This window comes from Populus alba, chromosome 1 (genome assembly GCF_005239225.2).
Source record: "Populus alba chromosome 1, ASM523922v2, whole genome shotgun sequence".
In the NCBI taxonomy this organism is placed as follows: domain Eukaryota; kingdom Viridiplantae; phylum Streptophyta; class Magnoliopsida; order Malpighiales; family Salicaceae; genus Populus; species Populus alba.
Genome location: NC_133284.1, coordinates 23,795,767 through 23,867,855, shown reverse-complemented (window position 1 = coordinate 23,867,855; position 72,089 = coordinate 23,795,767). Strand labels below are relative to the sequence as shown.

The following is a 72,089-nucleotide window of genomic DNA, read 5'->3' as shown; positions in this document are numbered from 1 at the left end:
TCCGTGTTCTGATTGAAATTTTATTGTGGATTTTTCATTTTAAGTAAGTAAATCTATCATTTTTTTTTTAATTTGAACACAATTTTAAAGTGTTAATTATTTTAATTGTATATTTTTGTAGTATATGTATTTTGTTTCGTGTTTACTTGTTTTATTGGTTTTTTTCAAACAAACTTCTTGTATGAATTTATGATTTTGTATATGTTATGGTTTGTTTTTTATTTTGTAAAATTATATTTGTTTGTAAATTGTTGAGACTTATGTCGAATTACCGACTTAGATGTGTTGTGATGAAATAAATAAGGGCTTGTTTAACGGGTCCGTTTTATATTTTGTCAATTTTATTTCCATGTTGTAATTTTCATAAACGCATACAGATTTGTATGTACGTAGATAATTGATAATGAATTAAGAGAAATTTTAAAGTAGGTTGGATAATTTTAAGCTAAACCAATATTTTTGAAAATTTATTTAGTTAATGTACTTAATTAATACATGTTGTTATCATTATTTGATATTGGTTCGATAGAAGTCATAAATGATCGTTTATGGATGTATTGAGATTTACCCCAAGAATTGCAGAGGATGAATTATTGTAATGGAATTCAGGGTTTTATTAATTACACAATATCTAATAAGAGAAATGTTAGTGGAGGCAATATTAGATGTCCATGCAATAGGTGTAAAAATAAAATTTTTTTCAATCATGATGTTATAACGATGCATCTTCTACATAAAAAGTTCATGGAGAAATACCTATGGTGCTATGCACACGGGGAACCATTTGTTCTTCATAAGACTATAGTAGAAAGGGTGGTTGAGTCAACTTATAGTGCTAGCAACGTGCATGAAGTTGTAAATAACAACATTAATCCTTATAGAACTATGGTTATGAATGTGATGAGAATAAATCAAGGTCATGCTGGTTAATGCCATTCATAGATGAAGAACCTAATACAGACACGACCAGTTTTTTTGATATTTTGAAAGATTCTAACGAATCATTATAGGATGACTACACAAATCATATTAAATAATCGGTTGTTGCACATGTATTTACCATTAAGTCAAATTATGGGTTGAGTGAGGCTGGTTATGAAAAAATTATTGAATGAGCAAGAAAAATTTTACCTGAAGGGAGAACCTTTATGCTGCTAAGTCCATGATGAAACCTCTTAGTCTGGGATACCATAAAATTGACATGTGTCCAAACTTCTGAATACTGTATTACCTTGAAAATACTGAGCTGATCGAGTGCATGACATGTGGGCATTCTCGTTATAGACCTAGAACTGACAGGGGAAAGACTCTTATAGCATATGAAAAACTTAGATACTTCTCAATCACACCTAAACTACAGAAGTTATCCATATCACCAAAAACTATTGAGTACATGACATGGCACTAATCATATGATGCAATGGATGAAGTGATGGTGCATCCTTCTGACAGTGAAGCATGAAAACACTTTAATAATGTGCATTCTCACTTTTCAGCTGAATCAGGGAACATGAGTCTTGGGTTATGTACAGACCGATTAAATCCATTCAAGTCATTTGTTGCTCCTTATTTTTATTGGCTGATTATACTCACAGTTTACAACTTGCCACCAGGGATGTGTGTGAGGCCGAAATTCATGTTTTTATCTACGATCATACTTGGTCCTAATAGTCTGGGTTGGAATATAGATATTTGTTTTCAACCGTAAATTAATGATTTGTTGCAGTATTGATTCTTTAGGGCTTTGACTGATGATGTATCAATGAGATAAAATTTTCTTTTAAGGGCAACTTTGAAGGCACATGGATTTATTTTTTGGTGTGATAAGGTTGGAATCAATACTCTATAGTAGAGTTGGGAGGATGAGCTGTAAAATGTTTGACTTTGTGTGTAGATGCATTTGATTTGGTGTGTTGATGTAATTAATTTTATGTGTGAATTTTAATAATTTTTCTTTAAAAAAAAATAAACGGTAGGATTATTTTCATATAAAAAAGGGTTTTTTTTTTTTTTTTTTTTTTTATCAAGGAATCAACCTAGTGATAGTATGATTCTTAAATGGATCTTGTCACTATGATGTTGATGCCTTTTATTTTCATATAATAAATAAATAAATAAATAAATAAATAAATGTTTTCTATTTGTTTTTTTTTTTTTTTTTATGATTTATGTGTATTTTTTCTAATCAACCCAAGAATAATATGATCCTTAAATATATTCTATTTCTTGGAAGTTGGAAAATATTGAATGTAGTCAATACACTTATATATATTGTGAATCTGGATATGTAAGTTGAAAGGTACCCTTGGTAATACCCTTTTTTATTGACTTCTCTAACGTACAGTAAACCATCATCCTATTGGTGATGATCTTCAAGGTGATAACATTCAATTTTACATAATCAATATATACCAACAAATATTATTTAAACTTTTGTTTGTAAATATAGCTTTTAATTTTTTTTTAATGGATGCAAATGTTTGTTTATGAATTCTCACATGTCAGGATACATCATCTTTTTCATGGTGAATGAACCTTGGTTGGGTCAACATGACCCCATAAAGTCCAATTAAGTGTGACTAACGACCTCCAAGCTTCATTTAAACATAACCTGGAAAATTAGGCCAAAGCCCAATATATCATTCACCATGCTCTTAGGCCTAATGCATGTATTCCAAAACTAAGGATTGATTTTTTTTCCCAACCTTGGTTTTTAGTAGCCTTTCATCATCCATGATAAACATGCACAAACCACTTTAGGCAAATTATTAATATAAGCACAATAAGTACCCTTTTATCATTAAAAACAAATACATAACAATTTACCTTAGGTAGAATGTCTTAGGTGATTTATATATATTTTTCAGCATAACTAGTCCCTTACGTAGAATCTTTGAATACCAATTAGGGTTTTTAGTTACTATAAAACTAGATAGTAACTTCTTTTTTTCATATTTTTATCTTAGCAATCCTCATCATCTTAGTGAGATGTTCCATGCAACAATATTAGTGTATATTTATAACTAAAAGATATTTGATATAGTTTTCAAAGATTTTTGTAATGAAATCGTAAACTATAACAATCAAGATATTCTCATTTTGAGAAAAACTTAAATCATTCGAATTTAAAGAACTTTAAGTAAATGATACTTTAAGTAAAATCAATGCACAACAAAATATTTAATGATTTTTGAAATATCAAATAGTAATGATACAAAATATGTAATATTAATGCGTATTTTGTAATGAAATAAAACTACCTCAACATAATTATAAGAGATTCTCTATCAAAATCCTAATCTATAACATTTATGATCCTTAAATAGTATTTAGTTACAAAAAATGAAAGACTTAGAATATGAATAGAGGAATCATAATGACGTTTTAGTTCTAATAATGTGTTTAGAATAATAATAAGGAATATGAATGAAATTTAAAATTTTTAATGCCTAGTTTCTAAGATGAAAAGAAATGATGATTACAAGAATGCTTTTATTTATGTTAATAATAGTAAAAATGATAAGGATGATTGTGATGGTGGAAGGGAAGGGATGGAAGAAGTGAAAGATATGATAATTGTAGTAATAATATAGTAACAAAAACAATATATTTAAATAATAATAATGAAACTAGCATGAGAGGTGGCTAGAAAAGAAGGATTGAGGAATAATAATAATAATAATAAAACAACAACAACAACAAACAACAATTTTTTTTTTGAAAAAAAAATCATCGCTGTTATAATGAAAATTGAGAAGTGATGGTAATAGAAATACTTGATTTAATAAATTATATATTTTAGTTATCATCAACATTCTCACTTCATTATTTTTAACAAAACACATAAAATAAGAATATAGCTTTTATTTTCATTTTCCACCATTCCATTTTTTTTTTAACACCAATATCACATTCGATATCTTGGCAACCCACACTCTTTTCTTGAATACGAAGAAAACTGAGTCTTTTATGTTTTGAGAGGGGGAAAAGGTCTAATCTTTGTAAAGTAGTCGCTACCTAATATTATAATAACTAGGAACCATAGATATTAGTGGCAGAAATTATGGATCAGAATTACAAAAAATTATGGCTGTAATTATGAGATTTATTTTACCATAATTAGTGTATTAAGTTGTATACATGTTCTTACCTATATTAGAATATTAGCAGTTAGTGTATTAACTATGTATATTTTTTTAGAAAAAAATAGATTGTACAACAACTCTTATTTAATAGAAAGGATCCTCGTGAAGAGAACATTCAACCATTTACTCAAATTTGGTTTGGTATCAGAGTCAGGTTCTATAACCTTCTGATCTATCTTTTGTTTAGGGTTGATTTTTTTTTTTAATGAACAACTTCATTAATTTATTTTTTGTCAATTCACTTTTGGTTGACAATCTTGCTTTGAGATTTCTAGTTCTGATTTTTTTTAGAATGTCTATAGAAACTTTGAGTATCAAATTTACAGGCAAGAACTAAACGGTATGGGAATTTCAGTTCAGGATATTTTTGAAAGGGAAGGAGCTTTGAAGGCATATTGACGGGACTTCTCTGGCTCCTGCAAATGATGAAGCATTTAGTCAATGAGAGATAAAGGATGCTTGAATTATTTCTTGGATTTTAGCATCTATTGAAGGGCATATGGTGAAAAATTTATGTTTCTTTTGTACAGCTAGAGAGATGTGGGATTATCTAAAGCATGTATATCATCAAGATAATACTGTATGATGCTTTCAACTTGAATTCGAGATCAGTAATTTAAGTCAAGGTAATCTCTCGATTTAGCAATATTATTTTGGTTTTTTTAATCTATGGAGCAAATATTCTGGTATTATCTATTCTAAAGTGTCTAAAGAGGCCTTACCTAGTCTTCAAGCGGTTCATGAAGTTAGTAAGCGAGATTAGTTTTTAATGAAACTAAGACCAAAATTTGAGATTGCTCGGGTTGGATTGCTGAATAGAGATCAAGTTCCTTCTTTGGATGTTTGTCTAGGCGAATTATTGCGTGAAGAATAAAGAATGGCTACACATATGTGAATCTAAGAAGATATCTAAAGTTGTCTATGTTGCTTATATTACTCAAAGGAAGAATCGAGACAAAGGAACTATAAAGCGCTGCAGGTGCAAGGAGTATGGGCATATTGCCTATAATTATGGCAAGAAATTCTACAATTACTGTAAGTGGAATGGACACATTATCAAAGAATGACCTACACATCCAGAAAATAAAAAAGCACAAGCTTTTCAAGCTGCTGTTTCAAACCATCAAATTTCCGGTTCTACTTCCACAACCACTAGTATCAACCAGCCCACTGTTACTCCAGAAATGGTACAACAAATAATTTTAACTGCATTCTCTACGCTTGGACTTCAGGATCAAGGTAAAACTATCTTTTTTTCTTGGATTGTTGATTTTGGAGCATCTAATCATATGACTGGCTCATCTAATTTGTTATGTAATCTCCAGGAGTATAGTGACACACAAAATATTTAGATTGCTAATGGTAGTAATTGATTAGTACTTAAAAGTGCATTTTTTTTTTATCAAGGTTTTATATCATCATTTTGCACTTAAAGTATGAATAACTCCTTAACTAAAACATGTTTTATAATAACATATCTAATAATATAAGATACCTTTAATTTATGGTAAATGTTCATCTTAAATGCAAGCCTATCACATAAATGAAAGGATTTATTGATGAGTTTAAGTACTGAAATTGAAAGGACAAAGAGAGGGCCAAACTTAGAAAATGGATGGTGGTGCAGTCCAAACTGGAACACTATTCGGTAATTAGGTCATATCTGGAGTTGTAGATCTCGAATTTAGGTATGCTTTATATGGATGGAAAGGTAAGACATAGGCTTACAACTTTCATATGGAGTCCAAGATTTAAAAAGGTCATTTTTAAGTCCAAATTATAGCAACAACGGAGAAGTCCGAATCTATCCTGCAGCCCAGACATTGTTTAATGGTTAGCCCATATCTCGAGTTCTAGAAGTTCAAATGACCTTAATTTTTTTTCCTGGAAAAATAAGAAAATTTCCTAGAACTTTCATGCGTATAGGTGGTTCCAATTCTGATGTTAGTAATGACGTTTTGTTCAGACAAGAAGATAAGGATTTTCACTAAGTCAAGAGTTGGCCACCCACTCAACAATTAGTCATCAAATCAATAGTTTCAAATTTTGGCATATAAAAGGAGGCATTTTCCATGCATTTAAGATCTTGGTTGTTCAGATCAAGATCATGAAATAAAAATCATGCTCTTTATTTCTTTCTTTATATTTTTGTAATGTTTAAGTTTTATTTCATGTTATATTTTTCTTAATCTCTTATTTATGCTTTTCATTTCCTTTACTATAGTTATGTTTTTATGTTGTTAATTTATGTTTCTCTTCTTCATTATGTTTAGCTAAGTTTATTATGTCAAGGTGAAAAGGTTTCACTAATGGTGTTAGAATATGTATAAATAATATAAACTCAACATGGACTTCAATGTTTATATCCAAGAAAGTTTGTTATTAACATATCTTATCTTTTTATCTTACTAATTCTTAATATCTTGCTTGTTAAATGGTTAATCTAGATTTGTGTTATATAACACTTGGTACAACAAATGCTTGACACTTTCATAGCCAACCGTATAGTATAACCTACACATGTGCTATGAAAGGAACTTGATTTGTTGTTAACATAAGTTAGCATTATGAATTCCTGAAAATATTTAAAAGTTTGGTGTTACTTAAATAAGATAATTAATATGATCATGTTAAAAATTTATAATGAACTATTAAGGATAAATCATCCAATTGGAACCTCATTTATGCGTGGTTTCTAGTTGATTAATAAAAAGAGTTTATATTATACTTATTTCTAATACTATTAGTGGATCCTCTAACCTTGACAATTGTTTTATAATTATTTGATCCTTACATTAATATCTCATAAACTCTTTATTTTATTAAGTATATATATTATTTATAATATATAGTTCACCTTTTTGTGGTTGGACCCCGGTCTTGCTGGGTTATTTATTACTTCGACTCTCTTGCATTTGAGATAAGATATCAATCTTTTGGTTGTGTCAAATTTTTGGTGCCGTTGCCAGGGAGGTAAATTTCTATACAAATTATAAATTTTGTTATATTTTTCTCCTTTCACTTTTCTTTTATCTAACTTTTATTTCTCGTGTTTTGTCTCCTTTTCTTTTCTTCTTTTTATTCTTTTCCTACACGTGCATGAGAGTTTGGTCACGTACATTAAATGATAGACTTTGTAGGGTATCCTCATCTTCTTTAAAAAACATGGCTGAAGAGGATAATCAGTCGCTTTATAATGAGAATAATAAGAATAATCGGGTTAGAACACTTAGAGACTACATGAATCCAACAAGAACAATTGTGCGATCATGTATATTTTTTTTCTTCTGATGTGTCTCATTTTAATTTTAAGTCAGACATTATTCAACTTTTACCTTCTTTTCATGGCTTAGATCTAGAAAATCCATACTTGCATCTGAGAGAATTTGAAGAAGTTTGTAACACTTATAATAACTCAAATTGTAGCATGAACACCATCAGATTAAAGCTTTTTTCTTTTTCTTTAAAAGATAAAGCTAAAACATGGCTACAAAATTTGAGACTAGGATCCATTCATGCTTATGATGAAATGCAATAATAATTTTTAAAGAATTTTTTTTCCATTTCACAGAACAAACTCTTTCAAAAGACAAATCAACACTTTCACTAAAAAATCAGGATAAACATTTTACCAATATTGGAATAAGTATCGAGACTTGCTTAATACTTGCCTCATCATTGTTTTGAAACATGAGTATTGGTTTCACAGTTTTATGAAAGGTTAACACCTAAAGATAGATAAATTTTTGAATTAATGTGCAATGAAATTTTTGAAAATAAAGATCCTAATGAAGCAATGGAGTTCCTAGACTTGCTAGCTAAAAATGATTAAAATTGGGACACTACAAGCACTTATGAGGCACTGGGTAAAACTCAATATCATACATTTTGTAGAGGTTTGTACAACCTTAGGGAAGATCAAGACCTTCAAGCCAAATTTACATCTTTTGCTAGAAAAGTCGAAGCACTAGAATTGAAAAAAAATGGTCAATTAAAATCTATTCAAGAAATTGTATGTCAAATCTGTGAAACGAATGAGCATGTAACCAATAACTGTTTAACTTTGCATTCTTTCAAGGAATGTGTAATCACCAAAGAAAAAAAAAACAGTTTTAGATAAACCAAAACAAGAATAAGGATACATCTAAACCAAACCCCAAACAACCCATTTCTTTTGATGGGGAGTATAAATAACAAGAGAGGAGAGAGAATGATCCATCTTCTTCCCAAACCAGCAGCTGCATGTCATTCTTTCCTTCCCCTTTCACAACAGAAATGTGAATCAAACCAGTAAAGATGACTTTGTGAACTTGTGAGGGAGAGATGAGACCTTGAGAGAGGAGTGGGCAGCTGCATAGAGGAGAGGAAAAAAAGAGCTGGAAAACGTGAGAGGAGGAAGAAGGAGGAGAACCAGCAGCTGAAGAGAAAAGAATAATGTCAAACCTTCGTCAAACTTAGTTAAATTCAGAAGGTATGGGTCATGAAACTCTTTTCCTCTTCCCCTTAAGATCAAAAACGAAAATGAAGAAGAAAAACCCTAAGAAAAGAATTGATCTAAGACCTAAGCCAGCTGTGAAGGAAGCTGAAATTAAATAAAAGAACAAGCAAACAAAAGTGAAATAAAGCCAATTTCAGAACATCTAACAAATAAATGTGTTCTGCTGTGATGTTGTTGTGCTGAAATTAATGTGTTCTGCTGTGATGTTGTGTGCTGAAAGTAAGGTATTCTAAACCTGTTTTTATGAGTCTTTGCAAGTTGATTTAGAAATGATGACTGGATGTTAAATCATAGATTTTAGTTGTTAGACTTAAATTGAGGAAAAAGTATGAGTTACTAAATTAAAGAACTTCTTGTGTTGTATGTAAATGGAAAGGCTGACGAATCTGGACAGTTTCGTCTCTTGATTTTCAAGAGATTTCGGGTAGGAGGATGAAAGAATTAGGATCATATTCCGTATAGAAATTGTAGTTTTGAATGTTGGCTAATTAATGAAATTGGTCTTGCTCAATTTGGAGATTATAGAACTCCCGTTATGGGTCACCAAATGAGACAGTAACAGTTCAAAAATGAGATAGTGACAGTTCAAAAATGTCTAGATAGTAACAGTTTAAAAATGAGACAGTAACAGTTCAAAAATGAGATAATGATAGTTCAAAAATGTCTAGATAGTAACAATTCAAAAATGTCTAGATAGTAACAGTTCAAAAATGAGACAGTAACAGTTCAAGACAGTAACAGTTCAAAAATGAGACAGTAACAGTTCAAGACAGTAACAGTTCAAAAAATGAGACAGTAACAGTTCAAGGTAACAGTTAAAAATGAGACAGTAACAGCTCAAGACAGTAACAGTTCAAAAATGAGACAGTAACAGTTCAAAAATGAGACAGTAACAGTTGAAAAACGAGACAGTAACAGTTCGGATTTTACGTAGAAATAGTTCAAATATATGTATATAGAAATGATGACTGAAAGAAAGACTTATTGGTTGTTGATATGTTTATAATAAAACATATTCGTGAGTGAGAAAAACTTATGGGATAAACCTGTGAATTTCAGGAGGGACCACAGGCGTGGGGCAACAACAACAGCAGCAACAGGGGAGTACAAATAGAGCTTCTATTTCAGGTAGGTGACTTGCACCTTCCCTTTTCATACGTTGAATATTGAAATATTTAACTTGAGTATACCATATTGTTAGAACCGATATTAGATTGTCGAACGCTTAAATGTTGATTAAAGGATGATTAGCTTCGGCTAATGGCATCCGTATGGATGGCCAGGATGATGGACTGATTAGCTTCGGCTAATGGCATCCGAGTGGATGGCCGGGACAAATGAATGATTAGCTTCGGCTAATGGCATCCGAACGGATGAAAGAATGATTAGCTTCGGCTAATGGCGTCGAGTGGATGGCCGGGAGAAAAGAATGATTAGCTAATGGCATCCGAATGGATGGCCGGGATGATGGACTGATTAGCTTCGGCTAATTGGCATCCGGATGGATACAAAAGAATGATTAGCTTCGGCTAATGGCATTCGAATGGATGGCCGGGATGATGGACTGATTAGCTTCGGCTAATGGCATCCGGATGGATGGCCGGGACAAAAGAATGATTAGCTTCGGCTAGTGTCAATTCGAAAACTTGTGCATCTAATTGTATTACTAGTTGTTATATCAACTACATGAATAAATTATAAATGTTAATGTTTTATTTAACGGCCAAACCGTTAGTACCATTATTATTATTAAGTATTTCATCCTTTTAAATGTTTTATACTACTGCAGGGACGTCACACCAACGAGATGTTTAGGAAACCCGATACACGGGAACCTACTTTTGCAAGGAATCATGTAGATGCATTCTATATCACAATGTATTTTGTATGGATCAATGTACTGAATGTATAACTTTTACTAGATCCTTTTGTTTAAAAATGTGATGTCTATTAGTGGATAGGAATGCAAACTCATAACTATGTATATATTCTTTTAATATGATCTTCAAATCATGCAACTTTAATATTATGTGTTTGTGTAAGATTCACTTTTAAATGAAATGTTGATTGTATGGATTGTAGTTTGATGATGTAAAGCTTCAAGTTCCCTAATTACCGGCACCATGTGTTTTAAATATATATAAAAAAAATAATTTACTGTTGATTTGGGCTTGGAAAGTCGGGTTATTACAGAATGCCTCCATGAATAAGCCTACATGCTTTAAACAGTTTCCAAAGACCCAAGCATAACGTATACTCGCAAACATACAACCCTGGTTGAAAAATCACCCAAATTTAAGTTGGAAGAGTGATAATAATAACGCAAAAATTTCACAGCCATCATTTCAAGCACACTATAATTTTTAAAATTCTCATGGATATGCACCTTCTTATGCTCCATCTCCTAGAAGAAATCTTGAGGAAACATTACATGCATTCATTGAAAAGTAAGAGGCAATCAACACTCAACTTGCTCAAAGCATGACAGATTTTAAAGATACCCTTGCAAAGTTAACATTTGCTCTCATTTTCTAAGAGAAAGGTAAGTTTCCATCTCAACCACATCAAAATCCAAAGGGGCAATACGATGCAAATGCAAGTAGTTCTAGAAGTCAACACATGGATCAAGTCAAATCAGTCATCACTCTTCATAGTGGTAAGGTTATTGAAAAACCCACTCTTGAACTTTGTGAGAAAGATGATGAATCAATCTCTGAGGGTAAGAAGGGGGTTGAATTTGAACATTGTAAAGAAAAGACTGATTCCCCACCAGCACTTCCATTTCCTCATGCAATGACCAGACATGAAGCAATCGAGGATGAAAAAGGCACCAAAAATGTTGTCGCGAATCATTTGTCAAATTGAAAATAGATTCGACATCCGACATCACACCAATCGATGATTACTTTCCTGATGAATCTTTACTTTCTCTTAGTTCAATGCCTTGGTTTGCTAAAAATATCAATTTTCTTGCTTTAGGATTTTTTCCAGCTTATTTAGATAACCAAGACAAAACAAAGTTTTGGAGCGACGTGCAAAACTTTTATTGGGATGACCCTTACTTATTGAAATATTATCCTGATCAAATATTTCAAAGATACATTCTTGACAATGAGGTAAGTAGTGTTATTAAATTTTATCATTTTAAGGCATGGGGGGATCATTTCTCGTAAAAAAAAAAATTTACTGCAAAAATCTTACAAAGTGAATTTTACTAGCCCACCATGTTCAAGGAGTTACATGTATTCTGCAAAAGCTGTGAAAATTGTCAAAAGGTGGGATTTATTTCAAAACATAGAAAGTCTTTAGATAATCTTCTATTGACTCTTAACTCTCATCATAGTGGAGATGTGTATCGTGCAATTCATGATTTATGGCTCCATTTTCATAAAGAACATACTCATCATAGTCTTGGAAATCTAACTAAAAAAAAGACCATGTTTGCTAGTTTTTAAGAAAATTGGATGGGAAGCTTATCCCCGACCTATAGAGGGCATTTAAACCGTTCTTGGACGTCAAACCAAGGGAAGATATGAGCCACAATCACAACTACTTGTACATACACATGCTTTTTTAAAAAAAAAGGAGGAAGAAAGAGAGAGAGACTCCAGCTGGCTTTCATATAGGTGATATGATCGTATTTTTTTTTTCTTATCTATAAAACCTTATTCTTCTTCCCTTCAATTTTACTAAACCCATACATTTTATAAGCATAGATAGGTCTTGAAATGGCAGGATCCTCAGCTGTTAAAATATAAAATATTTGTTTTTCTTGTAGATCCAGTCCTGGGAAAGAAAAAGAGTTTATAGAATCCACAAATCATCTTTGTCAGATACTAGCTGAGATAAAGATCATTTAGTATATGGGAGAGACAGCCTTAGGTTAATGGGGGGAGTGTCAATAGCTGCATTTTTAGAAGGTAGTCAAGTTTTGGAGGTTGTTCCCAAGACTTTAACACAAGGGGACATCATTGGAAAAACAATTGGAGAGGAATTACAGGTCTCCATAATGTCTGATCGAATGAATACAATGTTGAAACACGTTGATGCCTTTATTGTCTTACTAGGTGGTCTGGGCACATTGGAAGAAATCTTTCATATTTTCTCCTAGGCGCAACTACACAATCACCATAAACCTATAGGTCTGTTAAATGTTAATGGTTTTTATAATAAGTTGTTGTCTTTTCATGATCATGCTATGGAACAGGAATTTCTAACATCTTCGGCACGACAAATCATAATCTCTGCTACTACTGTTGAACAATTGATTGACCAACTACAATATTTCATCCCTGTAATTGATCCCTCCATGAGTCGCATAAATTGGTCAACTAAGGAAAACCGTAAAAAACTTAGATTGGATTTGAGCTTTTGTTTGTAAAAAACTGTGTCTTTTGGTTTTATTACTGTGTTTTGTTGTTTCTTATAATTGTTTAAGTGTGTTTTAGGTTTGTCAGTGTTCATTATTTCAGGTGATCTCTTCTATACTCTATCTTTCTACCTTACGACATTGAGGACAATGTCTTATTTTGGTTGGGGGGAAAGGGTAGTATTTGATATATATATTTTGTTAAAAAAACTAACTGTGTTTTCTATTTCATAAACTATTTGCAAAACTATTGTTACTAGGATGGTGGAGTAAAATGAGTTCTTTTGTTAAAATGGCTCTTGAGATGGATCTTAGTAAACATTCTTAACAAGGTCTATCAGAATACTTCTAGAAATATTCAAGTTTACAAACTTTCGTATTGTTATCACTTGATAACGCTTATATGCTCATTTAACAAGTATTCTTAAATCTTTATTTTCACACACACACTTTAACATGTGATTGTGGGTTGCACATTGGATTATTACATTATTTATGTTCTTTTGTTAAAGGTAACAACTAAGAGAAAGGGATAATATATATATATATTTTTTAAAATAAAAAAATAAAAAATAATGATAATAAAAATATAGATAAGTTTGGTTTCGTAGCCTCCCTAACCTAAGCAATTAAGTCCGAAGGGGTGTTTTAACACTTTAATACCCTAAAGTCAACTGACTTGGGAGCTATTGACCCAACGCTTGTTACATGGGTTAAGGAGAAAAGCTTAAGAGAATCAAACATTGTACTATCTACTTATCAGTATCTGCAACCCGAGTTACTAAGCTTGTAGGGGTGTCTCAACACTTAATACCCTAAGACCAACTGGTTTGGGAGTCATTAACCGAAAACTCGTTATATGGGTTAAAGATGCATTGTGTTTTAAATTATATGTATATATATTTAAAAAAAAGAAAAAAAAGAAGAAAAAGATAATAATCCTAACCCAATGAAGTTAACCTTAAACACTAGAACAAAAATTTTGTTTTCTTCCAAGTAAAGCCTCATAACTATATGTTAATATTTTAAGCATAAAAGAAAGGTTTATTAATATCTTGTTTAAGAGGTATTGAGCAGATATATGAATTTTATGAGAGTTTCTTTATCTAGATAGATTAATGAAAGTTGAATGATGAATGCCTTGCTTTGTGGAATTTGCAAATTGTTTTTCTATTTTAACACTTTGATTACTAGGGACTAGTAATAAGCTGGTTGGGGGGGTGTGATTAGTACTTAAATGTGCATTTTTATCAAGGTTTTATATTATCATTTTGCACTTGAAGTATCAATAACTCTTTAACTAAAGCATGTTAGATAATAACATATCTAATAATATAAGATACCTTTAATTTATGGTAATTGTTCATCTTAAATACATGCCTATCACATAAATAAAAGGATTGATTGATGAGTTTAAGTACTGAAATTGAAAGGACAAAGAGAGAGCCAAACTTAAAAAAGAGATATTGGTGCAGTCCAAACTGGAATACTGTTCTGTAATTGGGTCATACTGGAGCTGTAGATCTCGGATTTAGGTATGCTTTATATGGATGGAAAGGTAAGACATATGCGTACAACTTTCATGTGGAGTCCAAGATTTAAAAAAAGGCCATTTTCAATTCCAAATTATAGCAACAATTGAGAAGTCTGAATTTATCCTGCAATCCAGACACTGTTTAGTGTTCAGCCCATATCTCGAGTTCTAGAAGTCCAAATGGCCTCAATTGTTTTTTCCTGGAAAGATAAGACAATTTCCTAGAACTTTCATGAGTACACGTGGTTCCAATTCTTATGTTAGCAATGACATTTTGTTTAGACAAGAAGATAAGGATTTTCACCAAGTTAAGAGTTGGCCATCCACTTAACAATTAATCATCAAATCAATAGTTCCAAATTTTGGCCTATAAAAGGAGGAATTTTCCATGCATTTAGGATCTTGGTTGTTCAGAACAAGATCATGCTTTTTATTTCTTTCTTTATATTTTTGTAATGTTTAAGTTTTATTTCATGTTATATTTTTCTTAATCTCTTATTTATACTTTTCATTTCTTTTGCTATACTTAAGTTCTTTTGTTGTTAATTTATGTTTCTCTTCTTCATTATATTTAGCTAAGTTTATTATGTCAAGGTAAAAAGGTTTCATTAATGGTGTTAGAATAGGTATAATATAAACTCAACATGAGCTTCAATGTTTATATCCAAGAAAGTTTGTTATTAACTTGTCTTATCTTTTTATCTTACTAATTCTTAATATCTTACTTGTTAAATGGTTAATCTAGATTTGTGTTGTATAACACTTGGTACAACAAATGCTTGACACTTTCATAGCCAACCGTATAGTAGAACCTACATATGTGCTTTGAAAGGAACTTGATCTGTTGTTAACATAAGTTAACATTATGAATTCTTCACAATATTTAAAAGTTTGGTGTTACTTAAATAAGATAATTAATATGATCATGTTAAAAATTTATAATGAACTATTAAGGATAAATCATCCAATTGGAACCTCATTTATGCATGGTTTCTAGTTGATTAATTAAAAGAGTTTATACTATACTTATTTCTAATACTATTAGTGGATTCTCTAACCTTAACAATTGTTTTATTATTATTATTTAATCTTTACATTAATATCTCATAAAATTCTCATAAACTCTTTATTTTATTAAATATATATATATATTATTTGTAATTTATATAGTTTACCTTCTTGTGGTTCGACCCTGGTCTTGTCGGGTTATTTATTACTTTGCACTCTTGCACTTGGGATAAAACATCAATATTTTAGTCGTGTCAGTAATCTCTCGATTACAGCCATTGGTGACATTGGACCTTTTTTTCCCCATGTATTTGTTTCTCTTGAGCTGTCTACTAATTTAATTTCTGTTGGAAAAATGGTGTATGATAATCGGGATGCGCATCTCTCGTAATGGTTGTCCTGTGTAGGATCAAATATTGGGGAAGGTGATTGCGAGGGGGTTTAAAGTGGGAAGATTATTTTTATTGCAATTTACTAGTCCTAAAGCTTTGTCATTAGCTTCTGTTATTATTGAAAATAAGGCAGATTGGCATAAATGACTGGGCCATCCAAATAATGGCATTTTGTCTAATTTAATGAAGCGTGGTTTTAAAGATAAGGGTTCTACTCATATTTTGTCTTTTGATTGGTCTACTTGCAAATCACGAAAAGTAAAACTTTACCTTTCCCTGCTTTTGGCAGTTGTGCTAATACATGTTTTGAGATTATACACTCTGATGTTTGGGGTATTGCACCTGTTATTTCACATGCACAGTATAAATATTTTGTGACCTTCATTGATGATTATAGTCATTTTACTTGGATCTCTTTTCTGCGCACCAAAGTTGAGGTTTTCGTTGTTTTCCAAACCTTTCTAGCTTATATTGAGACATAATTCTCAACCTGCATTAAGGTGTTCTAGTTTGATAATGGTGGTGAATATATATCACATGAATTTCAGGCTCTCTTACGTCATACATGTATCATCTCGAAACGATCATATCCTTATACTCAATAAAATGGGGTGGTTGAACGTAAAAATCATCACTTGCTGGATATGGTTCGTACGTTGCTTTTGGAGTCTTCAGTTCCACTTAAATGTTGAGTGAAAGCTTTATCCACTGTAGTTTATTTGATTAATCATCTATCTTCTCAACAATTGAATTTTGATTCTCCTTATTATCTTCTTTTCGGCATGCATCCTGACTACTATAATTTACATACATTTGGATGTTTTTGTTTTGTTCACTTGCCTTCTCATTAGCATCTCAAGCTTACAGTTCAGTTAAAAAGACGTGCTTTTATGGGTTATAGCACTGGTCAAAAAGGTTTTTTATGTTATGATGTTGTTACTAATCGTCTGCAGATGTCTAGAAATGTGATTTTCTTTGAACATGAGTACTATTTTAAGCAACACGTATCTTACTCCAATGGTGTTCTGCTTCCCACCTTTGATAATATCTCACCACCAGTTTTGTGGTATAAACCCATTGTTGTTTATCCACGAAGACAGCCCCTGACATCATAAATTCTCCTCGACATTGATCCAGTTTCTACTCTAGTTGCTCTTTGATGATCTTCTCATATTTGCCATCCTCCTAATTGGTATAGTTTCTCTGCTTTTAAATGATACTACAGTTCCTACCTTTTATTCTCAAGCAACTAAACATGTATGATGGAAAAAAGCTATGCAAGAAGAACTCCAGGCTCTTAAGGAGAATTATACTTGGGATATTGTTCCCTGTCCTATTGATATCAAGCCCATTGGTTGTAAATGGGTATTTTCCATTAAGTTGCGGTCTGATGGCTCACTTGACATATATAAAACGAGGTTGGTGGTACTCGATAACTATCAAAAGTATAGGGTAGACTATGAGGAAACCTTTGCACTTGTGGCAAAGATGATAACTAAGTGACTTATTATATCCATTGTTGCTTCTAAAGGTTGGTCATTGCGACAGATGGATGTTTAGAATGCTTTTTTGCATGAAGATTTTCAGGAAGAGATATATATGACTCAACCACTAAGGTTCTTTTCTATAACATCCGTTGATGGTTGCAAGCTAAAATGATCTCTCTATGGTTTGAAATAAGCCTCATGTGTTTGGTTTGAAAAGTTTCACTTCACGCTTTTTGGCTTCTCCTTTGTCCAGAGTCAGTATGATTCCTCTTTGTTCCTTTGCAAGACTACTAAAGGAATTGTCTTGCTCTTGGTATATTGATGATATTGTTAATACAGGGACTAACATTGCATTGATTTTTCAGCTTCAAGAACATTTTCAGTCTTCTTTTCATATGAAGGACTTAGGTCCTCTATAATATTTTTTAGGCCTTGAGGTACATTCTACCACTATTTGTATTTTTCTACATCAGCATAAATACATCTAGGAGTTAATTGCTTTGGCTTGTCTTCAAGAAGGTCATTTAGTTGATACTCCCTTAGAAGTGAATGTTACATATCGTCGTGGTAAAAGTGATTTTCTATCTGATCCCTTTTTATATAGGCAACTAGTAGGGAGTCTAAACTATCTCACTATCACTCTTTATTATTTTTGTTTTGTTGTTAAACAAGTTAGCCAATTTATATAAGCACCTACACACCTCCATCTGGTTGTTGTTCATCGCAGTGTTCAATATTTGCATGACACTTCTGCTCGAGGACTTTTCTTCTATATGGATTCTATTTGTTTGGTTGCATATAGTGATGCTGATTGGGCTGGTTGTTCTGACACTCGATGTTCAATTACTGGGTGATGCATGTTTCTTAGTAACTCTCTTGTTCCTTAGAAAAGAAAGAAGCAAGTTCGGGTGTCTAAGTCCTCCACTGAGTTTGAATATCGTGCTATATCCTCTGCTTGTTCTGAAATTATATGGCTTCAAGGACTCTTAGGTGAGCTTGGATTTCCTCAAGTTGAGCCTACTCCACTTCATGCAAATAATACTAGTACCATTCAAATTGCTGCTAACTCGGTATTTCATGAGTGCACTAAGCACATTGAAGTGGGTTGTCATTCTATTCATGAAGCATATGATGCTCGTGTTATCTCTCTCCCGTATATCTTTGCTACTCTTCAAACTGTCGATGTGTTCACTAAGTCTCTTTCCAAGCACCGACATCACTTTCTTGTTAACAAATTGATACTTCTTGATCATACAACATCAATCTAAGGGGGATATCAACGGAAAAAATTATTGATTAGAATTATTGAAATTATAGCTGTAATTCTAAGATTTATTTTACCGTAATTACTTTATTAAGTTGTATATATGTTTTTACCTATATTAGAAATTAGTGTATTAGTTGTGCATATTTTCTTACCAAAAATAGATTGTACAACAACTCTTATTTAATAGAAAGGATCCTCATGAAGATGGCATTCAACCATTTACTTAAATTTGATAATAACTAGTATGCAAAGATATGTGGTAAGGAACTAGTTATCTTATAGGGAAGATACTATCATCTTAAAGCATCATAATTGAGGTAAGCTGCATTGTTGGTCTTGTATTGAATTACTAATAGTTTGTTATGCCTAATCTACTAATGGTTTATCTACAGGGTGATAATGAGTTTACTACAATGAGATAAACCCTAATTAGTGGTTCAAATCTAGGCGTTGTAAGAAAGATCAATGGAAGAAGTCTCGATGAGGTTCAATTGTCTTATGATACCTCAACACTTCTGACTTTGACATCAATAAATATTGGACTTAAATTAATATTTCTAATTTTGGCATTGAAGAGTATTATAAGAAGACTTGATATTGTCATAACCTAATTCTTACCCCCTTCAAAACTAAAAATTTTACATCAAAATATTTTTGCAAATAAAATTGGAAAAAAGTTTTGAAAAAAATATAGCTTTTGAAAAAACTATCAAAAAAAAAAAAAATAAATAATAAAAAATAAAATTAAAGATCAAATCATATAAATAATGAATTTTTAAAAAGAAAGAACTATGTTAGAATGGTTAAAAAAAAGGTGAGAAATAACTTTGAGGTCTTTATTAATTCAATCAAGGGCTTAATTGGAGAAAACAATTAACATCTAGAATCAATTTGACCAAAAATAAATAAATTAAAAAGACAAGAACCAAAATAAAAAGAGGTAAAAAAATTATAGGGGCTTATTAATCTTAATTAAAAAAAAAATATTTAGAGTTAATTTGACTAAAAATAAAAGAATTAAAGGTCCAATGAGCAAAATAAAAAAGATGTTGACATTAAGAAGGTCTTATTAACTCAATTAAGGCTATAATTGAAAAGAGATATTAGATAGAAAATAACTTAAGCCAAAATTACACTAATTCAGGATCTAAGGACTGTACTATAAAATACATCAAATTATAAAGACCAAATTAAATTGGATCAATGGTGATATTGGAAAGCATCTCAAATGTAATAGTTCAATTTAGGGCTGAATTGAGAACATGTGAAACTAGGAACTAAAATCAAGAAGGGGTTGAAATTCCAGGATAAAAAATGAATAGTCCAAAACGACATCGTTTAAATAAAATTACAAGCCCTAATTAAATAAGAAAATAAAAATGCATCATCTGGTTTCTTCTTCAACCTCAGAATTATGGGGTTTTTTGCTAGAGTGAGAGGGGACCTTTAGTCTTTTATTTCTTTGTATTTTACTCCCCATCAAGATAAAAACAAAACTCTCCCTTCAGCCTTGACTTTATACCTCCCTTACAGCCTCTTTTCTAATTGTTTTTGGACCTTAAATGCTCTACCCATACCAGCCAAAAATAGTGTAAGGCTTGCAGTTAAAACCTACAAAACTTGAAATTAAAATAATGCTTTTAGTGCCAGCCTTGTAGTAGGGGTATAACAAGAGTTAATTCAAATCAAGGACCAAGATGTCTACAAAAGATTCAAGTGGGTTTTGATCTTGCTAGATTAAGACCCCCAAATCCGCCCATCTTTGCCTATAAATAGCTTCCACAATAAGAATAGGAAAAAAAAGAAAGGTGATTGAATGATTAAAAAATAAAAGAAAGAGAAAATATTAAAAAAAAGAGTGAAAGAGATAAAAGATAAGAGGAAGAGAGATAAAAAAGGGTGGAGAAATTAAAAAAAAAAAACAAGGGAATTGCTATGAAAACATTAACAATTGACTTTCATCTTCTACAAACATGGTAGTCTAGCCACCATAACCCTTCTTTCCATCTTTGAGAGAACCATGAACTTTAAATACATGCTCAAAAGACTTTATAAATAGTTTGAATGTCATAGAAACACTCTTAGATGTTAATAAAAGTAGTAGAAACCAGGTTGCAATGGAAAACATCTTTGGTCAAGAATTTTCAAAGCATTGACAACATTTTGGTTTTTAAGCCTCCATCTTTATTCGTGGAGTTGAAAGAGTTATTGAATTATAGAAAGATCCCTAAGAAACAAAAGTGACTTTAGAAGGTGTCAACCATATTTAAACAATGGTAGCATCTTGGTTTTTAAGAATGCCATTGGAACATTAACAATAATAACCTCAACCATACCAAGTGAGTTTTTAGCCTTTTTATGTTAAATTTCATTTATTTAATCCTCTTGTAGTTATTTCATTGCAATGAAATTTGAGTTAGTGATTTTTAAATGTAGAGAATACAAACCATGATATTACCTCAAGAAAAAAACTATCAAAATGAACTTTGCTTAAAGTATGATGCATGGTTATAGGTTTTTTATCTTTAGTTCATATTTTATGCTTACATGGGTGAATAAAATCTAGAATACAAGTCTTGGAAACAAATAATAATGAAAAATGAAGTATCTTTAGCTGTTTTTATGAAGAAAACCATGTAAAAAAGGATGATTAGGGTTTTGTTGTTTGATTTAAACTAGGATTGGCCATTTGAAGTCACTAATAAAGATCTTTACGTGCTTTTATTGCTGTAAGAAATAATAAAAAAGGTCTATTAGAGTTTATGTTAATCCAAATAATTCTTGTAGAAGTAATTTGTGGCTTTAAAATGATGAAAGTTGACATTGATTAAGCAAGAAGTGTTTTTGTTATGGATCATGAGAAAATATAGCATGGAAAGTTTTTTATATTTCTTTAAATAAGGTTAAGATATTTAATGTTATGTGTGGGAATGCTTTTAAATCCTAAAGATGTCCTCTTTTTTATGTGTGTGGGAATGCTCTATGTTGTGGTTATAAAGCAAGAGTGTCCTTTGATTTTGGAAAATATGAAAATTTAAGGTTCTTATAATCTAGGGCTTGTATTCTTTTGGTGCAATGTTTAACTTGGAAATATACATTTTGGAGACTTAAAGTTCATTTCTTTAGAGTTTCTTTATGTGTTAATTTATATGATACATGTTTTTTTTCTTAATTTATTAAGGTTTATTTTAAATATCCTTTATTATATTAAGCATGAAGAGTTATGGGCTATATGAATGTTTTTGTGTGCTAAAATATTGACACATGAATGAATGAAAAGGAACTTGAAGCTTTATTTGAAAGGTTTGATTTGTTTATTTAGGGTTTATGTGTTAGGAAACAATTAGTTTAATCAAGATTTTATGTCCTAGATTAATCTTAAATTTTATAAAAATTAAATATTTTGTTTAAAAAAACAAACAAAAAGACAATCAAAGAAATCATATATTTTTAGGGATTGAAATCCAAAATTACAAAATCGCCTATTGTTAGGGATTACCATAAAAAAATCAAATCAATGAAATCATGTATTTTTAGGAATTAATATCAATTTTTTTATTTATTGACATTTTCATATTCTTAGGGATTGAACAGTAGTTGATGGTAACTAATTTCTTAAAATAGCAAATGGAAATATAATTAGGGAGCAAGTCGTACTTTTCCATGAAGTCAAATATCTCAAAATGATAAAAAAAAAAAAAACAATGCAGAAAGATCTTTAAATGATCTTCTCCAAATAATAACTTCAAGATGTAAAGTCTTTTGAAAACAACGACTGGACAAGAATAACAAACAATGAATAATTTGTCATTCTTTAAATGATATGAAAAATAAACAAACAATTTATTCCAATGAACTTTAGTAGAGTAGTGACTTAAATGATTGAAAGTTATTGACACAAGAGTACTAGACTTAATTCATTAAGGGAAATTAGAAAAAGGGACCTATATTTCTAACCTATTGCTCTACAAAAAAGCATTACAAAACTCAAACTCAACAAGGTTCCAGCAAATTCAAGCCTAACAAAGTCCTGCAAACTCAAACTTGTTTTAAAAGATTCAACCTTGAAATTAGAAATTTAACTTTGCCACAATAAGATTCAATTTCATCATCAAGTAAAGTTCTTCTCTACTTTTAGAGCCTTGCAAGGCCCCAACATGTCTGATTCAAGCCTAGTCATCATGAGGCTTTCGTGTTTGAAGGCTTGTAAATTTTAAGAAATTGTTATCTTGAGTCTTTGGAATTCAAACCAATATCAGAAATTGTTATCTCAAGTTATTCAAATTCAAACCAATACTAAAAAGATTAATCCTGTATCACTAGAATTTAAACTAGTACTAAAAGTGTTATCTTGCATCATTGGATTTCAAACTAGTACTAAGAAATTTTATCACACACTGCTGAAATTCAACCCAGTACCAAAAGTGTTATCTTCCATCATTGGATTTAAAACTAGTACCAAGAAGTTTGAGTCCGTGTCATTCAAATTCAAACTAGTATTAGAAGTATTGTCTTGATTCACTGGAATTCTAACTAGTACAAAGAAGTTTGAGTCTTAGTCACTAGAATTCAAACTAGTGTCAAAAGTTACCAATGCCAGAAGTTTTATCTTGCATTACTAGGATTCAAACCAATACCAAAAAGCTTGAGCATGAGTAACTAGAATTCAAACTAGTACCAAAAGTTTTATTTTGGGTTATAGAAATTCAACCCTATACCAAAGATCCAATTCTTATTTAAAAACCTTAATCCAACAATCATGATCTTTTTAGACAAATTATACAGACTAGGTAAATCGTTACTAAACTTTGAAACAACCAACATTCCTATAATAACCTTTTGTTTTGACCACTTGCAACCTTGTATAAACACTATATTTAATTTTCTTTACAAGCTTGCTAGACAACTTATGAAAAAATATTTTTCATAAATATTTGTATCGTAAGCATTATAAACTGTCATAACTTGATTTTTTTTCCCTTTTAAATATAAAAAATTTGCATCAAAATATGTTTACAGATATATAATGGATTTTTAAAAAGCATGGACTAAGTCATAATGGGTAAAAAGGATTAGGAATAATTTTGAGGGACAGTTAAAGGTTTAATTGAAGAAAAATGGTCACTCTCTAAGCGACAGTTGAATAAAAAAGAGACAATTAGGTTTTTGATGTTTGATTTGAACCAAATTTGGCCATTTGAAGTCACTAATGAAGATCCTTCCATGCTTTTATTGCTGTAAAAATTAATAAAGAAGGTGCATTAGGTTTATTAAGCCAAAATAATTATTTTGGAAGTAATTTATGGTTTTTAAATGATATAAGTTGGCATTTATTAAACATTAAGTGTTGTGTTGTGGAACATGGTATCGGAGATAAAGTTTCTTTGAACAAAGGTAAGATATGAAATGTTGTGTGTGTGTATGCTCTTAAATTCTAAAGATACTTTTTTTTCCCTTTAAGGTTTCAATCCAAGCTTGTGTCCTTTGATTTGGTAAAATAAAGAAATTTAGGTTTTTTATTTTTTTGATGCCATGTCTAAATTGGGTACATATGTTTCTCTACATCTCTTATTTTTAGAGATTAACATTAAAATTTATATAAATCGATGAAATCATCTATTTTTAGAAATGAATGTTCAAAATTTACTAAATTGATGAAATCGTATATTGTTATAAATTAACATCCAAATTTTTCTAAATTGATGAAATTGTTTAATTTTAGGATCAATATCAAATTTTTTTTTATTGACATGTCCTTATTCTCCGTGATCAACATCTTTATTTTTAGAAAACAAATCATAAAATATCACAAAACCAATGCCCATTAAAATCCAAATTAAAAAAAAAAAACTCTTAGGAACAGGGAATCTACACTATTCCCAAACGCATCTAGTTTTAGTTTAGTCTTATATTTATGATATGATATGATGATACTATCGAGTATAATAATTACTCAAAGTGTCTTTTACCTGCTAGCATGCAGGGTCAAGCTAATATTGCCTCTCACCGTTAATGGTTTTTGATTTTCAGAGTGAAAAAATCAACGCACACATATAATATATACACATGAAGAGAAAAGAAACTAGGAGAGAAGAACCGCATTGACTTTTGTTTAGCATTTCAAGTTAGCATTAGAGATAAAATACTTATATAATATAGTATTATTACGCTTTGAACGTGGAGTGGAGAGGGAGATTTGTGAGGTTTACGAGTTGACAATTTCTAGATCTGATCCCAATGGGTTCTCCTGTTATGGGATTTCGTACAGGCCTCAATTGAGATGAGATGATGTCAGAGCTCCCTCTTTTTTATTTATTTTTCCCCTCAACTATATATATATATATATATATATATATATATAGCCGAAAGAATCTGCTTATAATATCCTATTTATCATAAAAAATATATAAATTTCCTTCGATCCCATCAGTCATAAACTATACATGGAAATCCTACTTAAATTTCACCGTTAATTAATAACTATCAAGCCAGCCCCCTCGGAACGATTCCGTTGACAAGGAATATATATAGAGAGAGAGAATGAAGAAAATAAAAGTTGCAGGAGGCCATGGCCTTGATGTACGGTGCATGGATGGGTGGATTAAGGAAGCTGCGCATAAACACAGGCTGTAATGCTGATTAATTATTCCTCTTGAGAGGGGGGGGGGGTCAATAAATTCAAGAGGCTACATTTCTGTAGGCTTGGAATGGGTGCATGCTTTAATTATTAGTATATAATCAGCTAGATGACCAGTGACTCTAGGGCTAGTTTTAAAACCGAGCTTCTTGCTTGTTAAATTCAATATTACAGGCTAGGCTCGGCTGAAATGACAAGAAAAGGGCCATGCCCACGCTCAGATTCATGCTTTGTGGGATGTTGTTGTAGGGCTAGCATGGTCTTCTCATGCTTTGGCAGGCCTCAGTTGTGAAATATTCCTGGTTAACCAAAGTTTATTAATATATTGAACTATAAGTTGATTAATTTAATTGAGAGTTAATTAAGGAGCCAATTAAAGTCAAGGCTTAGATGCGTCCTAGTGTGTCCAATGCTACTAATACTGCATCTTTGAGACGAGGGAATTGACTTTGGTGCCTCAAAAGCAGCGCATACAGACAAGAGAGAGAGATTGCATCTTGTTCTCGAATAGAAGAGAAGAGAAGATGGATACTGATCTATCCCTGAAAATAGATGCTGAAAGTGAAGTAGAGGAGGATGGAGATAAAGAAAGGCGCCATGGTGAAAAAGGGGGAGGAACTCATCAAGAAGAGGAGGTAGGTAGACAAAACATACAAGATATCAGTGAACCAGCAGGAGCTACAACAACAACAAGAGGAGGAGGAGGAGGAGGAGGAGGAGGAGGAGGAGAAGATGATTCTTCCCTACTGGAAAACATGAAAACTGAAGAGGTACTCCTTTCTTCTTTCTAACAAAATTAACACGAGTTGTTCTAATAACCCTCCAAATATATATATGTACATGTATATATATAGTTATGTTGATCTCCCTGTCTCCTTCTCAAGAATAATACGAGGTGCTAAGCTCGACCGTGTGCGTGCTTATAACCCTCTATATATATAATTTCAAAACATGGATATGTATATCTCATGAAGGCATGCTTTAATTTGCACACAGTAATTGTTTGTGGCAATTTTGTAAAAGCAATATGGATATGCAGTTATCTGGTTTACAAATGGAGATAAGTCGCATGAAAGAAGAGAACAAAGTCTTGAGAAGAACAGTCGAGAAAACCATGAAAGATTACCATGATCTTCGAATGAGATTTGCTTCCTTCCAGCAAAATATGGACCAGAAGAAGGTAATATTTTAATACATACAATACTATTTCTTTAGTTTTATGGGTCAAGAAGATGCAAAATATGGATATATATTCATTATTTTTATTCAGGATCCGCAAATCTCTCTCGGGCTTAATGCTAACGATAACAAAGCTGTTCAAGAAGTGCCGAAGGCAACAATACCCAGACAGTCAGATTCTAGTTATATCCAAAGACTCCAGGCAGTAGCATCTACGAAAGATGACACTGCTGGAGAAGGTGAATTAGGGCTGTCTTTGAGGCTACAAATTACAAGTACAAGTCAACAAGAAAGAGAGGAGGATATGGAGGATAATAATAAGGAAGATCAAACTGCAAACCATGCACCAACAATATCACAGAACAATAATAATAATAATAATAATAATAATAATAATAATAATAATCAAAGAACTGATTTGGGAGGAGCTGGAATCACTGCTCACGGTGCTTCTTTAGCCAACAGAAAGGCTAGGGTTTCAGTCAGAGCCAGATGCCAGGCAGCAACTGTGAGTTGTTTACTTTCAAGATATTATATTCAAAATTTACGCAGTTGGGTGCTAACTAAATGTTTTGATTTTCAGATGAATGATGGGTGCCAGTGGAGAAAATATGGGCAGAAGATTGCCAAAGGAAATCCTTGCCCTCGAGCCTACTACCGTTGCACGGTTTCTCCAGGTTGCCCAGTTAGGAAACAGGCATGATACTTGATCAGCAAGCACAGATTAATTCTTATGATTATATGTTTAAGCACATGATTAGTGTTAATCTGCTGTTTTCTCTCTTTCTTTAATATTCTGTGTGTTATGATTTTTACTAGGTGCAAAGATGTCTAGAGGACATGTCAATTCTGATAACAACATATGAAGGGACTCATAATCATCCACTCCCCGTGGGAGCAACAGCCATGGCTTCAACAGCCTCCGCAGCAGCTTCCTTTATGCTACTGAATTCTAGCAACCCTCTCTCTGATGGCATGATCACTACTGGTCAAGCTAATTCCCTTCCATACCATGCCTGGAACCCTCAATATTCGTCGAACTTCAGAAGCATAAACCCCAATGATCCTTCCAAAGGGATTGTTCTTGATCTTACACACGATCGAGATCGATCACTGATACACTATCCAGTGATGGCTGGCTCTTCACAATATTCCTCTTCTCCGGCTAGCCATAATCAGTACCCCGGCTCGTTCGGTAATTGGATGCAAAGCCGATCAAGCAATTACCAAAATAGCGCGGCTAATGTTCATAGAGTGCAAGAGGAGAAGTTACTGATGGCTGAGAATGTAACAGCAATTGCTTCTGATCCAAAATTTAGGGTTGCTGTTGCGGCAGCTATCACATCTCTCATTAATAAAGAGAACAACAGCAGTCATCCTATAGAACCATCTTTGATTAGTAGGGATGGTGAGAGAGGTAGCCCTACATGCAAGCAGCAGCAACAGCAACAGCAACTTTCCGGTCCTTGAATTCTCTTCCCATGCACAAGTGGTGAGCCAATTCAGGGCTTGAATAAGCTACAACGGAGGAATATATAAATATATATATGGCTTGTCTAGTTTTATTACCATTGAAGTATGTCCCTAGCTATAATATTTGCTTAATTTTCTTTTCTGCACAATAAACTCTTGCTGCCCAATTTTCTTTTACTTTGATTTTCCTTGTCTACTTAGCTAGTTAGTGTTTATTTTTTTTTAATTTGTAAGTAAGAACTTTATATGATGTACTAATTCAATCCAAGGAATTGAAAAGGGACAATATCAATCTCTCCCCCTTCCGGTTTCCATTTTCTTTATTAGTTTTTTTTTTTGTTAACATCTATTAATTCTTTTGTTGGGTTATTTAAAGAAATTTACATAACCTTTATATTATGCTAAACATCTACTAATTAATTGACTAATTTGGACTGCTCGATTATAATATTTCTATCATTTATACATATAAATGTACTCACACACACATGAATACCAAGCATAATTGAGATTATTATTGAATTACATTTTGAATCTTTGATTTGTATTTCAATCACATTTTAATCATTTAAGCACTCATAAATCTATCACAAGGGATGTTACACCATCACTGCACCAAAGTTTGTATAATACTATTCTATCCATTCTTTTTTTTATCCTTGAAAGTTTTAATAGACATCATTTCCTTGAAATTTTTTATATAAAAACACCAAATCTTGAACTTTTTTTATCCCTTTCATGTTTAATAAAAGCAAACATAGTTTTTTAGGTTGGATCTTATTTATGGAAGACTTAATGATGATTCGAAGTGATTTTGCATTTAGACCAACAGAGAGAGTGTTCATAAAACCAAACTTATACACTTCAAGGAAAAATTAAAAACCTTAAGCAATACTTGAGTATTAAAATGAGGAACATGCAAGAAAAAATAAAAGAAAATTAATTAAGAAGAAATTATAAACCTGGAGTTTGAAGGATTTTTAGGGTTTTTATAACCCATTAGTCTTGTTCTTTTATGGAGAGAAAGGGTTGGAGTGTCATCTTGTTTTGATAGCATTTAATGATGAATAAATATCGTAAGCCATTGAAAGATTTTTATACATCTAGGGGGTGTAGGGAGACGAGGAAATAAGAAGTAGCTGAGTCCATAAATGCTAAGTTTTTCTTCAAGGCTAGACCCGAGGGGTCCTTCTCTTGGCTAAGCTCAAGAGAGATGGGTCGTTTCTTTAGCTAAGTTCAAGAGAGGAGAGTCATTTCTTTGGTCATTTTCAAGGGACAACGTCATTTCTTTGGTCATGATAAAAAAAGAAGGGTCATTCCATTAGTCATGTTCAAGGGAGATGATGCCATTCCATTGGTTGTCCAAGAGAGAAAGGTACCATTGGCCATGCCTTAGTATTTTGATAAATTTTCAAATAAAAAATACTTTAAAAAGTAATAACTACTATCCAAAATCTTGATCCTGGTGCATATGCTATACCACTCTCACTTAAATAAAATTTGAATAAATAAAATCCAAAAGACTATGCTAATTGAAATAGAAAATAAAAAAAAAATGTCCACAAAACTTTCAAGAGGTCTTTCTTTCAAACAGTTATATCCATTGTTAAAGTATCAATGGTGGTGGTCCTAGCTAACTAAACCTAGATAATGTTCATTGATTTGAACCAAACTGAGTATGAATTTGAAAGGTGTGGAATCACATTTCTTGTCACCATTGTGCTCGTAATAACACAACATGTACGATTTCAACTAATAAAGCTCTCAACAAAAATCTAGTGATATTACAATAGTTTTCCCTCTTATTTTTCTCTTTCTAAAATACATAAAAAAAAATTTATTTAATTAACAAGTTTAAATTTTTCAATCTTATCTACCATGGAAAAGGTGCATTGAAAAGGGTAGTGTTAACTATATATATATATATATATATATATATATATATATATATATATATATATAGAAAGAAAGTCAAAACCAAATCTAATTTATGATTTTCAAAGATAGATTTTTTTTTTGAATTACAAATGATCTATTAAACACTTGTTGTAGCCATTAATAACATGGCTTAACATAGAAAAAAAAAATACAATATAAAGTCTATAAAGTCAAGGAACTTTCGTATAAAACAATAACCCTTCATCAAAAGAGTATAGAAAAATAAAATTGAATAAAAGCTATAGCCATACTACTACTAGATCAATATCTCTAATAACTTTTTAAATTGGCTAGACTATATATTCGCCACTTATTCTTCTTTCTATAAACATGTTGAGAATCGATAGAAAAAAATATCAATTGCATGTATTAAAAATAACATTAAACATACCTTGCAAGCACCAAGGCCAATTATATTATTATTATTTTTTTAATCCAAGTGATAACATTATAAAAATTTGACTGCCCAAATTCATTGATGAGTAAAAAGCATTGTAGCACTCAATATTAAAAAAACAAATTCTTTTTAAATTGCAACACCTTAGCTTCATTAAATTTTATATTAATGTTGTAAATGTGATTGTGATTGCGATTGCTTTTCAAAATACTTTTTACTTAAAAATATATCAAAATAATATTTTTTTTTTTTTTTTAAAAATTATTTTTGATATCAGCGCATAGAAAAATGATCTAAAAACATCAAAAAAATATTAATTTAAAATAAAAAATAAAAAATTTTCAAATATTTTAAAAATATTTTTTTAAAACATAAAAACAAACAGAACCTCGAATCCTTGAAAACACCACTAGATTCCTCACAACCTAAGTTTTCCTTTTAACACCCTATCAACATTTCATTTGAGCATACATGTTAGGAGAGGTAAGTTCTCTCTGCTATTTTATTAGTCTGTATAAGAAGATGATTTGATAAACATAATAACTCTGTTTTTATATGTATAGCAAAAACTCTCGTTAGTATATTTTATCCAAATTACAACAATATAAAAAAAACAGAGTAATATATATACATCAATCCAATTTATTTATTTTTATTAAAAAATCATATTATTGCGAGCAACCCAAACATACTAAACTATATATATAAAAAAAAAAAACACCAATTTTTTTTTTTGCGTAGATTCCCAAACCATTCCATTTAATAATAATTAAAAAATCATCTAAAGATTGAAGCAAAATAAATATTTGACGCAACTAATGTACCGCTTTAGACCACAACTTCTAGGCTATCTCGCAACAAATTAAAATATGTCACGTGTTACCATTTCAGTTTCCTTTTCACAAAAAGAACAATTTAAATCACTATTCCATAACATACTCTTTGATATATAAAGGCTTAGTAGGTAGTTTATACATTATGAAAAAGCCATAGATGAAACTCTACTTTCAATGGTGTAGGTTGGGTGATAAAAACACTAGGCTCTTCCACCTCACGGCTACAGCTAGACAAAGAAGGAATGGAATTTTATATCTCAAAGTGTGGGGGAATTTGATTTCAGATCCTGCATTTATAAAAAGGAAGCTGTGGTTTTCTTCAAAAGCCTCGATTCCAAAGAGAATCCATTCAGACCTTCTTGCTCGAATTTGGAGTTCAATAAGCTGCTCCCATCCTTTCCCCCCTATTTGGAAAGTCCATTTTCCATGGGCCAGATGGTATAATTTTTCTGTTTTCGAAGGAAGCTTGGTTGAGGACTTTCACAGCTCAGGTTGCTTGCCTAACAGGTCCTTTCTCACAATCATTCCTAAAGTTGTGGGCACAACTTCGTTACAGGAGTTGAGCCCTATCAGTTTGATTGGAAGCTTATATAAAGTTATTTCAAGCTGGACTTTCACAAAATGTTTGATTCAGTGCTTTGGGATTACATTGAAGAGGTAATGAGTTATATGGGTTTTGGAGATCATAAATGGAGGTGCTGGATCAGACAAAGCATTTCAACATCTATAATCTCTAACCTAGTTAATGGCTCTCTCAGGGAAGAGTTTGGTATGGAAAGGGGGCTTCGCCAAGGAGACCCTCCACCCCCTTTCCCTTTTACTGTAGCTGTTGAGGATGTGACTTAGGCTTGGTTGAAGGTATTGTCTTGGGGCAGAATGGATTGAGGATCTCGCATCTTCAATTTGCTGACGATACTCTCATCTCTAGCTATGATAAATCTGCCTCCATTCAGAATGTTAAGAGAATTCTCCAATGCTCTGAGTTGGTTTCTGGATTGAAGGTGAATTTCTTCGAGAGCACTTCAATTGGCTTTGGCCCTGACAGTGAGATCATCTCAGACATGGCTCTTTCCTTACGATGCAAAGTAGAATCTCTTCATTCTATGTATCTAGGCTTGCCTATTAGGAAGCCTGCCATTAATAGAATCAGTAGGAGACTGACATCTTGGAAAGAGAGGTATCTTTCTAAAGGAGGCAGAATCTGCCTCATCAAGTCCATGCTTTGCAATCTTCCTTTATATTACTTGTCTTTTTTATCCTATCCCTGTTTCGGTTGCCTCCTTGATTGAAAAGAAGATCAGGGCTTTTCTGTGGTCTAGAGCTAAAGATGGTGAGAAAATCTGTCAAGTCAAGTGGGGATACTATGATTCTTCCCAAGGATCATGGAGGCTTAGGAATTGGTTCTGTACTGGCCATGAATAAAGCCCTGTTCTTAGAGATGCTAAAGGCATGGTTTTAGGCATGTTTTCTGTTCCTTTTGGTGTTAAAGAGTCGAATGAAGAAGAGCTTATAGTGGTTATTAAAGCGTTGGAATTGTCTTCTTCCAGCTCTAATCTGACTCGAGCATTGTGATCTCATGGATGCAGCATAGGTCTGCTAGACCATGGTGCCACCAGTACTAACACTTCTGATTATTTACGAAATGGATTAAAATTATAAAAAAATGTTATCCTTTTCTAAATTAGAAATTAAATAAGTAATAAAGAAATAAAAATATTAATAATTACATGAACATTATTAAATAATGTAATCTCTTTTTACCTCTAAATGAGAAGAAAATGTTTAAGTTATTCTAAATTGAAATAAAATAAGTATTAAAGAAATGATAAAATTTATAAGGGAAAGTATATACCTATTTTCCTCCGATTGGAAAAATTGTTGGGTTTTTTTAAACTTGGAAGTTAAATATTATGTAAAGAAATAATTTTTATATAAGATTTATAAATATGTAAGAAATTATTAGCTTTTGAAAATTAATAAATTTCATTAAAATTTTGACAATAAATTGATATTAATAAATAAATATTATTTCATAAATTATATATCTTTCTTCTAATAATACTAATTTATCTAATATTTAAATCTGAGTTATTTTATAATTCTTTTAAATTAATAATTACATTTAATTTTCTTATGCTTGATGTGTTGATCTTTGACACATGACATACAATGTAATAAAACTTGATTTGAAGATAAAAATTTAATATAATTAATAATTAAAAAAAAAGACAAAAATTCATAATAGAAAGAAAAATAGTGTAATGACAAAATATCTATAAAAATAATAGAAGAGGGACAAAATAAATTTGTGACTAAAAACTTGTTTGGAAATTAAATTCTTTTTTAAATGCACTTTTCATCAATTTTAGTTTACAATTAGCAGCTTGGTGGCTCGTATTATGCTACATACTAGATAAATAAAAATTAAATGCAAAAATAAATATGAAAGCATTGTCAATATATTTTTCTAACACCAAGAAAAATTTTTAACTATAAAAAAACTAATAATCTTATGCATGCATTTAATAATAATAATAAAAAAAAGGAATCATATGCATTAATAAATATTAAAAAGAGTTGTCAACATTAACCAAAAACTAAGTTACAAAGTTGACATATAAATACAAATTAAAAATATATGATTTTGTGCCATGACGAGCTAATTAGACTTTTTTGTATCTTATCATATGGCAATAAAAAAATAATAAGCAAAATAATAAGTTAAATTATAATGAAACAAAAATGATTTACTAATACATTCCTCGTAAAACCCCAATTAAAATATTATAATATTAGAAAAATGTTAGAAGTTTAACTTGATGATCAAAAGAAATGAATAATAATGTATGAATATTAAATGATTATAGATGAAGATTTATGAATTTAAATCTTAAATAATGGCAAGCCTTAAAAAAAATAAACAAAAAAAAAGACACTCAGTAAAATGCAAAAAAAAAAAAGAAGAAAAAGAAGCTAAACTAAAAAGTAAGGGTGAAATGGTAATTATGAGTATAATATAAATAGAAACTTGGCTTTCTAAAGAAGCCAAGTTTGCTGGCCATTTGAGGAAAGGGGGGGAGATGGAAGCAAATTTATAGGAAATTCTTGTTAAAAAAAAACACTAAAAAGAGATAAATAATAGGATCAGAGATGGATTATGAAGAGATTAAGCAAGGAAATTGTAGAAGATTTTGAAGAGGAGGAGTAGGGATAAAAGAATTGAACTATACAAATCGGTTGACTAATTAGGATTGTCAAACGATCCAGTCAATCGGTTGATAGGAGATACAATGAGTTTTGCTACTATTTTAATCAGTCAATTAAACCGCTCAACCGTTAAAGATCCTAGTGAAAGTAGTAATAACCAGTTAACCAATGGGTTGTGACAATATGAACCGACCGACTGTTACAACTGATAGTGAACTATTATTATTCCATTTAAAACCTATAGTCTTATAATATGATATTCAACCAAGATAATGATAAGAGGAATCGAGTTTGTTTGATTAAATAGTTAGATACATCATGTGGACTTATGTTTGTTGATGCTAAATGAATATGAAATACATTGATTCCAAATAAATTTGAATTAAAACCATGCATTCCTTTAAGGAATGAAGTTTGGTCAAATATGCATTCCTTTGAGGAAAGAGATTTATTCAGATTGAATAAAACTATAGTAAAGATTAACGCGTTATGATATTAATTTTTGTTTCAGGGCCTTTACAAGATCTTCAAGAACCTACTTTTGATATTGCTTTCCTATTCTAGTTAGTAAGAAATATATATATATATATATACATGCTAAAAGGAGGTACTTAAAGTATTACAATTCATTATCCATAACTACAAAATTACATATATATATATATATATGTAATTTTGTAGTTATGGATAATGAATTGTAATACTTTAAGTACCTCCTTTTAGCATGCAAACTAGAGCTTATAAACTTCAATATTTTCTTATAAAATAACTTGAAATTTAAATTAGTCACTACATTTTATTTTATGTTCTTCTTATTGCTTAAATTATCTTAATATTTTATTAGTATGCTAAATTAGTTAGGTTGAATTGATGTGGTGAGTATCATGAGATTATTGATGAGATGAAGATTTCAGGTAAGTTAAATTGATGTTTGAGATTCGATTGATTAAGTCGCTTTGAAGTCAACACTTAGGATCATGACATATTAAAAAAAATCCCTTGTTTTTAGAAATCATGATTTGACATGTTGATTATAAGTAGAAAATTTAAGATAGTTACACTCCTTTTATTATTAATTTTTTCCACCGAAAAAATATAATTTTTCCATATTCTTTATTTAATAAAAACCAAAAGAAATAAGAACAGATGAAAAAGAAAATTCATGATTGAAATAATGATACGAAAGACATATCTTCTAGTTAAAACTCTTTTATTTTATAAACGCGCTTTGGTTTTTTTTTTACCATAATATTTGTTTTTTATACAACATCATATCATAATGATAAAAGAAAGTCCTAATTAAAAAATTAATATTATGATAACTTCAATTCACTTGCATTAAAAATATATAAGAACAATACATTGCCGATACGTTGGTGTGGGGGGCTTTTTGGAAGTGCTACCAAACTCAGCTTGACTCATCGGGTTGATATGGAGATGACCTAACCCAGGCTCTTGCCTAGTCTAGACTTCAAATCAAATTGGATGTGAGTTAATCTAATATGACCCAATCAACTTAGGTGTTCAAAAGGCAACCTGTCAAAACTCATTTTAACTTAAAAAATTAAGACAATGTCGTTCCAACTTAAACAACAACATTTTTAATTGACCTAGGCCAACTTGAGTTCACCGCCCTTAAACTCGTGTCTCAAGATATGAAAGTGGTTGGGTTAAATAAATTTATTTTTTGGAATTTCTTATTTAATCATACAATAATAAAAATAAACATGCACAAGGAAGCAATTGAATAAAATTTTTGAAAAGAAAAATTATTTTCACCCTCCTATAGTTTAGTTTTTTTTTTTCACTTTGCCTTTATTTTTTTAGAAATTATAGTTTATATTCAAAGAAGTTTTTAAGATTATATAACAATTTACAACCTCACAAAAAAAATTCAACAAATTAGTTTAAATTATTTACAAGATTTTCATTATATTCTAATTATTATTTAAAGAACCCTTGAGTGTTAGCATTATAAGATCATAAGAAGGTCCAATGTTATAGTGGGTTTTCCATTAATGAATATGTCTTTCTTACTAAAGAGTATGACAAGAATAACAAGATATATAATAGTGAGGTTTGTGTAAAGGTTTTAACTTTCAATTAATTTGAAGTTGATTATTATAGCAAGTTACTAAATGTTATTGAGTTACGATATCATAGTGAGCAAGATATAATGGTGTTATTTAAACATTGTTGATATGATATTGATAGATAAATCGGAGTACATCCTCATCATGGTATAATCAAAATAAATAAAGGAGGCATACTTCACAATATCAATGATGTTTTATACATACACTTTTTCCTTTAGAAATGATCATAATAGAGTTTTTTTTATTGTGGTTTCAGGTTTAATGTTGAAAATTATTGGCATGAAAATGCTTGATGTTGTTGTCGTGTATTTAAGTTGACTATAAGATTATAAAAAGGAAAAAAATAGTGAATAGCTAATAGAATTGATAATGGATGTGTAATCTCATCGAGAAATTACAATAGACTTACGAAAGGTCAATAAAATCACCGATGAATGTGCAATTTCATTGGAAAATTGAAATAAATTTGAGAAATAACGATAGGATTACGGATGAATGTGCAATCTTATTATAAAATTACAGTAGCTTTGAGAAATTGACAGAATTGCCAATGAAATAAAAAATAATAAAATTTTCATTTGCAATTCCATCAGCATTTGTTGACATGTTAATAAGCCGATGGAATTTTTATCGGTGAACATAGGTTATAATATGATAGTTCCTTCTCTTCCCATCTCATCTCATTTTCTTATTGCAAAAAATAATAATCATTGTCGTCCCTGTCTCTCTCTTGTCATTGCCCTCGTCCCTTTTCTCTCACTACTACCTAGCCTCTCTCTCTCTCTCTCTACGGGTAAGTTTCTTAATCCTCATGGAACAATTTATTTATCTCTTTATGATTGTTTGTGTTTTGGATGCTTAGTTTTTTAGTGGACTTGATGTTTTAGGTTCTTAAATATTATGATGATGGATTTTTCATTAATGGGTTTTTAAATTTCATTGAAACATGGAAAAAATTATAGCAAAATGTTTAGGCCTCGTTTACACACACACACACACATACACATATAGAGAGAGAGAAGGATTGGGCCAAAAAAAAAAAAATAGGAAGAAGAGAAAGGGAAAAAAATTATTTATAATGGGTGAAGAGAAAAAAAAATGTGGGTTTTTGGATTTCCTCACCAATATTTATTTAGATTGGAGTTGTTTTGAGGTATAAGAAGGTTTCTCCTCCATTAATTTTATTTTTATGTTATGTATTTGACTTTTCCTAATTTGTAGTAGATGTTAAGAGATAGTTATGTGATGTGATATTGAAAATTGATGATGGAGATATTAATTAGGAGGACATGGTTTTGTGATGTTGTTATGAAAATGTTAATTGATGATGGAAATGTTAATTAGGGGGTGGTTATTGTTGTTATTATGTGTTAATTGTAAATTGATGATAGAATTGTTAATTATTACATTATTTTGTATTGCTGTTGTTATGAGAATTTTAATAGATAATGGAAATGTTAATTCTTAAAATAACCTAATGAAATAAATAACTTTAATACATAACTTATATTGAGTGGTCTATCGTCTATTCTGCAATAATTTTACTAGAAAATAGTTATTTTAAAAAAGGGATTCCACTTTTGTTTTCTACGGTACACGAGCCTCGATCGATATCATATGCATTAGGTTTCTCTTCATGATTAACACCTAAATTTACAGCACAGTCAATAACACCATCAACACTACTAAACCAACTGTAATAGTATTTATTTTTAAATTTTTTCTCTACATCTCCAAAATATAACACAAGTTAACTCTGACTTTCAATGTAATAAACTCATACGACATCCCACAATATGCAATGGTTAAATGCATGCATTTTTTCTCCTAATTAATAACAATATAGAAAGAATGAACAATAAGTAATTAGTTTCCGTCATCAATTAACATTCTCATACAAACAACAACACAAAATTATGCTTTAATTAATGTTTTCATCATCATTTTTCAATTAACACATAACAACAAACACAACTATCGAATTAATATTTTCATCATCAATTAACATTTACACCATCAATTTCTAATTAACATATAACAACAACCAAATTAATATTTTCATCATCAATTAACATTTATTAAAATAATTGACTTTGTGTGAATTTGTTTTCATGTTTACAAATATTAAAGTTGTGTGTTTTACGACATGTGTGATGAGATCATCATTTGAAAAACCACTATTTTAATCGAGTCAGCTTTAAGATCATACTGAATAGATGAATATGGTAGATATTTGGTGGAGACTGTTTAAGGTAAGATAAAATATATTTATTGAGTTAGTATATAGTTTTTTTTTTATTTTCAAAAAAACTAATAAATATATGAATTGACAATGTTGGGAAAATTTTGGTGGGAAAAGGGAAAACAAAGGGGTGTACAAAGGGTGTTTAAGGACAGTGTAAGAAAACCACAATATAATTAGATAAGTATCAAGTAATTAGCAAATTTTATATTAGAAATTGTAATCCTAAATTTCCTAATCTTATATACGTTTAACCAATTTTTATGGACTAGGTTGGGTGATTTATGGTAAGAAGCCCATAAATATACATAAAAAGAGACGACTCTAATGACATCGTGGTATGAGAAAAGTATAGATCAAGTCATGTCATATAGGATAATTGGGTAAAGTTTTAAGACTTTATGGCATAAAAAAACTTTAAAAGATGCTTGTGACTCGGGTTGTAGAGCCAAAATAAAACAACACAAAGTTCGGTGAGCAAGCCCACTAATGGATCACATTCATTTGTTAACCATGCAAAACATGTGGTAAGAATTTTTTTTTAATTTTTAATTTATTGTTTATTTGTTAGAATTTCTTACAACTTATTTATTTTGTAGGGACAACAACTTGTATGCGAGTCTACTCTGATAGAGTTATGTAAGGAAACTTGTATAATGAAGACAGATAAAGGGAAGGAGGTGAAGAAGTTTGTATATAACATAGTGGAAACATTGTAATTTTTTAAAATTCTCATAATTTTCTTAATTCTTTTAATTATAATTGACTTGTTTTTTTATTTTGTAGAAAATATATAACATCGTAATGATTGAAAAATATAAAGAAGACACTTCCACTCATCCTTTTCATGATTCTTAGTTGTGATTGGAGGCTTGGAGCAAGATTTGAAAGGAATTAGGTTTATAGAAATTTATTTATGCAAGAGAAAGTACATCAATCTTTATAATATTTATGATTTACACACACACACACACACACACATATATATATAAAAGGAAAACTAATAAAAGGTTTCTTTTTTTATGATTTTTGTACTCTTTCTTTTTAATTCTAAGTTTTATTTCTCTCTCTTTAGTCATTAATTTAATTCAATTCTTTTAAGAATACAAATGTTATTTTTCATGATTAATTAAAAACAACTAAGGAAATCATTAGTTCATTTGTATCAAATTTGAAACAAAAAAAAACAATCATAACAAATTGGAAAAAAAAAATCTTATTTTAATTCTTATAAACAAAATTTTGAAAAAATAATTTTTTTTTTTAAATATAAATAATTACCAACTAGTTGTCAAATTTTTTGCAAAAGCAAGTAATTTTGGTTTTTGAAAACTGTAATGATATTTTTTGTGATCCTTTTTTCAATAAAAAGAATCTTACAATAATTAAGTTTATTCTGTCTAAAAAAATTAAAAATCAAAATAGAAAATAAAATCCATAAATAACACCAATAAATAATACCAAACAATTCCTAAAATTTCCTAACAAGGTTACCCCACTAAATCCAAGCTTTTCCAAGGCTAACAATTAAGCTATAATTTTTAGGATAGATCATCAAGCATATTTGTAGAGATATGGGATCCTCTAATGCTTAAAAAATAATAATTTGTAAGGAGAATATATCTTTAAAGGCTATTTGTAGTGTGTTTGTGAAAACTAAAGAAGACAATAAATTTAAATGTTGTGAAAGAAAGTAGGTTTGTGTATTGAATGAGTTCTCTTGCTTACATAGTGTTTCATATGAGTTTTTGTTTGGTATTATGGTTGCTTTTGTGGTTGTGTTTAGTTAATATGCTTTTTTGTATAAGATTTGATTGTAAAATTACTTAAAAGGACACACACACATATAATGGCAAAAACATTGTTGTTTTATAATTATGATTACATAACGAAATAAATAATTCTTGTACATTAATAAAAGTTTTTCATTGTCCCATCAAACTATTTGCAATTCCATCGCTATAAAATCCATACGTGAAGACCTCTACGATCCCTGAATAGCTGAGTGAGGTATAATATCAGGTAAAAAGTCATCTAGAATGAAATTAGGATTGCGATCATACTCGAAAAAAAACCTCATCATCTTGCGATCTCCTTCTAGTATAGTTATGTAGTGCCATTGATGTAACTATAATCTTAACTTGTATTTTATATGGATAAGGAGACATGTTTTGCAAAATTCTACACCTCTATTTCCATACTCTAAAAGAATGTTCTATCACGTTACGTAGTGATGAGTGTGCACGATTAAACACTTCTTCCCGGCCACTTGGTTGTCCATGACGCTTAAATTCTTGTAAGTGATATCTCTCGCCTTTATAGGGACCCAAATACCCATACTTATTGGGATATCCAACATCAACCAAGTAGTATTTCCCTATAAATAAGAACAAAATGCTAGTTTTTTATAAAACTAAAAAAAATAAAATTATATGCCTTTATCTACCAAGTCTTCAATTTATTTCAAATCACAACCTTTTGGTGGTTTTAGAAATTTTATACTACTATTGTCAATAGCTGATTAGTACTTAAAAGTGCATTTTTATCAAGGTTTTATATCATCATTTTGCACTTGAAGTATTAATAACTCCTTAATTAAAACATGTTTTATAATAACAAGTCTAATACTATAAAATACCTTAATAAATGGTAAATATTCATCTAAAATGTAGGCCTATCACATAAATCAAAGGATTGATTGATGAATTCAATTACTGAAATTGTGAAGATAAAAAGAGGGTAAAGCTTAGAAAAGTGATGCTGGTTCAGTCCAAACTGGAACACTGTTCGGTAATTGGGTCATATCTAGAGTTGTAGATCTCGAATTTAGGTCTGCTTTATATGGATGGAAAGCTAAGACGTAGGTCTAAAACATTCATGGGAGTGCAAGACCCAATTCTGCTATTTGGAAGTCCAAATCTTAGCAACAACAAAGAAGTCAGAATCTGTCCTACGGCCCAGACACTGTTCAGTGTTCAGCCCATATCTTGAGTTATAGAAGTCGAAATGACCTTAATTTTTCTTTCCTGAAAAGCTGAGATAATTTTCTAGAACTTTCATGGTAAAGTTGGTTCAAATTCTGACGTTAACAATGATGTTTTGTTCAAACAAGAAGATAATGATTGTCACCAAGTCAAGATGTGGCCACCCACTCAATAATTATTCATCAAATCAATAGTTCTAAATTTTGACCTATAAAAGGAGGCATTTGCCATACATTTAGGCATCTCGGTGTTCAAATCAAGATCATGTTCTTGCTCTCTTTCTTTATATTTTTGTAATGCTCAAGTTTTATTTTATGTTATATTAATCTCTTGTTTATGCTTTTCATTTCCTTTCCTTTACTTATATAATCATGTTCTTATCTTGTTTATTTATGTTTCTTTCTTTCATTATGTTTAGCTAAATTTATTATGTGAAGGTGAAAAGGTTACACTAATGGTGTAAGAATAAGTATAGTATAAATTCAACATGGACTTTAATGCTTGATACTAACATGTTTTATATTTATTATTTTGCTCAGTCTTAATACCTTTCTCGTTAAATAGTTAATCTAAATTTGTGTTGAACAACCCTTAGTACAACAAATACTTGACACTTTCATAGCCCAACTGTATGGTATAACCGACACTTGTGCTATGGAAGGAACTTGATTTGTTGTTAACATAAGTTATCACCATGAATACTTGATAATATTTACAAGTATTGGCATTATTCAAATAAGATAATTAATGTAATCATGTTAACAATTTATAATTCGATTGGAATCTCCTTTGTGTGTGGTTTCCAGTTGAGTAATAAGAGTTTATACTATACTTGTTTGAAATACCATTAGTGGATCCTCTAATCTTGACATTTGTTTTTATCATTGTTTAATCCTCACATTAATCTTACATCTCAAAGTCCTCTTTATTACTACTACTACTACTACTACTACTGTTGTTGTTGTTTATAATTTATATAGTTAACCTCCCTGTGGTTAGACCCCGATCTTGTTGGGTTATTTATTACTTCGACACTCCTGCACTTGGAAGAAGACATCAATCTTTTGATCGTGTCAATAGCCTCAAGAAAAATACGTATATCATGTCATTGTATTCCCATCCTACCCACACAAACATGAATTGCATGTCAAAAATACAAGCGGCCATGACATTTTGTGTTGGTACGCCTTTTCTTCCAATAAATGGAATTTGATTATCAAATGATATACAGGCACGGACATGTGTGCCATCAATTGCACCGACACAATTCTACTAGCCAAAAACAATTAAGTAATCATAATCATAATCATAATTATTTATAAAATATTTCATATTCATTTAAACTACTTAGTTAAAAAGAAATTCATCTTACCTTAAAATGTGGCATATATCTTGGATTCATTGCAATTTCTCTTGGTGTGCTCGTAAATTATGGAACTACTGGTTTTATGACTTCTATAGCAAACAAACATAATGATTTCAGGACTTCTTTGAAACATCTACTAACAGTTTCACCTGAATGTTGAAATCTCTCATGCACTTTCCTATTTGACGCCCTTACTACTATTGTAAATAGAGACATTGCCACATTTTTAATAACGCTCATTCTTCTTGAAGGTTTTAAGCCATGATGCATTTCTAAATCATTGCATAGACTCAACAAAGTGGTTGTGTCCATCCTAAATATGTTAACACATCATTTCCAATGACATCTTAACACCTCATTCAACCAACGTATCCCTGTGTTGTATGAGACCATACATGGTTCTTTGTGCATATAATTAATATAATACATGTTTATAGCTTCAATCATGTATATAATTAATTTATTCATATCAAACTGCCTCCTTAAAATAAATTCATCATCACCATCACTTTCATCGTCACCGTCATCATTGGCGCACGTCTCCCGCGCGATGTCGTTTGGTGATTTTTTGTTGCTTGCTTTGATTGGTTCTTGGGAGTCATCACCTAGTATTTAATTGAGGGCTACTAGGAAACTCAGGTGTGTTGGTCTTGTTAGAGATTCACGTGTAAGGGACTGGTTGTGGTTAGGGAAGGTATTAGCACCCCTAACACACCCTACCTGAGGTAAGCTGCTTCGTGGCTTTGATGTGTTAAAGAGGTTTTAAAAATTTTATTTTTTTTATCGGATATTAGAAATATGACTTACGTGTAAGTTCAGAATTCTTGACTGTGAACAAATCAAAATATTAAATTCTTTTTTATTCTTTGCAATTTTATCATAAATAAAAACAATATCCATAAAACAAATACAAAAACACACCCATACACTTTTACTATATTTTTTCCTTTTTTCTTTTTTTTTTTTACACACTACAAATTATACAAATTCAAAAAGCAACGAAACACAAATTACATTAAACACTTTAAAAATTACAAAACAAACCCCTAAAAATCCATAAAAGTGTTAGGAAACCTTCTAGGCCCGTATGAACAGTGACAATGCATCTCCTACACGCGCCTCCGCCACTGGTGGTGCGTGGGTTCACGCGCCATCGAGAAGCCAACAAACTAGTGGATCGGGAACATCTTCTTCTTCTCCATCTTCCTACACTAGCGGTGAGGGTTACTGTCACCTGCAAGAAAAAAATGCACAAACAACATTCGGTTTTAATTTTTCTTTCCTTTTGTTTCTCTTCTTCTCCATTTCGGATTTACTTCTCTTTATAGATCGATTCTTTTCCTTTGCTTTCCTATTCTTCTCTGTTCTTGGTGGCGGCAAGACCAATGTGGGTGTTGCCGCTGGGGAAAGGGACAGCGAGGGGTTTGGGGGCGCACTATGTTGTGTGTCTACTTCGGGGTTGGGTGGAGAGCTGGGAGACAATGTGGATGACGTTGATGGCTTTATGGGCGTGCTGCTGGATGGTTTTCACTCTCGTCAGGTGGTAACGGTCTGTGATGGCTGCGGGTTGGCTGAGTGAAGGGGAGAGAGTTAGGTCAAGTTTAAAGAGATGGGGGTGGTTGAAAGAGTCGAGGGGTGGTACTGTCGGTGGATGTGGAGGTTCTGGTTCGGGTCTATAGAGGATTGTCAGTAAAGGCCGGTGATGGGGCTGTTGATGTGGGTGTGGCGGCAGTGAAGGGGAGAAGAAGATAGTGAAGGAGAGAGAAGGCCATGGGGGTGGCAGCTTCTGGAAGAAGAAGAAAAGGGTTTGCTGTGTTTAGGTTTTTTTTTTTTTTCCTTTTTTCACCAGGGGGTGGCCGGTTGCTTGAAAAAGATGGGTTAGGGTTAGGGTTTTTTTGTGTTTTTTTTTCTAATATTTCAAAATTACCCCCCTTTTTGTGTGTGTTGAAGACCAATATTTATAGGCAAAAATATTGTTAGGTTTTCATACTTTGTCTCTCAACTTCTTTTTTTGTAAATTTTGATTTTTTTCTTATTTTTTGTATTTTTCTTATGAACATCGACTCGAATAAGAAAAATTGGTGATTTTAAAAATAAAGCTTTAAAAGTTGAATGCATTCTAAAAACATTTAAAAATTTAAATTCTTTTGAGACGATGCTAAAAATTCTAAAAATGATGCAAATATATTAAAAAACATATTTTTTTTTTGGATTTCCGATGTTTTTCTCTATTTTTGGATTTCTCTAAAAATTTATCAAAACATGGGTCAAAATTGGGTTGCAACAATCATCATTATTGTCGTCGTCGTTGTTGTTGTCGTTTGCATCATCGTCATCTCTAGCATCACTAACTAAGGTACCACTACCTTCACAACTAGGATAATTAATATGGTCTATAATGCGATTCATTACATTATCATAATCGTCATCAAAATCTTCATTAAGTATGACATTAAACTGTGGATCATCCATATCTTCAATTACATGTAAATTAAAAAAAAATTATATGTTGTTAATAAAATACTATAAGTAATTAAATATCATTCAGTTAAAGAAAAATAAAATCAAAGAGTTGGTGATAAATCATTTGTTACATACCTGTAAAGTAAAAAAAAGAAGGTGTTCCACTTAGTTGTATCAAATGCAATTGAGAGGTTTGTTCTGAAGGAAGTTATGTCATTGAAAAACATGAAACACACATCCCTCCTTATATAGAAAAATTTAAATGATGTCTATGTCTCTTTTGAATTATTTTGCTTTCAAAATAATTGTATTCTAACATATATAAGCTGTAAAATGAACATATATAGGTTTTTTTGTAGGTAGAATGTTGATACTTTCACGTGATCCAATAAAGCTATTGTCCTATTTCAATTATTCAAGATGTTTTGGCCATACTGTTTTGTTTCCATTACTCTACATTTTTATCCCTATATGTTTTGAATTTCTGCACTCTGAAACCATCATATGCATCGTTTTCATTTGCAGCTTCATCTTTAACTTTAGTACCATTTATTTTATGCTACTGTAAATAGTTATACTCATAATTAATATTACATGTTTACATTGACTTAAATAACATCTACCTAATCAATGCAATAACACGACATACATAAAATTAAAAAATAATTTTTTTTGAAACATAAACTAATCTCTAAAATATGAATTCGAATAAAAAAATACATGCAACTCAACAATCTGATAACTAACATAAAAAGTCCATAAATACAACAACCAATCTCAAAAATATGAATTCAAATAAAAAAAAAATACACGCAACTCAATAGTCCGATATCTCACGTAAAAAGTCCATAGATATAACAACAGTAAAAAAACTAACTGCAATGGATATGTCCATATCTCTTAACACGAAATGTGGAATAATACAATAACTTAAACGAACTTTGACAACTGGAAACTACTCTTTTCAAAATTATCATCACTTTATTCTGCAAAAATAAAATAAACATGTATAAATAAATTATCGATCATGTCAAATAAAATCACACAAAACATTTAGCGAGCACTTTACTATAGTTAATTAATTAACATTTAAGAAAATGAAATCATACCATGTCAGCTAAGCACGTTTACTTCATGCATACATTTGTTGCAACCATTTCAACTTCTGTTCAAGATCACCCATATTGTACCATATTTCTCTTTTGCTTCTTAAACTAAGATACTCCATGGCAAAGTCGTGAAAATCATCATCAATTGAAACTCCAGGAATTGAGTGGATCTAAGCCATCACCTCGAGAATACTTTGGCCTTCCTAATCCATATTCAAAGAAGTTGAATCACTCTTAGTCGACATACTCTCAAGTAGTTGATCCCACGTTGACAGTAGCTAAACACCAATTCCAAACGTTTTCTTCTTTCTACCTCGAACCTCAGAAAGAACTTGTTCTTTTCTTTTGCCACTGCTCTTTGTGTTACTGCTACTTGACATATTCATCCCACCAACCATTCAAGACATCTTAGTGTCTAAAATTAGAATCCCATCCTCCTTTGAATCACCGCTTTCTTTTTTAAAATCAAAACCATCAATGTTGGCTTTACTTATGCCAGGATTGACATCATTGCCATTAAGTATTCATGATGAAGGAGCCCATTCAAACTCTCCAATTGCGACAATGTTGGAATACATTCTGTCAAATTTATTCTTCAAAGATGGTTCAATACTATTTTGTCTGAATTTTTTGGCTCCTTTAATTTCTTACATATAATAAGTACAAGTAATTAATGAAGGGTCATGAATTGAAATTGTTTTTTGAATTTAATAACAAGAGATGAAATTGTTAGGATGATGAGGAATTGACTTGAATTTTTGCTTTCTATCACTTATTGCTAGCTGAAATTGTTCCTAATTCACTACTCCAGCCAACACAAGTTTTAGAAACCAGCTTTGTCCATATCCTCAAATCCTTTTTTCATCCATCCTTTTTGTTTTTCAGTTGTATTTTATTAAATACATGACCAGTTTATTCTTTGAATGATGTTATAAGAAAATTCCACCCCATTTTATTAAAATGAGTATTATGTCTCATTCCCATATCAATGGCCTTAATGCATATATATCACAAAATATATGCAACATTTCCTTTGTCCAAACAGCCTTATCCAAAGATTTAAGACCATCTATGATATCTTTTAAAACATTTAACAAAAGAAAACAATCAATGATATCAATTACTTGGAGGGACAAATAAAACTGTAGATTCAACCAATACAACAGAATAATCTATGTTTTTTTTTTTTTGTTTGTTTTTTTTTATCATGCTTGCTTGTTGGTGATTCCTCTCTTTAGTTGAAATTGCTTAAGTCAATAATTATTTTGGACATATTTTTCAGTTTAAGCTTTATGTTTTGGAAGACATTTTTCAATTTTGTAGTTCCAATCCATATTCAATGAAACATCTATTTTATCGTATTATGGTTATCTTAAACAAGTGAGACTGGGTTCATCTCTCAACGATAGAGATTAAAGCACATGAAAACATATTCTCTATTTTTCAATCCAAGGCAACAAATACAGAACAAAGGTTTTGCAGGACAAACAAAAGGTCTCATAAGGCAATATAATTGAAGTAGGCCTCAATTAATTTCATTGCAATATTCTAGCCTTGCATCGCAGGCTACGATTAACTACAGTTATCTGGAATTAAAATTTTTCAGGGAAGCTTATGGCTAGGCAAAAATCACAACATTTATGTTGAAAATGGCTGTAAAAAAGTGATACTATAAATCTAAAGTTCAACATTACATGGGGATTTTTGTGCAAACAGAGGATGACAGAAATTACTCTGCTCATTAACGTAAAACGGATCAAGCAAAGCACATATGAAATAACTTTTCCCCTCGGTTAATCACACAATTACTAGGATTAAAATTTGTTATAAAAAAATGCTTGTAAAGAACTCTGCCGTTTATCAGATTCAACAATAATCAACATGGATGAATCACATTGTTTCTAATAAACAAATGAAAAATCAAGCAGCAATAGTGTAAACTAGTAGACGATCAACTAGGAAACCGATTTCAACACAAAACAACATAATTACGCATAATAAACATATATCATGAAGTAGCACAAATTTTAAATTTAAAGCTAAATAAAAAAAAATTAAAGATGGAGATAAGGTGGGAACTTACGGTTCTCTCTCTCGTATGAGTTTTCTCAGCAAAGATCTGCTGCTTTTTTCTGCAAACCGAAACTATATAGACCTCTTAGTAGAATTTATATTGGTGAAGGTGACAGATCTTCGTTTGAAAGAAAAAGGGATAGAGGGGAACATAACAAATTCATTGTCGTTTAGGAGACGAGAGAAGGCAACAGAGGGGAACAAGGATGCACTCTCTTTGGCGTCTAACTTTGGGAAATAAGGGTAGGATTTTTACATATTTGAATAATGGAGTCTCTCGGGTTGTTTTTGAAAATTTTTGCAATGGTTTCGTTGTCTTTTTGTAAGAGATGAGAGAAGGAAATAGAGGGAAATGATAAATTTTGGTAAATAGCAGGATTTTTCCATATCAATGGAGATGAGCTCTCGGTTTGGGAAAGTTTTGCAATGTTAATTAATTTTGCAGTGTCAATGAGAGAGAGGAAAACACGACCACGAGAAAAGCAATTGGAAATTGGTGTTCACAAACTGAGGTTTATCCTCAGTTTCGGGTGGGACCCATGTGTAATAAAAGTGTGGTTAATATTTAACCAAACACTTTTTCACAACGTTTGTTTACAATCGCAATCGCAGCGCCAAACACCCACTTATACACATTAAAATAAATCAACTTGCATAAATGGAAGGACGAATATAATAAGGCATATTTAGCCTAGTTTAAGGGTAATTATATGGAATAATAACCTATAATGAATGATAATATTCTATTTGGGATAAAAGACCTTGTCACAATTGTCCATTAAACCTAACCATATTTAATCTGACAATCGTTATTGCATGGACTCACTTGTGAAGGGATGATGTATTGACCATAGAGATGAGTGGCCTTTAGCTGGAATTGGAGTAGGCATTCTTGGATACAAGGCTCTAGGGGGGGACTCTCGAACCTATTTTGAGGGAACCAGGGTGCTTAGATAGATTGGTGTTCTTGGATGTTGTGCCTGCTAGGCCATTTTATGCTTTTTTATAGACTATGTTTCCTTTTTATACCCAAACATAGGCTTCTATTTGGGTAGGTAAAGGATGCTCAGACAAGACGATCCACTAAACTTATAGATTAGGCCTTCTAATGACGCGCTTGATTTAGGCCTAAAGATGAGGTTGTTAAATTTGACATGTCATCTCCAAATAGAAGAAAATTAATCAAACTTAGAATTATAAACTAATGAATTATAAGTGAATTTTATTTATTTCTGTGTTTTTAGATCAAACTATGGATAATTTGTTTTCAATGGTAACTATATACCAATTTTATTTTTTTTAAACTAATGTTTAGAGATGGGCATTTTCCTTGCAACACAATCTTAAAAATTTTAACTTGATCCTTGGAATTTTCATAAAATCTCAATTTGATCCCTAAAGTTTTTTTTTTTTTTTTTTGCATTTTCTTTATCCTTGTAGTTTTATATCTTTATGTTTTGATCTTAAAACTTTATTTTCTTCATTTTTTTAATCACATGATATTGAAAGAGGAAAGAGAAAGTGACTAAAAAAGAAGATAAAAGAGAGAGAATTAGGTGACCACATTCATGCTAAAAAAAAGATAAATCTTGATGTTAATGGATTTGTTCTTGATAAGGAAGTTTAATTAAGATGGTTTTGACCTCTAACTATAATATAAAAAGTATATCAAGGCCAATAAAGTTTTTTTTTTTATTCAGTTCGATGTTCGATTTTTAAAGCGGTTAAATGGTGTTTTAAGATTAAAAATGAGGTTATTAAAGTTATTATAACTTTTAGGGGCATTTTCATATGAAAACAAGTTAAAAAATTGAGTTTAGAAGATCTGAAAACTAAATATCTGTTTTTTCTGATCACCGATATTAATATAAAAAATGTACTAATATATGGTATGTCATTTCTCCCAAGTAGATAACATGTCATCCATCTATTTTAAAAATTAAAGTTAGGCGCACAAGCCTAGTTGTCCATGCTCGTATATAATATTTTTCCTTTTGAACCAAACCTATGACCTATCATTTCACCCCTATACATGTCTAGCCTTCTTTTTAAATGGCCTTTCACCTTTTGTTTTTTTATTTTAATTTTTTTATAAATATAATAAAATGTGATTTAAATTAGATTATTGAAATGATACATAAAAAATTAATTTGAATATGATATTATTTTTTAAATAAAATTAGAGCTTTTTTTTTAGTAATATTAATAATTATTTTATGAATAATTATATATATAACTCGAACTATTGATTTGTTTTTCTTACAATAGAATAAAAATAACAACATAGACATTAATTTTTATTTCTTGGTTAAAAATTACTCTATATATCATAATAAGTTTCTATATTAAGAACCAAGCTTCTAATAAAAAAATCATTGTTTTATATTACAAATTAGATGAGAATTATTATAGGATAAAAGCATCACATTTTCTCCACAAAATGGAGAAAAAATGGTTAAGTTGTTTAGAATTTTAAATAAAGTCATTGTTGAGAATGTTCTAAATCCTTGGAAAAAGCTGACAGCCCCTTGGGTTTTTTAAAATCATAAATTAAAAAAAAATAGTACAGGGACTAAATGTATATAAAATAAATAGTAGAGGCACGAGATTACAAGAAAAGAAAAAAAAAAACCCTCTCAAAGGCGAAACAAAGCAAGGGTTTGTAGAGGCAGGCAGCCTTCAGCTCCTTCTTTACTTTTTGAATTTCAATGGGTAGTAGCAGTGCTGTAGAGAAAACGGAGGAAGAGCTCCAACGAGAGATCGATGAGCTCCATCGCCAACAACGCCAGGTTTCCTTCACCTTTTCCTTTATTAAAACCACTTGTACCTTTATGTACAGCTAATTACATGCCCAAAATCTTGTAGATTTCGGAGCGCCTTCGTGATCCTCGGGGACTTCGAAGGGGAGGCTTTTCCTCCGCCGCCGCTGCCGCCCCTCGAAACTTCGCTTCTAACGGTGCTCGTCATCGCGGCTTTGTTCGACCGGTATTCTAGTTCTTTCTGTTCAACGAGTTTGTTATTTCTTGGTTTTATTTATGTATTTATTTTCTTGAGTGGTTGGGTTTTAGGCTGATAGGAACGAGGCAGAAGATCAACCTCCTGCAAAAAGGCGACTTTTATCTGCTGTTGTTAAGGTAGACGCGAAACCATATACATTGCCTATGTATATATTTGGTCATGTTCTTGGATTCTATCATGTCGAAACTTTCTTAGAATTGAATCTTACTTGCAATCCGGGATTGAAGGTGGAGGAGGATGGAGAGATCATTGAGGATCCTGCCAGAGCAGAGGATGTGAAGAAGCAGCAATTGGCTGAGGAAGGAAATGTTGACCCTGCTAAAGGGACTCTGGCTGATGGAAAGCCTACCATGTTAAGGCAAAGTGGTTGGTCTAGGAGAGATGTTAATCAAAGAGCAGTGAAGAGGGTAACTGCGGAGTCTTGTCTTGTTGTGGAGGGTGTTTTCAGTGGGTTCGACTCGTAATTCTTTCGTTTTGTTATGATTGTTTTCTTTGTAGGTGGTTGAAACTCCAGTGATTGAGCCTGTTCCAAGGGTGTTACCCAAGAATCAGGATCCAAGCTTGGTTAGCAGAAACAAAAGAATGCTGGGGCAACTTTTAGGTACTCTGGAGGTATGTGTAAGCTAGCTCCTGCCTTCTGTTACTTCTATGGATTTTGACTGAAATGACCAGAGTGGAACTTAATTGTGTTGTATGTTTTTTTTTTTTTCCATGACTTGAATTATGCTACATAATTTTTTTTTAATCAATAAAAACTATAATCTTCTGAAAGATCTCATATCTAACTAATGGTCAAAGTGAGTAATTTTTTACTAGTTGAGTAATTAATATGGGTATTGAATAAAAATAAACTTTTGATAGCAGATAAACATTATGGTATGTGCATAGGAAAAAAAGAAATATACATTCTTTATGGGACTGGGAGCATCTCTTGGGATGATGTGTTTTTTCAATATAAAAGGCAAGACATCATTGGATATATGATAGCCCACAAGAGATTACACTAGAGATTAGGGTTTTTTGTTTTTTTATACAGTACTTGTGATTGCATTAATTTTATTGCTTGTGGGGTTGCCATAGGTTAGTGAAAAGCATATATTTTCTAGAATAAGCAAGCACTCCTAAAGCTTTTCTATATAAACTCTATCCCTAAAAAATTAAAGGTTGAGTTTGAGTTAGTGGTGGAAATTGTAGATCTTGATACTTGATCTCTTGAAAAGTTCAGTCTGCTAGTTTCTCAAGTCTCTGGCCTTTAATAATATGCACATGAGTTGAATGTTAGACCAAAGGACGAAGAGAAGGAAGCTAGGGTTTTGAAAAAACCTGAAGCTGAAAAAGGTAAAGGGAGTGCTGGGTTATGCGCACAGCTAACTAAAATGTTGTGCGATGTTTTGTGTTGTGGTATGAGCATGGGGAAGAGGTGTGCACTTGCATTAATTTATGGTAGGTGGACATTAGACTTACTTGTATGTTGGTTTGGATTGTGATAAGCTTTGGAGAACCTATTTGCTCATTTTAAGTGTTGAATTTCATACTAAACAAGTCTTTCAGATGTATTTGTGATTTTATTTTTTGAGACTTTGAGTGTGACACACAAGGCAGTGTGGCAAGTGTTTAGTTGTTGGAAGTGCAAAAGTAAGTAATGTGTGGAAGCTGCCATCAGTATTTATTTCTCCTTGCCCTTAAAAAAAGAAAAAAGGAAATCCAGATTGCCAATTTGGTTGATACCAAACACAAATTTACCATGAATCAATCCAGATCATGGTTTTCCTGGGGGAGCTTGATCCCAGTAACAATGGTATCTAGGAATCTTATGACAGGACCAACTAAAACTCCCATAGCTAGCAACCTTTTGAAGAGTTTTTAGGAGATACACATCTGAAGTTCTTAGCTTAAAAATGTATTTTCTCATTGAGGAATCCCTGAAATTTAATCCTATAATATTTATAATAAATATAAATAGGAACTTGCTTGTAATGAATAGCAAAACAAGATAAAAATTAGAGTAATTTTATGGTGCTTAGGGAGTAACTAGTGGTATATATTAGTTACTCCTTGTAATCCACTTTAAAAAAAGAAGATAGATAGATAGATACAAGGAGAAGAGATAAATCTTATGGAGATATTCTTATCATTTTTAATGGGTTATGAATTTTATTCTCTGCTCCTTTTATCCATCTCTTTCTTTAAAGTGGGCCCTAGAGAGTAACTACTAGGATACCACTAGTTACACCCTCTGGACCATAAAAGTTTTCTAAAAATGATACTCTTTTGTTTACCCATGTCATCAAGATTTATAATACTCTTTTAATTTTTGCCAAAATATTTCTTTACAATGTTTGGATTATCAAATCTGTTATTATCTTCTTCTTTCTTTATGTGTGGTCCATTATTACTTATTTTCTTCTCTATTTTTGGTATTGTTTGAAACGGCTTCAGAAATTCAGGAAAGAAGATATGAAAATTTCAGGCACTGAAGCATTTATACAAAGGTCAAATGCCTTGCAAAGAGTGAGTATATCTGCTCTTATCAATCCAGCATTTCTGTTCCTTTTTTAATCATTTTATGTAAACTAAACCTTAATCACAAACTTGTTTGCCTGGCTAGATGAATACTTTCCTCTGTTATCAAATTTCATACTCTCTTAAAAATCTGAAAGTCATTTTTGACATATTACAAGTCTTTCTTTGAGGGAAGCTCAAACAAAGAAAAGCAGATCTCATAGTTAGAGATTGTATCATGGGATACAGCTCTTTGGCACCTCATAGAATGACTAATAGGTCCATGGTTTTGTTGCTGTGAGACTCTGGAAGTTTCCAAAGTATGCATGCATTACATTTGAATTTTCCCCCTTTTTTCTAATGTGGTAAGGCTCTTTTTTTTTTTTTTTTTTTTTTTTTGTCATGTTTCATGCTATATTTTTCAAAGTCGTTTTTGGCCCTGCTAGAGACAAGTTTTAATATGTTGAGATTTAACTGGTTTTGTGTGATAATTGAATGTCTAAAAACTCTTCTCAGGCTGAACAAAAAGCACGTGAAGAAAGTGAAAGGCTGAGGCAACAAGAGCGTGAACAAATTGCTGAACAGAGGAAGAAAGATCTGGTTTGTTCTTATATTGGTATATTGTAACTTGTATAGGCAAAGCCTTTAATTGTTCTTTTTCTCTGCATGTAGAAACAATTGATATTTTCTCTCTTTTATTGTACTTTTACTTTATCAGACTCTCAGAGCACGCATTGCTGCAAAGGCTGAAGAAAAGAAGTTGGAATTGCTGTTTCTTCGCTGGAGTGAGCACCACAATAAACTTAGCAATTTTATAAGGTACACCATCCATTTGACATAAGCTCCTGTTCTGTGCTGCTAACTTCTCCCAGTTAAGCATTATTTTTTTAATGTTTTCCTGTGTATTCTTCATCTCCTGCAGGTTATTTTTAACTTTGGTCCAAAAGTGTCCATATTCACAATTTTATTGAGACGAAGATAAGTTTCTGTTCAAGTGCATAGTAGTAGTATTGAAGGAACTGGGCCAGCGAATCTTTACTGCATCTTTGCAGGATCTTAGGGGAATTATGCTGTAGTTTTGCGATAACTTTCAACTCACTTTGATTACTTGTGGGATCTGTTTTTCAGGACCAAGGCAGAACCTCCGATTTATTATTTGTATAAAAAGCCGTTGGAAAAAGATGCCACCTTACTTGACCAGCAAAGAGAACAGGTGAGTTGACTGGGACTTTCCCAGTCCCTCAGCCTATTGATTTATGGAGAATGATTTGGATGATAATGTTACAATTCCAACAACGATCTTCTCCAAATTATACATTTATGTGATCTGTAGATCTTAAACCAGGGGTTGAGATTTGGATTTGTAATTATGGACTATTCCCTCAAGATTTGTTTGATCTGAATTCTTTCTGTTCATCTCTTCTCACAAATTTGTACATCAGGCATTTTTAGAGTGGAAAGCTGCTAGGAGAGAGGAATTATCCGAATATCAGAAGCAGATTGGGGATCAGCATCTTGGTTATGTGGAAAAGGAGTTGGAGAGGTGGCAAAATGCAAGAAAAGCAAGGAGAGCAAACAATGATGCGAACTTGCAAGAAACAATGGACAAAGAACTGGATACCCACAGGCTTGAGCATGGTCCCAAGACAAGAAAGATACCTGGTGGAAGCAACAATGAAGACGAGGATGACGTGGAGGATATCAATGTCGGGGAGGATGACTTGATGGATGATGTTCTGGTGGTTGATGATAACAGCAGGAGGGTTGATGAGGTAGCCCAGCCAGAACCCAATGATACCAGCCCCCCCTCCTAATCAGTAATGATTTAAGGCATCATGTTGCGTTCCTTATATCAGGTTATTCTGTGGCTTAGTCTTTTTTGCTCTGTATTTACTTGCTTTTGACTGGCTCTCACATTGTTTATTTATCTCGTTAATGTTAGATCGTCATGGTTTTTTTGTATTAGGATAGACTGGTTCTCTTGTTTCCCTTTTGATAATGGACTCCCCGTGTCTCTAGAAATGGTGATTTTATTTGGTTTATTTCCTACAATCCAATGCGAAGCTGTAGATGAATAATTGCATGCAGTAAACCTGGATTTGAATTGACTAGTTTTGTTTTCCTTCCTAAGAGCAAAGGGCTTCCCTTGAAGCTTTAAAGTTATCTTTCCTTTTTTTCTCTCCTTCCACTTTCTCCTCTCCCAAAACCTTAGTTTGAATTTTCCATGATCATCTGGTATCAAAGCTGTCTGAACTGATATGCGTCTATTTTGGTATAATTTTCCATGATCATCTGATATCAAAGTTGTCTGAACTGATATGGGTCTATTTTGGTATAGTGCTTGGATTACTAGATTGTTAGGTCAAAACAATACCATTTTGTTCTTTAAAAAAATTGCTTTTATTGATTCGGTACGGTTCAATCAAGTTGTGAGTTAACTTGTCAAGTATTAGGTTTGGTTAGACGAATGTCAAAACTAGTATAATTTAAAACCTAACTAGAGATAGATTTTTCAGGTTGTCTATTTATGACTAGAATTTAATAGCTATATCTGATATTTCTTGACCAGGGCCTGGAACTAAATTGATTCAAAAAAAAAAAATTGAATAAAAAAAAACCGTAAACACAAAAATAATCATTTATAACAAGAGAGAGGAGAGAGTTGTGTATATAGATATATTCAGTTTGTGGCATTTCTGTTATTCTGTCAACAGTTTGAGTTGAAAATAGGCAATTTGACCACGTGGATCCATGTGAACCGCCTTCTTTCGGCGTTACCCAAAACTTTTCTTGCACCTTTGTGCTGCTACAGCCTAGCTTCATTCTACTTGAGGGGAAAAAAGTCAAATCTTCTTTTCTGAAGTATTCAGTATTTGGTCTCTTGTCAATGTGCAAGCAGGAAGCAACTAAAATACTAGACCTAGTTTAGATTATACTTGATCGGCCCAATTTTTTATTTTTTTTTTGACAAAGAAAAGATACTTAGCGCTGTAAATGTGTTTTAAAAAAGAAAAGCCGTCAATCGACCTGATTAAATTAAATAAACTGATATTATTTAATTAGAAGATGAAAAAAGAATGAACATAAATGGATTGAATTACAAAAAAAAAAGTTAATCGTGATAGCTTGAACAAAAATAATGCTTATCAAAAGAAAAAAAAAAATGACAGATCATGTAAAATGATGGGAAAAAAAAATTTATTTGAGTCAATTTAAGTTAGCATGTAAAATCTTTAACTCAAGTCATGAAGTTAGGATAACTTAATAAAAAGCTAAAAAAAAAAAAAAAAACAAAGCTATAATTACCAACAAATCAAATGTAGAATAATAAAATTAAAAAAAAATCAATTAACAAAATGAATAAAAAAATACCTAGCAAATCAAGATAAGCCTACCAAACCCAGCACCCCAAATCATGCAAGCAAAACGAGAAAAAAAAACCTATGAAGCTCAATTGTAAAACAAACTCGAAGGCCAAAACCAAATTTTTTAAAAAAAAATCCAAAAAACTTGAGTTAGATCGAGTTAATCCCATTAAACTTGTGATCTAGATCATAAAATCAGGAATAATTCTATAAAAAAATAAAAATATATATAAAGATTGATTTTATATATATATATATATAATATGTAAAAAAGCACAATGAGACCGGATGTAAAAAAAAAATCATAAAAAAAAATAATTTTTTTTTAAAAAAAAAATATTAAGCTGAATTAACTTTTATAACTCTTGCTCATCAAATTTGAATTTGAATTTGAATGGGCAGGTTTAATAACATTACATTACATTTTACCATGACTGCTAAATTGACAATGAAACAGAACAATAAGTATCGCATTACATGACAGTAAATGAATTGTCCATCGTCGCTACTACTAGATAGACAATGGATTCTTAATTTTAATCCATTGAAGCTTCAACACTATAGTACCATTTGTGGAGAGAAATAAAGTTCTCATTAATATATTGAGTTATGTTTGTGATGAAAATGGTCATAGAATCAATGAGTGAAACATAAAGGTTATAGTTTTTTTTCTAAAATCTTCTTAAGCTGCCGAGTCAACAATCTTCCCTTTTCTTGGTGAGTTAATTAGTTGTCTCTCTCTCTCTCTCTCTTATGATTTGAATTATAATTTTTTTTAACTAAAAAAATCTTTTTTTTTTTTTTTTTTTTTGCTCTCAAGCTTGTGAATTGGATTATAATTTTTTTAACTAAAGAATATGTTCAAGATTCAAGAAAATATTTTATATTATTATTAAATTGAATTCTATGAATCAACCTTGAAATTCTTTTGATCTAATTCATTGTCTAGGCCTAGTTTTAAATTAACCCTATAAAAATTGCTCTGACATAATCCAATAGATTTGATATGTTAAAAAACAACTTAGATAATTAGTAAAAACATAGTTTAGCTTTTAAAATCTTTTTAAGATGATTATTTTTTTTAATATTGATATGACGACATGTTACATTAACTTAGACTTTGCATCTTAACTAATTAAATCTGCAATTCAGATTATGGACTCCACTGAGTTTAACAATTTTATTTTTTTTTAACTATTTTTTGCTTAAAAATATGATAACAAAAATAGATACTCATAGAATTGAGTATCAACCAAATATTAGGATATTTGTTTGAGACTACGATAATAGCATAAAAAGCAAAGCAAAAAAAAAATTCAAGATTAACCAAATGTTGAAAGTTAAAAATGATAAAAAAAAAAAAAAAATAGAGCCAAAAAGGATTTAATCAAGAAAAAATGGAAGATAAAATTTTTAAAAATAAAACTATTTGACATTATTATTAAACCTAAGGGTGAGCATTTTCAGTTTGATTCGGTTTTTATCTAAAAAACTAACCAAAATCAAATTTTGAAAAACTTAAAAATTCAAACTAGAACTGGTCAAACCAACCGGTTTTGATTCGGTTTTTTAACAAAAAAAATCAAAAAAACCTGTATTATTGTTTTTTTTGGGCTTTTTTAGGATTTTTTGGGCTTTCTAATGGGTTTTCTAATGTGCTTTTTAATGAGCTTGTAATTAATGTAAATATTATCTAATTTTGTTATAAAATTCTATAATATATTTAATATTTTTTGCCACTAAATATTTAATTTATATTAAATTATTAGTGCTAATATTGTGTTTAATATGTTGCAAGTCTTTCTAATATTTGTGTTTTCGACTCCTCACGCATCAAAGTTTAAATAACACACACACCAAATTAAAATTAAAATTACAAAGCATTGCCTTCAAAAGGGTTAAAAAAAAAAAAACAGCAAATAACATTGCCATAAAAAATAAAACACTTCATGCAAAAAATATAAATTTTCATTGTGCACATCATCTCAATCAAAAAGAACATCAAGATGACAAGAACATTGCACTTTGATTCTGTAATACCATTGACATCAAAACCTGAAAATCAAGATCTAAAATTATAACATCATAAAATAAATTAGAATATGTAAAAATAAAAAGTAATATTTTACCATCAAAGTAACTTTTGAACTATTATCATCCGTTACTAAATGTAACTTTCCACCAAATTCTACAAAATAAAAAAATTAGACATGTTAGATGATTGCAAACAATTTAATTAATAAATAACAAAATAAAAGGTGCAAGTTTCTAAATTTTTTTTTACCTGAACTCAAGGTTTTTGTAAGTTTCAAGATCATTTATCAAGTTTCGAATATCAGTTGGAATTAATCCATGATGCAACCAATTTTGATCTAAAATTATTTTGGTTGATATGTTGTAAAAAAAAATTATGTTGTTGAGTGCTGAGATTGTATTTTGTAATGTCAATAGACAATAATACAATACAGTGTGTATACAAAAAAAAATAAAAAAAAATAACTTTTCAGAATTGATAAATTACAATCCACCAAACCCCCTCTTTTTTTTTTTTTTTTTTTAACATAGATATTTTTTTAGCACACAACACACCACAACAATGAAAGGCACTAAGCCACTAACCTATATAGATTGATCATCACGTTGCTTCCTCTTACAAATCAAACGCAATAATGAAAGGCAATAAGCCACTAACTAAGCGTAGACACCTAATTAAAGTAACCTTTTGGCTTGATAATAGTCTTGTTACCATGTTAATTGTAAGCTCCTAGAAAGGGGGGTCATTTAAAATTTGACAGTAAGTGTTGGCAAGATTATACAGAATATAACCAAAATATTAATTTTTATTCCCAGAATCCACATAATACACAGAATACAACCAAAATATTAATCCATAAAATACAACCAAAATAGTAATCACAGATTTTTTAATGCATAAAAAAAATCACAAAATACAACCAAAACATTGTTGGTAAATTAATCACAAATGCAATTTTACAAGTGAAATGTCGGGACAATAACATTTTACAAGTGGGTAGGGACTACAAGCTATTGAGAAGCCTAAGATTTATTAATTGGATCTCTGGTGGACAAAAAAAAGAGTGTTAATTCTGAATTAAGACTCACTGTAGAAGATCTCATGCTTCAAAATTCTGATATTAATCTAGATTCCATTATTTTTTCATTGCTACTCATGACCTTAATAAAACACGAATTCATTAACATATTGTCTTTCTTAGCAAAGAAAAACACGTTGTCTCTGTCATAAATTTCTTCTTAACAAGTTTATTAAAAAATAAACAGAATCACAGAGCATATGTTAAAAAAAAATAAATAGAGATTGACAGAAAAAAGAAATCATACCTGGTGTGAGTTATGACATGATTCAAGGTCAGGTGTGAGAGAGGGAGGTGACTGCCTGACTGGTTTGCTAAATTTGGAGTTGGACTCTAGAGGTTCGATGTGTTGGTGTGGTGTGTGTCCTATGATTCAAGGTTGGGTGTGACCGTGTGAGAGAGGGATGTGGCTGACTAGTGTTTGAAGATGAAGATTCTGGGAGAGGGATGTGAGTGGCTATGGTCCAGTAGATGAAGATGGATTGATTTCGTTACAAATGTGAAATTGTGAATTGCGAATTGTGAGTTGAGGGAGCGGCTCAAGAGCAAGGAGAAGGATGGCTGGAGTCTGGATGCTAAGGTTAAGAAAAATAACATGATTTTTTTTGTATTTATAGCACCCCCTTAAACCGAACCGGTTCGGTTCCGTTGAGGTTTTTCCGGTTTCAGGTTTTTGAAACCAAAACCAAAACCGAATCGAACCGAATCGAAAATTTTTACAAAAAATTTAATTAGTTTAATTGTTTTTTTTTATTTGGTTTTTTTGGTTATTTTTTTTTTGGTTTAATTGGTTTCTCGGTTTTTTTGCTCACTCCTAATTAAACCGGATTCAACAAGTCAACCTTGAAACCTTCCGACCAAACTTCTTGTTTAGCTCAAGTTTAAAATTAACTCGTATGAGAGTTGACTTTACATAACCTAGTTAACTTGACAAATCTATAGGCAACTCGATCGATTGGTAAAAACATAGAATTAAAAGAAAAAAAATTTGGAAGATAGAATTTAAAAAACAAAAAAAAATTGAAGAATTAAAAGAAAAATTAAAGTGCTTCATTGTTCATGTAAAATAGTGAAGTACTATGAGAGTATAATAATTCTCAAACATTATCTTATGGTACAGTGTTAATTAGGCTTTAAAAAATTCAATTTCAATATGGTTACTATAAGAAAGAAAGAAAAGTCCTACTTCAAAAGGGTTTTTTTTAACTAAACTAACATAGTTTGGTAAAAGTCTTGAGCATATAGCATTCATATGAAGAGTTTTACGGAATTAATATATTTTTATATAACCATGAATGAGACTATTGGTTGTGATAAACAATAACAAATGAGAATATTATTTTGATTTAAAACAGTTAATAGGAAGCACAATTGTGTTATTAACCAAAATTCTAAACTACCATAACCCCAAATTTATGTCTTTAAATCAAACCATAAACTATCATAACTCCAACTTAACCCCAAATTAAAGCCTAAATTAACCCTAAATCAAGCCTTAAAGTACCCTAACCCTAAGTTAACCACAAACAAAACCCACACACTATCTTAACCTTAAATTAACCCTAAATAAAACTCTAATCTCAATTTCCAAACCCTAAAATCCAATCTCTAACCATAAAAACTAACCCTAACCTTAAGCCTAAAATTATAAAATCTAAAACCAAAAACCTGTAATTTGGGGACCTTAAACCCCAAATTCTAAAATCACAAACCTCAAACCTATAATCTCTAACCTTAAACTCTGAATCCTAAAATCTTAAATTCTAACATCCAAACCCCAAGCCTATAAACCCTAAACTTAAACCTCAAATGAGTGTAATTCAAAACCATAAACCTTAAATTCTAAAATTCTAAATTCTAACATCGAAACCCTAAGCTCATAAACCTTAACCTTAAACTTAAACCCCAAATGAGTGTGACTCAAAACCCCAAACCCATATTACAATATGTTGGTGAATAAAGTAAAGGATGTAAGATGAAATTCAATAAGAAATCCAATAATTGATGTTGTTTTTGTTCGTTAATTATAATAGAAATTTGGTATAATATTTTAACATTATTTTTGTTCATTAATTATAACGGTAATTCGTGCAATATTTTAGCATTGTTTTATTTGTTAATTATAAAGATAATTGATGTTGGCAATAACGGAACATAACAATGTGTCTTTTTAACTTGTAAATGTTTTATTTGAAATTACCAAAACTTGTTGATAATGTTCACATGTTCATATGTAAATTAACAATTTAAACTCTACCAATCCAAATTAAATATGAAAATTCATAATGTGAAAGACAATATTAAAAATAGCTTGATAATTAGCCAAACTAGTATTATGAAAGTAATAAAAAAAAACTCATAACTAAATTATACACAAGAAAATTCTTCTCTTAACAAATATTCGAGTTTATTTATGTCTATGATGATGAGCGGATGGGCTAGCCTCCACATGTCTACGTGGTCTTATCCTTCAAGACAACATCATCCGTACATAATGTCTTTTCTAACAGCTCAATTGTAGTGCATCATATCTCAAATATAAAAAAAGATGCATAATAATAAGTGATACGGTTCAGCCATGTGATACGACCCAAGTAAGGTCAGATTTGGATTTTGGCGTAAAAAGCGCAACAGTCCAGGTTTACGGCAACAGTCATAATTCTCAATTTGACAGTTGTATCGGGATAATATTATATGTGGACTCTCTAAACATATCTTACTACCTTGGGTTAAAAATTTAGGTCAATCGGAGTTCGGGAAGGAACCGCAATACTGGTCAACGGAGGCTGTACGGATTTTGTTATTTACTTCCATTTGACTTGTGGACTTCCTATTTGGTTAGGATTCTTTTCCCACAAGGACGTGGCAGTTGGCTTTGGGAATTTCCTAGTTCTATAAGAATCTTTAATGAGCTGCAATATAATCTACAAGTGTGGTAGTGATTCATTAATGTTTCAAAATCCTTTTCTTATAAGAATTCCTTATTCATCCTAGCTACACAAGGAAAGAAGGGCTGATGGTATTTAATGACAAATTAGTTATTTTTATTATTTTCTTTAATGTTTGGGCTTAATTAAAACTTTGTTTTGAGCTAGGGTCCAAGGCTTGTTTGGATCAGGTTATGGGCTTTTCAGTTTAGGGTTTTGGGCTAGTTTTGAGTGGACCTCATATAAGTCCACATAAGGGGTCCATTAGGGTTAACTTTTCAAGAACTATTTAAACTCATGTAAGCCACAATTTTGGCAGCTTTGATGATTATTATTCTGAATTTTTAAGTTTTAACGTGTAAGAGTGATTCTTGCATTCTTCAGTTCTTGAACAAACTGAATTTGACTTATAAAAGATTAACTGGCTTCGTGACGTCATTCTACTCATTCCAATAGTGTTGGTGTCTTGAAGCAGGTTTTCATTGTGTCACACTCCTATCAGACCTATTTCGGCTTTCCGGGATCAGATCTCAATCTTGATTGTGGGTTGCATGACCACGTGATCACGAGGTTCGCATTAGTAAGTCCATCATTATTTTTTAGATCATGAAGATCAATCATGAAATGTTGACCATCATGTAACAACTAGCCTATCTAATATTCAACAAAAATGATTATTAATCCATAAATAAAATGTTTTGGTTATCATATATTACATATAAAAAGTAACCAATACTTATAGCATTTTGAATATAACGTGCATGTGGTTCATACTCTATCTCTTTGCGTGGAGGAACTTGTGTTGGATTTAGTGTAACAATTCAATGTGTTATACTCAAGAACAAGTCCATGTATTTTTCATTAGAAATTAAATGATGCACCTCTTTAAAGATCATGTCTCTTTGTGCATCTCATATCAATATATGCTGGAGATAGTGGATCATCTAATTGTAATTTGCATGCCTACTTGAATGACTAACGATATGCATCTTATCAGTTGTATATGTGTCATATAAGATGTGTTGCTGAAAGCTAAATTATCGCATCATATAATTTGAAAAATACATCTTAATAAGCTTAAAAAACACAAAAGGGACCATTTTTGTCCATAAATACATGGCTATTATTATGCATATACAAGAGTAACTAATAGATCGTCTTCTAAATAAGGATTTTACACAACCTATTTCAACATCAATAATACAATTATTCCCAATATTTTTCAACATCAACAATGCAATTATTTCTAATATCAACTTATTTTAACATCAAAAATGAAATTTATCCCAACATTATCAAACAACAACAATGCAATTATTTCCTAATGTTTTCCAACATGAAACTATTTCAACATAAACAATGCAATTCATCCTAATATTCTCAAACATCAACAATGCAAGTAACATTTTCCAACATCAACCTATTTCACATAAACAAAGCAATTTATCATAACATTTTTAAACATCAACCTATTTTTGCATCGACAATGCAATTTATCTTAACAATTTCCACAACAACCAACTTTAACATCAACAATGTCATTTATTATAACATACCTTATTAGATTATTGTCTATCTAACTACTAAGATAAAATGATAGAATATGAGTTTTATTATTTTCAAAGTACATTCTCTCACATCTTCTAATAATAAAGAACCGATGAACTTATTAAATAATGTTACAATAAAAATTATTTTTAATTTGAGTATTACATTATAAATAACATATTACATACATCCTAATGGAAGTTTTAGCTTTACCTCTAAAACCTGAATAGACATATTAGGTTTCATCTTAATTTGGTGACGCTCCAAGTGGAAATGCTCTCATGACCTTAGTTGTATTACACAAAAAATAGTGATTAGTAACTAACTCAAACATTGCTAGAAAATATAAATATAAAAAACTTCGTATATTGTTTAACTTGTAAAAGAAACAAACATCCTCCAACTTGCTTTGTTTTTTCCAAGCTTGCTTGAGATATGTACCTATATAAATATGAAATGATGCTTGAACCCCAACTATATAGTTGAATAGAGTCAAATTTCTCCATCTACGGTAGGTAGAACAAGGGCATATATGTCCCACTAAGATCCATAAAGAGTATGTTGTCAAACCTATGAAGTATGTAGGCTCTAGCATATTTGCGTAATATAATAAGGACTTAAAATCCACATAAGATCAATCAATATGTAAATTGCACTATTAGTCCATATTAATATATCATCGTAGGATCTCATCATCAAAATAAGCAAGTAATTTAAAGAAATTATCCTAAAGTCGTCTCATATATAAAGTGTTCCTCTTAAATATTTTAAGAGGGGCTGCTTGTCCAAACACACGCTTATATAGAGTGATCTTATTTTGAATACCCATGACAATAAATGTTTGCCTATTTATAGGTAAGACAAACAAAACAACAATGTCCTACAATATAAACATCATCTCACCTACTTGAATATGTAAGGTATGAGTCTCTCATCTCCATCTCTCAATAAATACACTAAGCAAGTCATGATCCATCTTGATATGCTCTAAAAAAGTAATTTAATACAAACTCGTTTGCATGATGACTAGATCATAAGATCTGGAAGCAACATCAACTTATGGAACTGATAATACATCTTACCCATATCCTACAAAAAAAAAAAAAAAAAACTTAAATGTATTAATATGAGTTATAAGATATCAAATGAATATGTTATTATAATTAGCATAATATTTTTAATTTGTTGTGATATAATTTTATATGGCCTCTAATTGATGCAACTCCTGTAACTATAGAACAAAAAGGTCAACTGGATCAAGATTCATGTATTGAGAAACTCTACCTCTATTTATAGATGAAGAAGCACCATGTTTACATGGCATCCTAACCAATCATACCTATAAAACAAATAGTTTAAAACATCAACATAATAAAAATACAAAAATCAAATTTGATATATAACATCATATTTGAAAACACTAACAAATAACAATAGTGTAACATGTAATAAGTAGATACATATATTGTCTATATTCACAAGATTTTTTATTATACCCTATGTCTAACCACATGTCACATCTTATATTGGAAAAGGCTCTTCGCTTGTATATATTTTTGTTATGTAATCGAGTGGATTTTTATGGACTTGATCGATTTTCCATCCATATAGAAAGAGTAATAGTTTCAAGAATAGCATGATTATTTGCACACATCAAAGGTTTTACTCGGTGACAACATCCAAAGAAAGAATATGACATGATATCTTATAGGGAGATTAGTGATAAAAGTTTTGATAAAAAAATTTATATATAAAAAAATTAAATTAATTTGAATATATTTTTTTTATTTAATTATATGTATTGACAAAGAAAAAGATTATGTTATGAACATGGTAAGATTTGAGATTTTTTGAGAAGCTAAACCCCCCCTCTCTCTTATATATATATATATATATATATGTTTGTATTCTATTTATTTTTATTTTTATTAATTTCAATTTCAATTTATTTTTTTATTTTATTTCTGGGATGGTATTGAGAAATTTTATTTTGGAAATGAAATTAAAATTTACATCCATGATGAAAATGAGTAAAGGGGGATTTTTAGATTAAAAGTAAAAGATGATGACTTATTAGAATATATGGAGTCTTTTGAAACAAAAATAAAATCTTAAATGAAACTGGGATACTATATAAACTGATTTTTTTTTTTTTTTTAATGATTTTAATTTGTTAATATAAAAAAATTCAAAAATTTTATTATAATATATTTTTTAATAAAAAATACTTTTAAAATACATTTTGTATCATAATATCGGACAGTGTTTCATCAACTAATAAATATCTTGTTTGACAATGAGGTGCATTGAGATTGTACCGGCATTTTACTACTAAGAGGCCGATTGTTTTTCCAGCCAAGCTTCACTTCATCAGAAAATGATCACAAATTTTGACTTTTTATAAAAAATTATATTTTTTAATTTTTTTAATTTTAAAAATATATTTTTTAAAAATATAATTTCTACCGCAAGAAAGACTAATGTCTGTCATATCTCACTCCATCTCTCTTACCTTTCCTCAAAAGCAAAGCCGAGCAACACCAACGAAGTGTAGAAACTATAAGCTAGAAAAAGAGGATATTTATAAAACCAGAGTAGAGAGAAGAAGATCGAGAAGAAAACTGAGCTTCTTCTTCTTCTTCTTTCTTTTTTTTTTTTTTTTTTAATCAAAATAGCTACAAAAGAAAAGAGAAGAGAAGAGAAAAAGAATGCCACCCAACAGTAATCTCAGTAGTGGTGAGAACCCGACAACAAGACCTCGGCCACAACCACCGCCTTCAAACCAAGACCACCACCACCTATGCTACCCAACAACAGCAAGAACAACGTCGTCGTCGTCGTCCTCACCCTCCTTCAGAGGCTGCTGTTGTTGCCTCTTCCTCCTCTTCTCCCTCCTTGCCCTCCTAATTCTAGCCGTTTTCCTCGTCATAATGCTGGCAGTCAAACCCAAGAAACCCCAGTTCGATCTCCAACAGGTTGGAGTCCAGTACATGGGCATATCCGCACCCAATCCATCATCCTCTCCGGACCCCACAAGCACCGCCACACCAGCCTCCGCCTCTCTTTCTTTAACCATTAACATGCTGTTCACCGCTGTTAACCCAAATAAGGTAGGGATCAGGTACGGGGAGTCCAGTTTTACTGTCATGTACAGTGGGATTCCTTTGGGGAAGGCTTTAGTGCCTGGGTTTTATCAGGAAGCTCACAGTCAGAGACAGGTGAAGGCCACCATATCCGTTGATCGATATAGCTTGATGCAAGCTTATGCTTCTGATTTGATCAGAGATGCCTCCTTGAATGATCGTGTGGAGCTCAGAGTTCTCGGTCAAGTCGGTGCTAAGATCCGCGTTCTAGACTTCGATTCCCCTGGTGTTCAGGTCAGTCCATTTTTTATTATTAATATTTATATACCCAAAAAAAAAAAGAAAAAAAACTCCCCTCGTCTATGCATGGGTATATGAGTAATTTACTTTTTTTTTAGCATTCCCTGAAATAAAAAGATTGTCTGAGTATTTTTGGTAGTTGAATTTTCTTAGTATTACATGAAATAATATTTTTTTTAAAAATAGTAATCACTTGAGTATTAGATGAAATATTAATTTTTTTTTTATAAATTATAGTTTTTTTAATTAATATTTTAAGATAACGTTCGAGTGAAACTGTAATGTGTATTTATTAATTAAATACTTTAAAATATAATACTTGAAATAAAATGTAGCATGCACACATAAATAAACAAAGTCTAACTAAGATAATCAACTCGATACATATAACACATGTTTTAGAAAGGATGTTGCTATTATTTATTTATGTGAATGTGTTTAGATATAGGATGTTGACATTATTAATTCATCTCGTGGACAATTTAGTCAGAATTCATAGGCAATCGACGACATGTATCCCATAACACTTAGTGATGAGACAATTTTTTAGGCTCAATATTTTTTTTTTGCTTTTAAAGAGATCAAACCTATATATAAAAAAAAGTGTTAACTCATTCATAATGAATCTAATAAGCTGCCAAATTCATTTCTTCTAAGTTAGGCTACATGTTAAACCTAATTAATTTTAAAGATCTATATTAAGACCATATGATTCTATCTTAAATTATTAACATGATATTTTCATGTAAAAAATGATCATTTCCTAACATCTTTAGATGTATAAAAAGTAAGAAAATAATCATCTCCTTATACATGTTTGTGTATAAAAGGTTTTTCAAGAGCCTGCTATATTTCTATCTTGTTAATGATGTGTAAGATATTTTTATCTTTTATTAATGTTATTTGAAGAAAATGATTCTTTAGCCCCTTCACTCCCTTAAAACAATAAATTTCAAGGAGTATTAATACTCTTTGAACTATCCAGGTAAAATGTTTATTTTTTTTCTATTCTCCAAACTTATATATCTTAGTTTTTAGAGCACTAATCACACAAAAAACAAGAATAAATGCTTTTATTTTTTGAATCTAAAGTTATTTTTATTTATTTATTAACATTCTACTTAAAATTTTTAATTTTATCATCGGACTGTCTTTAAGTCCTATCGATGGGGATTGTTCTATAGGTACCAAAATTTATACCATCAATTTCATACTTCATAGCCTAAAAAAAAAGAAATGTTGACATGAATATTTGATTAATCAATGTCCAAACACCAAATAATCTTATTCTTTAGCATATAGGTTTTGGGATATCATCACTAATATTAATGTCATTAAACATTACATTACCCCAATGACATATTATGACTAATAATTAACTTTCTAGATTTTAGAGGGAAATTTTATAAAAATTATGAAACTTTAAAGGATTGTTTATAACTCTAGGAGGAGGATGGCGCCATCTTTAAGCCCTGCCTTTGTTGCCAAAGCAATTTAAAGGATCATTCAATAATTCTTGGTCCTTTGCTAGAGCGTGCTTTTTAATGGCAATTTAGGAAACTACATACGTACTTGGATGCTTCGATGTATATAGTATATGTTAGTGTCTCTGCATTCTATTCTATATAAAACAGTAAAGGGTATGGGTTTGTTTTTCATCCGTTCACATTTTATTGTAGACTTATTGTTTAAAATTATGCTTTTTTCCCCTTTAATTTGGTCTTCAAATTGTTTTTACACAATTGCATCCTTTTTAGGCCAAACTCAAAAATAATTAAGTCAAATTTGTTGAATAAGAACAAAATTAAAAGATAGAAAATCAAAGTAGAAAAAATACCAGAAATAAATGATGATTTCAAAGTTTACATAAAAAGTTTAATTTTGTCATTATACTTTAAACATTATACATATTCGATCTCTCAATATTTTTTCAATTCAATTTTGGTAATAATAATTTATTTTTGTTATTTGTTAGTTTCGATTTGAGAGAGGAGAGAGAGAGATTGCTAAATTCTAGTGGTAGAGAGAGAAGAATATCATTGACATCGATTTCAGCCACAAAAAAGTCGAGCTTTGTGTTAAATGATTTTATTTGATGAAGGGGGTTCGTATTAAGTGTTTTCTTTACCTTGAAAGTTCCTAAAAAAATGTATATGAGTTCTAGAAGATTTTTTTGTTTTAAACTGATTTTGGATTTTTGGATGGCTTTTTATGTTTTTTTAAGATGGATAAATTTATCAAGGTTCTTAAGGTGATTTTAGGTTTTTTTTTTTTTTTGGTGTTTTGGGTAAAAAATGGTTGAAATGAGTTTTTAGATTAAAAAAAAAAACATGCAGCTCTAATTCTACAATCACCACAGTGACTGAAAACTAGGCAAAATCAAATGACACATTGTTGGCCTTAACAAGCGATGTTTTGTTTGATTTTTTTTTTTTAAATCATGTTGTCCACCCCATCTACAATAAAAAGAAATATAAGGGTTAAAACATGTGGGTCTTAAGGCGGGCTAGCTTGGTTTACTAGGTCTTATATGCTTTTTTTTTTTTTCAAAATTATTATTTTATTTCTATTTAAATTAATATTATTTCTCAGTTTTATTTTGTTTATATAACATCTTTTAAAGAATAAGTATTTTTTTAGTTATTTTGTATGTATTTAGATTTTAAAAAGATTTTTCTTATTCATCTTATGATGCTTCTTTTTATCCTTCATATAAATGAACTTTATTTTTTAAAATAAAAAATGTTTATTTTCAAATAATATTTCAAATACATGCATATATTTTTTTTTCTTTTCTTTTATTAAATTAATTTAATATGTGTATTTATTTCTATTATCGTTTGATTGAATAAAAAATTATTTTAATAAAAAATTTAGCAAACATCACCAGGTAAATATCTCATCTTGTGATATTAAATATTTTGATTTACACTTGTCTATCGATTTTTGTATTTTTATTTTTAATTATCATTGATAATCTTGTTTTTTTTAATTAACACATATTTCTCAATGTACTTAATTACATGTATACATAAACTTTTTTATTTTTTATTAGAAATTTTTTTAACTACAAAAACATATCATAAAAGCTTTTATATACAATATTTTTATAGAAAAAAATACCCAACCCGTGACAAAACTTAGATCAAATAGCTAGTATGTTGCTATTACTTGTTTTGTTACTTGATCCACATGACAAGGTTTTTAAAAAATCAAGATGCTACCTAGATTCTTTATGGAAGCATTTAGTTACTATTTCAAAAAAAAAAAAAAAAAAAACAATTGGAATAAAAAGGGATGTGTTTTGTTTTTAAAATAACAAAAATCTTATTATAAAACTATCTTAAAAAATAATTTATTTTTATGTATTTGATTTTCATTAATTATTATATTCATTATGTAGCCAGAGCTGGTTTAAGATGAATAAAGGCTTTAAAAAAATTATAAACGAAATCTTTTAAAATGTTTAAGAAATATTTTTATTTTTATTCTTTATGTATTTTTGCCAAGTGGGGTATTGCTTCAATCTTCAT

The 72,089-nt window shown here is 30.7% G+C and overlaps 4 protein-coding genes across 4 annotated transcripts in view; all 4 read left to right on the top strand.

The window, feature by feature from the left end:
* The first annotated feature begins 25,743 nt into the window (after positions 1 to 25,743).
* LOC118040211 (probable WRKY transcription factor 9) lies at positions 25,744 to 28,283 on the top strand. The gene is made up of 5 exons (XM_035047090.2): positions 25,744 to 26,107; positions 26,377 to 26,517; positions 26,608 to 27,024; positions 27,100 to 27,213; positions 27,336 to 28,283. The coding sequence occupies exons 1-5, from the start codon at positions 25,862 to 25,864 to the stop codon at positions 27,984 to 27,986; spliced, it is 1,569 nt and encodes a 522-aa protein (XP_034902981.1). The 5' UTR covers positions 25,744 to 25,861; the 3' UTR covers positions 27,987 to 28,283.
* A 3,498-nt stretch (positions 28,284 to 31,781) lies between these two features.
* On the top strand, positions 31,782 to 32,619 carry LOC140954712 (uncharacterized). Its single transcript, XM_073405372.1, has 3 exons — positions 31,782 to 31,929; positions 32,019 to 32,337; positions 32,457 to 32,619. The coding sequence occupies exons 1-3, from the start codon at positions 31,782 to 31,784 to the stop codon at positions 32,617 to 32,619; spliced, it is 630 nt and encodes a 209-aa protein (XP_073261473.1).
* An 18,708-nt stretch (positions 32,620 to 51,327) lies between these two features.
* LOC118040228 (uncharacterized) lies at positions 51,328 to 56,185 on the top strand. Its single transcript, XM_035047119.2, is given in 12 exon segments — positions 51,328 to 51,489; positions 51,566 to 51,685; positions 51,769 to 51,834; positions 51,946 to 52,125; positions 52,217 to 52,330; positions 54,158 to 54,229; positions 54,737 to 54,820; positions 54,939 to 55,039; positions 55,106 to 55,164; positions 55,167 to 55,218; positions 55,316 to 55,433; positions 55,663 to 56,185. Coding segments are annotated over 12 exon segments (1,419 nt in total). The 5' UTR covers positions 51,328 to 51,408; the 3' UTR covers positions 56,035 to 56,185.
* An 11,481-nt stretch (positions 56,186 to 67,666) lies between these two features.
* LOC118040229 (uncharacterized) overlaps positions 67,667 to 72,089 on the top strand; it is a 5,388-nt gene continuing 965 nt past the window's right edge. Inside the window, exon 1 of the mRNA XM_035047120.2 lies at positions 67,667 to 68,550. Coding sequence (XP_034903011.1) covers positions 67,882 to 68,550 — 669 coding nt within the window. The 5' untranslated portion in view covers positions 67,667 to 67,881. The remainder of the gene's footprint in view (positions 68,551 to 72,089) is intronic.

Coding starts and splice junctions, on each gene's coding strand:
- LOC118040211 (XM_035047090.2), top strand. CDS start 25,862: ATGGATACTGATCTATCCCTGAAAATAGATGCTGAAAGTGAAGTAGAG. Junction 26,518..26,607: donor AAAATATGGACCAGAAGAAG/GTAATATTTTAA, acceptor ATTTTTATTCAG/GATCCGCAAATCTCTCTCGG. Junction 27,025..27,099: donor CCAGATGCCAGGCAGCAACT/GTGAGTTGTTTA, acceptor TTTGATTTTCAG/ATGAATGATGGGTGCCAGTG.
- LOC140954712 (XM_073405372.1), top strand. CDS start 31,782: ATGTTTGATTCAGTGCTTTGGGATTACATTGAAGAGGTAATGAGTTAT. Junction 31,930..32,018: donor CTCTCTCAGGGAAGAGTTTG/GTATGGAAAGGG, acceptor GCTTGGTTGAAG/GTATTGTCTTGGGGCAGAAT. Junction 32,338..32,456: donor CTGACATCTTGGAAAGAGAG/GTATCTTTCTAA, acceptor ATTGAAAAGAAG/ATCAGGGCTTTTCTGTGGTC.